Source organism: Haplochromis burtoni, unplaced genomic scaffold (genome assembly GCF_018398535.1).
Source record: "Haplochromis burtoni strain Fernald_Lab_line unplaced genomic scaffold, NCSU_Asbu1 Contig_383, whole genome shotgun sequence".
Lineage (NCBI taxonomy): Eukaryota > Metazoa > Chordata > Actinopteri > Cichliformes > Cichlidae > Haplochromis > Haplochromis burtoni.
Window position 1 is genome coordinate 204,634 of NW_024582744.1, and position 72,089 is coordinate 276,722.

General features: G+C 41.1%; 2 protein-coding genes across 3 annotated transcripts; both read right to left on the reverse strand.

Annotated features, from left to right (window-relative positions):
• Window positions 1–1,009: 1,009 nt before the first annotated feature.
• On the reverse strand, window positions 1,010–26,310 carry LOC102309911 (insulin receptor substrate 2-B). Its single transcript, XM_005946852.3, has 2 exons — window positions 21,705–26,310; window positions 1,010–5,519 (listed from the first exon to the last, which is right to left on the reverse strand). Exons 1-2 carry the CDS (start codon window positions 25,906–25,908, stop codon window positions 5,515–5,517), a joined length of 4,209 nt encoding a protein of 1,402 aa, XP_005946914.1. The 5' UTR covers window positions 25,909–26,310; the 3' UTR covers window positions 1,010–5,514.
• A 10,340-nt stretch (window positions 26,311–36,650) lies between these two features.
• On the reverse strand, window positions 36,651–56,481 carry gc2 (guanylyl cyclase 2). 2 transcript variants are annotated; one of them, XM_005946854.2, is made up of 25 exons: window positions 56,256–56,480; window positions 54,130–54,599; window positions 52,640–52,768; window positions 52,343–52,522; window positions 52,062–52,179; window positions 51,229–51,530; window positions 50,991–51,122; window positions 50,637–50,740; window positions 50,377–50,495; window positions 49,589–49,673; window positions 49,324–49,420; window positions 49,081–49,203; window positions 48,798–48,878; window positions 48,205–48,381; window positions 47,933–48,089; window positions 47,697–47,846; window positions 46,546–46,694; window positions 46,265–46,428; window positions 45,945–46,137; window positions 45,680–45,854; window positions 45,048–45,146; window positions 44,826–44,920; window positions 44,646–44,731; window positions 42,699–42,799; window positions 36,651–38,241 (listed from the first exon to the last, which is right to left on the reverse strand). In XM_005946854.2, exons 2-24 carry the CDS (start codon window positions 54,541–54,543, stop codon window positions 42,700–42,702), a joined length of 3,429 nt encoding a protein of 1,142 aa, XP_005946916.1. In that variant the 5' UTR covers window positions 54,544–54,599; window positions 56,256–56,480; the 3' UTR covers window positions 36,651–38,241; window position 42,699. The 2 variants fall into 2 exon arrangements, with proteins under 2 accessions (XP_005946916.1, XP_005946915.1); XM_005946853.1 differs by lacking the exon at window positions 42,699–42,799 and having other exon boundaries at window positions 56,256–56,481.
• Between the last annotated feature and the right edge of the window lie 15,608 nt (window positions 56,482–72,089).

The following is a 72,089-nucleotide window of genomic DNA, read 5'->3' on the forward strand; positions in this document are numbered from 1 at the left end:
ATAACATGAAAAAAAAAGCAACAACTCAAGTTTTCCTTATTTACACAAGGAGGATTCCCACCAGTTCTCTCTTTCTCTCTAAATTTTAAGCTCTCTTCACTCACACACACACACACACACACACACACACACACACACACACACACACACACACACTCTTTCGCATACAGGACGCTGAAAAATAATGCACGTACGAAGGATACACACCTCCACAGTATTGTTTTTGAACTCTTTCCTGTAAAGCTAATGAACAACAGCATTCAACTTGGAAAAAATAAAATAAGAACACAGGTAGCGGGGGTGAGAGTGGGATTTTTCCTGACCCACACCTTCGTCTTCTTAGTTCGCCACTGACAGCATTTTCAATTGTTATAACTGTACTACACAGCAGCAAAAAAACCCCAAAAGAACTGTGATATAGTTACAAAAAAATAAACATTAGGCAGGTTGTAACCAATTTCTTTATACAAATAACTGCAAAAAATGCCTATGTACTCTTAACAAAAAACAAAAAACCTCTATCCTTGTGTCGCTTTGTATTCAGAGAAGCCTCTCCGACGAGACAAAACAACCAGGAATAAGATGAATTCTTCCCTCTGTAAACTAGAATATAAAATAAATCAAAGGATTAGAGGAAAAACAGAAGTTTGCATAATGATGCCGTACCCTAAGTCTTCTCTGTCAGGATTATATATATATAGATATATATGTATAATGTAGGCCTTATTTCTTTCTTAATTCTCCACCCTAAACATGAAAACAGGACAGTTTTGAGGTTGAATTGTTGCCAAAATAATCACAGATTCTGTGTGAATGAATTCAGTTATAACAAAGAAATAAACAGAGGATCAAATCTGACGTGTACAATTTTCAAATAAATTATGTGGGGGAAAGAAAAAAAACTAGCTCTACCATTTAGCATGAAAACCCCAAAAGCAACACATTGCTGTAGCAAAGTACACAAAAAAGAAAAATAAACATCCAAAAAAGGAAAAGAAATTCTCATTTGTCTCAACGGGCCACTGATTTAACTCTTTGTTCACTCAAAAAGAGAAGATGGGGTGGGGGAGGTCGGGGGTGCGAAGAAAATCGCTTAAATTCACATAAGACACGTCACGTTTAAAAAAGAAAAACCGACCGTGCTCATTTTCAGGGGTCTGTCATCATCATTGCACGAGTCTGAAAACAGAGCCGGGGGTGGTGGGAAAGCGTGGCCACGGTTTTTTAAATGTTTGTGCTAATCGAGACACGTTTGCTAATTGCAGGATGTTAGGAAGTTGAATCCTCCTGATTCTATGCTATGAAGGATCCTTGCAGACTGTGGAAGACTCGCTTCATCTTTGGCCACTTCTATCTGCGTGTAAATGGAAACGTAGCATAGCAGAAAGAGCGTGTTAAAGTGGACCTCTGTCTCGTTTGTACTGAACACCGACAAACTTCCAAATATTGAGATCAGTGCCAGCTTCACACGGCTCGGAACGCTCCGTTGCAAACCAGCATCTCTAGTCTTGGGTCTGTGTGATGTCACTGAGTAGAGAAGCCGAATACAGCCATCTCAGACCAGAAGCCCTATCCAGTTGCTCACGATGGGCAGCCAATCACACAAAAGCTAGTTGTGTCAGACAGTGGATGAAATTAGGGGCTCCACCAAGGCTTGTTATTTTGATCTGTGAATCATGCTAAGCTACTCTAATAGACTAAAAGATGTGCAGCTAGAAACTAGCAGAAACAGGCTTGAAGTAGGAGAGATGTAATGCTGCTTTACACCAGCTGTACTGACTGATCCAGACCTATCGCCTAATAAGTTTACATTTAATGAAACACGTTTTTCTGTGTTTATCCCTGTTTGCAAAGAAATCATTTAAAATTCGTTGATATTTTCACACACCCCTATTACCTTAAATTATTTTAAACACTGATATCCATTCAGAATTTCACTGCATTTAAATAGATGAGAGGAAAAGTAAGTTTAACCACAACTCCTTCAGTGAAACAAGATCAACTAGAATGCATTTTTAAAAAAAAAATGATATTAGTGACGACTACAACAAGGCTTAAGAAACAAAACCCTTCAGAACTTCACTGAACAAAGCAAGCAGCTTTTTTATGGGACCTGCACAGGTTTTTATCTTTGAGAAGAAGCTTCCACAGTCTGCATGGTCAAACAGCTACAAGTCAGCATCAGGTATCAGGACAATGAGAGCAAATTGGAGCAAAGATTATTCAGTTAAACTTGTCGAGGCTGCTTTCAAAACCAAAGTCAAACACGCCTTCCCTCGCTCCTGGCTCTGCTTGGATAACAGTGATGATGCATCGTTAAACAAGCAAATTCCAAAACATCAGGAAAGGTGGGGTAACAAAAAAGAAAAAAAAATCATAAGAAGAAAAAACAAAACTAAATCAGGATGATTGCATTAAATACTGAAAGAAATCACTGAAATTCTGTGGACCAGTCTAGCTGTCAGTCTTTGAGTTTAAGCACATCGTGGGAGAGCAGCGCGACTATAAATGCTAAATACGCGCGTATTAGTGTGTGAAGGTGCCAAAACAAAAAGAGGAGGCAATTTGTGCGCCACTATAACTGTGTGTGGGTTGGGGTGTCACAGGGCAAGTATGTCCAGTGCGCTGCACCTGGGGCTGGAGCTCCGGTTACTGGAAACCTCTTTACGTCACGCGGAGCCGCTGACGAACACCCCAGCATTCATATGTGCGAGAAAAATCCCGCACGTCATCAAGAGCCGCTCACAAAGGGCCGAAACGGAGACGCGCAGGAGGTACCCTCGACTAAAAAGGGCTGCATGACTCCTCTGTGCCTGTATGCAATATGAGGGAATGTGTGTGGAGGGGGGCACATGACCGAGATATGCGTCTTATTGACGTACGGGTTTGCGTGTGTATGTACATGCCACTGCTCACAAAGTACAGTAAATGGTTCACTTGCATTTCGTGTGTGTGTGTGCATTATTCCTGTGTTTGCATCTCAGTGTGTCAATACTGTACTTTGTGCTTTTTACCTTTCACAGCGTTTGTCTGCGTTTGCTTTGGCGCCACTCTCCCTCGCTAATCTGAACTGTGCTACGGACCGCATGAGGTAAAACTGAATGAAACAAACAAACACCAACTACTTGGATCTACTCAACAGTTATTTGTGCAGAAAACTGAGGAAGATGAACCAAGTGAAACAGCAGGGCGGGGAAGAAAACAAACAAACAAACAAAAACAACAAACCCGTTTTTTTGTTGTCGTTTTGTTTTTTTTCAGCCGAGTTTTTTTAACCACAAAATCAGATTTTCTTGCTGAGAGTTCATTAACAACACCCAGATATCTGTGAAGGCAGCTGGTTAGCTTAGCTTAGCATAAAGACCCAAAAAAAGTAGCAGACCTATCCACATAGATAAAGCCTGTGTTTAAACCGATTATATATTCTTTAAGGAACAGTCATGACATAATGGCCTAAAGCTGCTTTTACAATTTGGTTTAATGTGTCAAAGTTGATCTGTTATGCTTTCTCTTATTTTCTGTCACATATGCACACAGTTATGAGGATGAATGCTTATTTTAAATGGAACAAGGTTTCTATCCTGTGTGTATGCAGCTCTTTGAAAGTCAAAAGCTCGGGCTTCAGACTGCTCCAAACGCCTGGTTTCAGACACTTTTTTCCCACTTTTGGCTCTCCATGATGCCATGGAAACCAGACAAAAGCCCCACTTAATTGCTTCTTAAACCTATTAGAGGGGCACCCAATCAGAAGTTACTTAAATCAAACTAAAATGGCTTTTTTCTACTTTTAGCTCTCTTTGATGTCACAGAGAGAAGACATCTCGTATACAGTCATTTCAGGCACAGGAGTCCCGTCTATCTGCTGAAGGGCATCCATCAGGAAAAAGTTGGTTTAAAGGGAGCTAAAATGGGTTGTTTCAAACAGGATGATGTAATAAGGATTATTGCTAAGTGGCTCTAGTAGAATCCAATTAACCAAAACACTGAAACAGAAATTAGCATAACAGGCCCACTTTAACAAGATGGCATGTACTGTTGTATCTCTGTATCTTTATTTGTGGCCTTGCTCATATTAACAATACTTTTATATTTTTAGGTGTAGTTTTTTGCCTTTTAGTGATATACATTTTCATTTTTGTGCAAGTAAAACAAAAGAACTGCTATTTTAGTGACTTTCTGTGCTCTGTAGTGCAATATTTAAACACCTAGCCAGCATTAAATGGATAGAAATTGGGTTTAAAATTTAAAGTTTGAGCAGAACACAATTTCTTTTAACTGGACTTTGTGTAAAATTACTTTTGAACACCTGTTGGCTCCTGTTCTGACTTTCTATGCTACTCTTTGCTAACCGACTGCTAGCTGTAGCTTCACTTTTAAGATTATCAAACTTCTAATGAGTGGATTGTAAATGACACCGAAAATGTTGCAGTGTTCGACCAGTGGCCATAACAATTCCCCGCCCTGCTGAGTACCATCAGTCAGAAGAACAAACAAAGTGAAATGTACCGAAACATTTGTACCTGCATTAACATATAAATAATCAGCACTATATAACATGAGGAGTAATGCTTTAAGGTTGCATTGGTACTCTGACAAACCCACACTGGCGCAGTACTGCAGCTGATTTTAGCCCTTTAGAGCAGGCCCGCTCAGGCAATGGGTGCTAACGTGTCGCTGAGGCGCAAGCGCCCTGCTACATGATGATCCAAAGGGTGCCGGTACTGCGTCGTACCTGGGATCAAACGCGATACTCGTACAATGCCACTCTGAAACTGAAACGGGCCCAGCCGCGAGCTTGTACCATTAAAGGGGGTTAAGGAATTAAAAAAATAAACACTTTATCCAATATGTAATAACTGTACGGCATTCAGGATGGATTACACAAGGGGTTAAAGAAATTAGAATAATAATAGTAATAATAATAATAATAATAATAAATGATGACTATTTAAATTCAAATCAACATAAAAAAAATCCAAGTCTGTGCCGTAATGCCTTTGAATTTCATTTTCCCTTTTTTCTTTTTTAATACTATATGGAGAAGCAGAACCATCTGATAAAAAGGCTCTGTGCAGATGCAAGGACGCCCCTCAGCCAAAGTTCACCCTCTGTTTGTTGAATAAGTACGAGCCCAACTGTCTCTGAGAGGGGGCGGGGAAGCAGCGCACGCTGGCAGCGTCGGTCAAGAGAGGGAGGATTATTTGTTAATTTAAAAAAAATAAAGAAGAAGAAGAAGAAGAAGAAGAAAGAAAGAAAAAAAAAAGGGACGATATGCATATAAAACAGAGGAAAAACAAAAAATGAAAAACACTTTTTTTTAAAACTGCAAGCGGTTTTTTGTGTTTGTTTTTGACATTTTGTCTGCGATCAGAAGGGAGCAGCTTCTCAGTCTCAGTGAAGGTCAGAGGGCACCGGCGTTGGAGGCCAAAGGTCACAGGCTGAGTCAAGTGCCGTGAGCAGAGAGATGAGGATGAAGAGGAGGGGGGGCTGCGGCGTGCGATGAACCTCCGTCGCTCAGTCTGAGACACAGAGAGAGGGGGGGGGGAAAAAGCGCATTAGTGAAAACATGAAGACAAACACAAAAACAACAAACTAGCGACAACATGACACTGACCACAGGCAGCCAAATACAAAAAAGAACAATCTGTTTGGGAGTTTGGGAAGAATGTATTTTTTTTTCCTTTTCAAAAAATCAAGACAAAAACCAACAACTTCAAGAATTTACATGAAGCTATCATCAGCCTCCAAATGAACAAACAGGTTGAGATTACGCGTCGTTAAAGGCATAAACCTGTGAGGTGTGGAGTGTCAGTAAGACACAACAGCACAGGTTTACTAAGCATGGGCACCGGGGTAGCTAGTTAGGTCAGGAAAACATGACAGTATCAGTGCCAGATACTTGTAATTGGTATTCATTCATATATTTTTTACTTATTATTTGACTGACTTGTTCCTTCTTCTTATAGTAAAGGTTTTCTAGTTTGCGGGAGCAGCTGAACAACAAGAGGAACGACTTTCCTTTCTGTCTCTACACAACTGAAAGTAAGCTCCACCTAGAAGAGGCAAAAGGACGTTTGCTGTAATTATTAATTGTAACTTTCTCCTCTCCAAGTATCTAATATGCAAAATACTTTGTGACTTTTCAGCTGCCTCTCCATGGAGGACTGGATTGCAGGTTGGAGCCCTCAGCGATCCTCGCAGAGGATCCAGAGCAGAATGAGAAGCTGCTGTGCAGAAGAGGTACGTCCCGTGGACCGCCACAACAGCAGCCTGCCCAGCAAATCAGCCCATAAGAAAACACTAGACTTTCAAAACAAGAGCCAGGGTGGTTTTCCCTGCCATACTTTGGCAACTGTTAAATTCCCTGGCTATACTTCCCGAGTAAAAGTTTATTGTGTGAGAAAATGCTGTCATATGTTGAAGTGAATATCTCTGGATGTGGAACTTTTGTTTAACCTTGTAGTGTTGACACACGTGCTGCCGCGACCAAATCACATGACCGATTTAAGACGATGTAACGCGCAGAACGCTGGCTCGCGAATAAATTCCGTTTTTTAAATTGTGTTGACAGGCTGAGTAAAGACAAGTAAAACCAGAGTTATGATAAACAATTTTAAAATGCCAGCTGTAAGCCCTGTGATGTGTCCTGTGTGTACACAAAGTTTAGAAATTTACATCTTGTATTTGCATTTTCAAATATATATCGTTATAAATATTTTTGGCCATATCGCCCTGCTCTACTCCAGACGGTTAAATATAAGACAGTAAGCACTTAAAAAAAACAAAAAAAAAAAAACTTTAAAGCGTCACAAGAATTTTCACTGCTGTTTTTACAAACAAAAAAAGCAAGCTGGAAAATTAGAACAATTATAATGAGACCACGGGCTAATAGAAAAACTATTACACATTATCACAGCACACACACAGAAACCAGGAATGTGTGTGGTTCACTGATTGGAAGAGGGCGGCTGTCGATATGATCTTTTTGGACATTTTGAAGGCTAGCGGTGCCAATTTTGACTGGAACCAGACCCTGTCTGGCTTTGGGCTCAGCCCCCCCAAACATTTCTCCAAATCCTGAAAAGGTGGGGGTTCTGGTGGCTTCTGAGGGGTCGTGCGCTGGAAGACACTGCAGGGGTTGCAAAAACACTCGACCCTCTTCTGCCAGTTCAGGAATGGTTATCACCACGCTTAGAGGTTGCCCAACAGTTTGGTAATCTTAAAAAGGGCACGATTAATGACACAAGCCGCAGGTTTACAATCACAGAAGAAGAAAGTAGAACTACAGCAGTTGCACGGTCACAGATCACCGCCTGAGAGAAGCAGCACAGATGTGAGACATCTCTGTCGGAGGAGGGGGGGGCTTGGCTTGAACTCCTCGTTGTATAATAAAATCTGTTTGTCTGGTAATAAGTGTGCGTGGCCGATGAACTTTGGATTCTGTGTGTGTGTTTGCCAGCTACACCACACAACACACACACACACACACACACACACGACACACACACACACACACACACACACACACACACACACACACACACACAAATAAAATGTTTGTTTCCTGCCCTGCTATCATTGCTGGGTCGGGCTGTCAGGTCGGCTGTTGTGGTGCGGCCCAGCGGCCCCGAATGACCCGTGGCGATGGCCGCCGTCCAGCTGGGTTATTCCACTGAGAGCGAGCCTTTGTCTGACACAACAATGTGAGCAGCATGCCACAATACAGATGCTTTGACAGGGGGCACTGCTGGAATGCTGCCCCTCTGTTTGCTAGCCATGGGGAGGGAGGGAGGGATGGACTGACGGAAAGGCAGGGATACACGGATAAGAAAAGAAGAAACAACAACCTGATGCAACCAAATTACAACCAAAAAAAACAAAAGGTGTAGCACACCCTGGAATTCTGCTATGAACAAGGCCGTCTTTAAGCTCCCTGAAAAGCCTTCGGCTGATCTAAAACACTGCAGTGAGAGAACTGACAGGACTTTCTCTTAACTGGCGCCTGTTAGATCCAGAATCAAATTTAAAATCCTCCTCCTTACACACCAAGTCCTAAATGATCAGGCCCCTTCATATCTGATATATATTTTAGTATCAAATTACCCTAACAGAGCACTTTGCTCTCAGACTGCAGGCTTACTTACTCTCACATTTCTAAACATACAATGGCAGGCAGAGCCAGCTTTCAACAGGAGTGGGTCGGGTTGAGAGGTGGGCAGGTTTGATACAGCATAGTATTGTGATATTTTGTTCTATTGTAGCAATACAGGGGCACTAAATTTTCATATTCTATTTAAAAAAAAAAAATGTAAATATTCTGGGAATACTACGAACAAGGGGGCTTATCTCATGCACAAGTCGAGAGGCTGTATTCCTCATCAAAAATCACGCTAATTCAAACAGACGGCATGCAACTGCCAGCTCGACCCTGTTGAGACTGAAGTTGTTGAAACTGTCTGATGGTGACATTTATGGCAGGTTTTAGTGATGGTGTAGGTATCCTCGACAATCTCACTCTGCGACTCTAACTTTGAAAAAAGGTGATAAATCAAAATATACAATATGTTATTACAATACTCAACATGTTGCAAAACATTCAAGGCCGCAAAAAATTGTATCGTGAGTTAAGCATTGTAATAACATCGTATGGTGAGGTGTCTGGTGATTCCTGCCTCTCTCCTATGGAACCAGCTCCTACATTAGACTGGGAGACCGTCTATTTTTAAGACTAACTTAAAAACTTGCCTTTTGATTAAGCGTATAGCTGTTCCTGTCTGAGCCTGGTTGTGCATGGGGTTGTCATGTATTTGCTCATAAGGGTGTCACCTGATTGTTGGGGTTATCGCTCCAATATCGGAGGGTTTTAAACATCTTTGCCAAATAACACCTTAGTCACAAAAGCCTAAAGAACAGCTGACAGCTGCCCAGCAGCCACTGGTTGTGTGTATATTATGCAACCAGTTGGTGTGTGGTTGCTGGAGGTTGCCAACATTAAACTCGTCACAAAGAGGTGCTGCCTGAAAACCTGCCCGTAGTTTATATGGAAGACTTTTGTGCAACATTTGCAAACTACTCTCCAAGCAGTGATAAACTACAGCTCAGAGAGTTAATATTTTTGCAGACAAGCTAGTGTCTTTAGTGTGAACCACAGGCGACTGTGGCAATCTGCTAGCGATCAAAGCAGTCAGAAAGAGTTTTTTTGTATAGCACCCGTCTGTGTGACTGATTTCGCCTAGTGACAGCAGCCTCCAAAAATATGCATCACATTTTTAGTAATCATATAAGCACTGTGGGTCTGTCAAAATCCTTTGTCCCAATGAATAGCCAAGTGCCGATGAGGCAACGAACAACACGTAGTGGATAGTTTAAAATAAAGATAAAACTGAATATTTAAAATAAGTTTGATTATTTGGGGTTAGAAGTTGTAGAGGTGAGATGCCGTTTCCAGTGTTTGCATAGGTACAAACCGTTTTCAAGAGTCCTACGGTAATTGATAGTATCCTGCCAGCACTCACGCTCACTTTGTTAAAGTGTTAAAAACAACCTCACTACTCCTCCTGTGTACAGCAGAGGCAGGGCTGTTTATAGAGATCAGAGTGAGTACACTGACATAACCGCACTATTTTGTACATTTACAGAAAGAAACTGTTGCTGTAATCTATGACACCATGCTGTAAAAACAACAGCTTAATGCTGCCGAGGCCCGTTACTGGCACTTTACTGTCATTTAACAGTAAAAGCTTTCAGACTGTAGTTTTATAACTTATACACAGTAAAGTACAGAGTACACGCAGTATTATTTTCTCCATTGAATGACTAATACTCACAAATATTTCCTTTATTGAACTGCTGATTGTTTCATTCCTTCCTGAAATTCTTAACATTTTGAAACCTGTGAGTTCTGACTGCTTCTCATTTGTGTTTGTAGCAAATGTGCGTTCAAATTGTCCAGGAATTAGAGGAGTGTAATCAGACTAATATCTAAAGGGAGATGATTTTTTTTTTTTTTTTTTTTTAAACAAAGAAACAAAAAATAGCATGCATGGAGAGATGAGGAAAACAAGCTTCAGCCACCATTGGTGAACAGCACAGTTATGTGGATTTGTATCTTTTCTTTTAACTTTCTGAATCATTATACTTAACACTACATACAACAAGCTTTGGCAATACTGTATTTAATTATGGTCAACGCAAGGCTGAATCTGAATGTGGGTGTGTGTGAGAGCAAGAGACAGACAGAGAGAGAAAGTCTGAGGTCTCTGGGTTTCTCTGCAGTCCAGGCGTGGACTTTGATCAAAACAACACTCTTAGGACACGAGCCCAACTGACCCGAGCTGACCTTGCTTAAACACACACATGCATACACACATACACACACTTTCAGGGCAAAATCAGGTCATAAAAACACCTGCATTAGCTAACAGATTGTTGTGTTGTTGCAACACACGCAGGTGCTCAGATCCGCCGCCCTCTGTCTCGTTCCCTCTGCCCTCGCTGACCCTCAGCTCGTGCCTCTCTCTGTCTCCAAACCCCATTCACCCAGCTGGGACAAGAGATGAAAGGCATCATGGGAGTGAACAGCCAGCGTAACGGGTTGACCTGACATGGGCTTGCGCGACAGCTGGACCGGCGGCCTTTCAAGTGCAGATCGAGGAACGAAAAGACGCACTTCACTTCACTTTTGTGTGTCCAGTTTGGTTCTTGTTCTGTTTTTTTCCCCGTCTCTACCCCCACCCTTACCACAGCAGCTGCACGGGAGACAAAGAAGAGCTGTACTTGAGGCAAATATCAGCATCAACAATGCAAACGGTCAAACTGTAAGGGGTCATCCTGTTCTACAGTGTGCCCATCGATCAGACTTTACTAACCCTCGATGTCCGCAATTTGGTCCAACTGCGATAAAGGACATTTTCACATAAAAGTGCAACTGTGACACAGGGCCAACAATAGGAAGTATGAAAGGATATATCTTCTTAGTTTGAAAAGTCAAGCCAACGCAAAAGCGACTTAAAACTGTATTTTATTTTGGCCACTAGACTAAAAAGACTATAGAGGTCAACAGCTAGATTCCAGGAGTAGAAACCACCTTCATATTTTCCATAGAGATGTGGATTATAAGCCATAATGCTGGAACCATCTAAAGCAGACTGGCTGTGAGCTACGACAGACTTTATGAACTTAACTTGTTCCTACTAGAACTACTAGTGAGACCTGCTCCAATGTTTCAGTTTGGAGAAAGGATGCAGAGCTGAAGGTGCTCAGATTTTCCTTGGGAGTCACCAGGATGGACGGGATTAGAAATGAGTACATCAGTGGGACAGCTGGAGAGGTGAGGTTGAGACAGTTTGGGCTTGTACAGAGGACGGCGGATGGTAGATATATTGGCCAAAGGATGTTGAAGAAAGAGGAAGAGCTCAGATGAGGTAGTGAAGGAGGACATGACACTGTGATGACCCCTAAAGGGAGCATCTGAAAGAAGAAAGACTCGACCCACAATCCTAACTTGAGAGCGTAACGCCTCTGGTTAAGGTCGCCGTTTCTGTGGAAATGTTTAAACCTGTGCTTATCAGGTCATTTCGTGAATGCAAAACTTCAGAAACCACAAGAGTGGCATCTGCAGTCAGAAAAAAAAAAGCACTGTAGCATTTCTACACTACAAAATGTATACAAATTTATTATTATACAGCGCTATCATTAACCATATAAACGCAAAGATGGCTGGAAGTCGTTAGCTGTGGTATTTGGGGTTTGCAGTACTTTGCCTGCCCGCCTCAGTGGTTCACCTCTCACTATTGAGATCTGTAAGCCTATGGGATAATAGCTCTCAATGGCCCTCACTCTGCGACCTCAGTAAATACTTCAGTGATGAGTTTATGGGCTTATTTGCTAGTTTAAGGTCATATTTAACAAAACCTGAAGCTCATTTTTTAAATTACCGTCAAAATTCAAGAAGAACAAACCGGGACATGCTCATCAGCACATGCCAATCACAAGTCATTACCGAATGAGTGTGTGGTTTTGCAGTAAGACCCGCCCCTCATTCAACACATCCAGTTTCCAAACACCAAGATGGCAATGTTGAAAACTAAAGGCTTCATAACAGGACATTACTAAACAGATGGATGATGTCACATCAGACAGACAAACCCATTCAAAGACAAACTAGACCGAAACTTGTTGTCCGTCTAACTCAATAATAAAACTAAAATGTCCTTCGCATTATCTAAAACTCTTAAAGTCGCTTTTAAGCTTTCAGTAAACTTTGAACTAAACAGAATGAATGTAAAACAAACTTTGACGCACTCGGGGTTCCTCTTAAATGCACGTTTGCGCACACATTCAGACTTTGACTAATAAAGCTATCCAACCTCACATTCCAGCCAGTCCAAGGGTATTCCAGTAAAATCATGCTTTATCACTACCGTGTGTCTGCAGGAGGCGGTGAAGTAGACAAAAACACTGCAAAGACAGAAGAGAAAACTGCAGCTTTTCTCTAAGTGCGAGAGCCTCAGGAACCCCGATGATTAAAGTCCGAGACCACCTACGAAATCTACGTGCAGGCCCAGTTAAAGACTCACGATGTTTAGGTCCATTTATTACTGACGAGACACAACATTTCCACTTGAGTAAGCACTGCTGCTCGTTGGTCTTGTGAAGCTTAATCACTGCCTGCGACTTTATTTATACTGCATGATTCACAGCTTCATTAATAATCGCCACTTTATAAATAATTTTAACCCACCCCCCAAAAAAAACAAAAACAAAAACACAAAACTGTTTCCAGCTTTGACGAGTTGCAACAGCTGCTTGCAGCATGCAAAACATAGGAACAAAACCGAAGTAGACAAGATGGAAATAACATTTGATTAGGCTTCTGTCAAGCTGTGCTGCAGCTTTCATTAAAGACCGATTTGAAAATGTTCTCAATTAACTGTTTCTCAGATGTGCAAAAATATTTTCTTGAAGCCAAATGTCGAAAAGATATTCTCCTTCATGTCACATAAGATAGAAGCATATTTCAGATGCTAATTCAAGAGCACATTTGGATTGTGTTTTGCTTAGAAAATGGCTAATAACCATTTTTCTCTGTAGGGACCAAACAAAGAGCTGCTCTAAACTGATATTTAAAGCTCCGAGAACCACATCTTTCAAATCTTCAATGTTGTGACGTTAATTTATTAATTTCCACTCCCTATATTTATTCCTGGACTCTACTGGAGTAGCTTTTTGTGTTTACAAGTTCAAAATAATCCTTTTTTCTCTTTTATTGCAGGCTTTGGGTTTATCCACTGTTTGAAATGAGTAATTTTAGCTCGCTTTCCCCTGATTGGTGTTCAGAGGTCTGACCAGCAGACAGGTGCTCTCATAATGTGTCTTTGTCTCTAGATGCCACAGTCACCTGTAGTTGCATGGAAAAAGCCAACTTGTCTGCAAACACTCTGCAACTACTTGCTAAGTGGTAGGTAATCTGAGGAATGTGACACAAACCAGAAACTGAGGCCTTTTGCCTTCAAAGTAAAAGCTGCGGCTTTTGAAAGTTGTTGGCTTCAGCAGTAGTGCACAACTTTTACTGTGGAGATGAACGCTCCCCGTTCTGCATGACACGTTGTCATGCTTCACTGCCGCTCGACAAGCTCGAGCTGGTAAGTGTTTGCAGACAAGTTAGCATCTTCTACGGTAACCTGCTAGTGACCAAAGTGTTCACAAGAAAATCTCAAAGTCTTTTCTTTGGGGGAAAACCGTTCCGTCAATACTTGGAACAGAACAAACTTTCTGGGATTTTCTGACCTGGATGATTGAGGATGCATCCAGACATCTGCAGGGAGCTTTCTGGTGCAGGTCAGTTTCACCCAGCAACCACTCCCCAACTGTTCAGAGACCAGTCTCTTCACCTGTATTGCTCAGTCCTGAGATGACATCCTTGCTCTCGCTGACATCATAAAGAGCCAAGATTTTGACTCATAGGGCTAACCTGAACTTGTACTGATAGAAAATTATAAGTAGGGCTGTGTGATTACTTGAAATTTTATTTAAATTACAACTTGGCTTTCAACAACTATTAAAATAGGCCAGCTGAGATAAGATAGTTCATAGTTTGCAAAAAATGATGACCTTGTTTTGTCTTTCATCCCCACCTGCATTAAAAGCCTAAATTCATCACACACCAGGTTCTCTAGCTCAGTTCACATATCTCTTTCTTTCTTGTTAACTTTCAGGTGATTTACTATTGAATTTCATTTTTACCTTCAGCAAATGCACTATTTTTTACCTAAACTCTCATAACATTTACTAAAACCCCATATTTAAAGACTTTATTGATCAATGGGAGCTCTCCAAGCAGTCATTTGCCCAAAGTTTGAGGTCCACTTCCCTGTTTCTCAACAACACTGCCAGCTTTATGTTCCCAAGCCTCTTAATGCAGGCCACCCATGCTCAAAGCACATCTATCATTTCAGTCCTGTGAATTACAGTGCTCATCAAACGGCACACGTTATTTTAAGGTTATTTATTTGCCGAATGTATACTAAAACAGGCATAAAGAGCAAAGAGTCCAGCCTCAGGGGGCTCTCAGAGAGCCACAAATACTTTCCTATGACAGTCACAATGGCAGCTTAAAATCAAAATTGCCTTGTGTGCACGCCTGATGGCTAATAATTCTAACATCTGTGGGAATACATGTCTGGCCATTTAGGATGCAGAGAGACCTCTGCCTGCAACACACAGTAAAAGAGAAGTTGGGGGGGGTCCTGTTACGAGCAGAGCCTCATACCGGCCCATAAATTCATGTCAGTCTGGAAATAGACCTGTAAATATAGAAGGGCACAGACGTGGAGGTGGGAACGAGAGAGGAAAAGGGCATCTTACTCTCCCTTTCCGTCCGATAACTCTGCCTCGCACTCTGTCCAGCCCTTTACCACCTCATCGGCACTTGGCTGGGAGGCGAGAGCAAGGAGAAGGAGAAAAGGGCAGCTTCCCACTGCTGTCACAGACATCTAAAAGTCACTTCTGACAGGTTTAAGGGCACATCTCTCTCTCCTGACCCAACTTTCACAGCATTTAAAGATTTGAATATGATGCATATCAGAAAAAAAATGATATATATAAAAATTTAAAGAAATATAAGACCGACTTAAACCCAATTTCCCTCGGGATGAATAAAGTATTATCAATCAAACTAAAACTTCCTCAGGGTTAGAGACAGCTTGGTTTAGTTTCTATGGTCTGTCTGAGTCTCTCGTTGCACAATAATAAATCAATGTTGGCTTTTAATGTAGGCTGGCATGTCTAAACTGCCCGAGGTGGAACTAAAGTGCAGGCAGGTGTACGTGAGTTTACGCGTAAGGTTTTAGAGGGGTCGGTGGTTATGACATACCTACAGCTTAGAGTTAACACAGACGCATAAATGCCCAGTAATACTGCTGCTCAGTTTTGGCGGAAAAAATCATAACCACAAAATCTTGATTATTTAACCCTCTTTTCAGTAACAAAAGCCTTGCTGTTACTGAACGCAGGTGCCTGTTTTTTTTGTTTTTGTTTTTAACTTTTCCCTTTGAAAACAGAGCAATGAAGCCACCAACCAGCTACTGTTTCCCACCATAGGGAGGACCTGGAGCTGTACTACGAAGAAAACTGAACATATCCTTTTTCATATCCATACCATCTTTTTCCTGATCGGGCTAAAAGAAAGCTGCATTCAAATTCAGAAAAGTGAATGCGACTTCGAGCAAGTACAGGGGAAACAACTGCTGCTGACAGGAAGTAGACAGGCGAGCCCAGGTGAGCAATTGAAGAATGAGAGTGCTGATGAGGGTGAAGAACACTGTTGACTGACATATGACTTCATAGTAAATACATTAGAGGGTTGCCAAAGCAACTGGAGCCTGGAAGAAAGCGACACACAGCTTTACCCCAACATCAGCAGTCAGCGTCAATAAATCAATCAAGGCTTCAATCTAGGCTAGCAGTTCGTTTACATGAAGCGGGGAGGTGCTCGTGATATACGACCGATCGGAAACATTGAGGCAGGGTAGCTGATTTTACAAAGCAAGAAAAAAAAAAAACTATTATGTTAGAAAAATGAATAGTGGCTAAAGTAAGAGGACTCTTATAGTGTATGCACTCCAATAGCTTTGGTCAGTAAAGCCCCACCCAATCACCAAGGCCTAGAACCAGTCAGCAATCCCCAGGCGACCACCAGTTGCTAGGTACAGATGTGGACTCCATAACACCAACACCAAGTAATTGAACATTTGAGTTTTAGATGTTCAGCAGTTGTTTGAGGTTGCAAGGGTTTGGGGCTTGAATTGATGAGGTCGTTGACCAATCAGTTGGCCTATGTGAGTGGGCTTTAGGCTGGAAGTTATAATAAAGTTTTGCCAATTTGAAGGAAGGAAGGAAAGCCAGTCAAAATGCACCTCTATCAATAAGACATAGGATGGATTACAGCTGTTATTTGATTACGTTAACCTCTTAAGCCCCAACGGGGTTTCTGAGCTTCCTGCTCGAAAATGTAATGCCCAAATTTAATTGATTATTTCTCTGCAATTGAAAACTCTGTCCTTACAATCTTGGTATCAAAATAAAGCTAACACTTGTGAGATTTCATCAGAGGTGTAAATATTGAAGCAGATATTACTGTGTCAAAGTTACTGAGACTGGAACACAGAAAAAGTAAGTAGATTTTATCCTTGCCTAATCTTTTTTTAATTTTTAGCATATAACCCTTTTAAAAATATGCCTTAGTTCACATTTGATTCCAGAAATTCAGTAACCAACATATAAACATCTGTGCAAAGATTTATGTTTCTAAAGTGAAACAGTGAAAAATTACAGCCCTGTCAATACATGAATATCCAGACGTTGTACAAAAATGTCAAATTTTGGCACAGTGTTCTTCTGTGCATTTACATAACTGCTCGTTTAGTCATGGCTTGTTTTCGATGCTTTTGGTGGTTGTAGAAATGGTTTATATGACATTTTAGCCGAGATTCAGAGGTTTCTGTGGATACTACACATGTCTGGACTTATATTTCTCACCCCGTGTTATAACCGATTAAACGTGATCTCCTCCTTTTTGCCCCCGGTACCGGGGGCGTGGGGCTTAAGTGGTTAACATTTAGATGTGCATTAGACAGTTTTAGTGAGAGCAACTAAAGATTAAATCACTACTTTTCTTTATTGATGCTCACCAAGGAAAGAGATAAACTTCCTACTGGTCTCTAAAGACCATCCCACTACCTTTTCCTATCAATGGAATAATTTTTTTTCAAAGATCTGATTGATTGGTGACTGTAGGTGATGAGCAGATTAGGTGTGCATCATTTGTTGCTATGGTGACGTGAGTATAAGGTTAACTACCTTCATTACAGAGAAGGCTCTGTGCTTCAGATCTTGCCTCACACCACAGGCCTGTGACAGACAATGAAACCTATATGAAGTTGAGATGCTGCAGAGCCTCTGGTGAACCACTTTGTTTTTTTGGGTTTTTTTTAAATCAAAAGCATATTTGAGTTCCAGCATCGAAAATGCGATGACTTTGGTGCTGCTAAATGTGAATTTGTGGACAAAACAATTAGAGGAAATTATTAACAGATTTCCCAACATAAGCGTTATTTCCTGCAGATTTTCCTTTACCCCAGCTGATCTAAATACGCCTAATTTGAAATATTTATAGCAACATTTCACAGACGCATGCAAGACTTCCTCACCAGCTGGATGAGAACCCAGCCTGATTCTCCACCTCCTGCTCCTCCTCTGGGTCAAGGATCCAGGTGTGCCTCTATCCGCGCAACACCACAACTGAGGGGAAGCGCATTCCTGAGTGATGATGATGCGCTTCCCCTCAGCCCTGCTGTGTGTCTTGACATGCCGCTGCTGCAATTACACCACCACATCAAAAGCTGCCTGCAATGACTCAGCGCTTACAAGCACACGCGCACCTACCTAGATGCCCGGCACAGACTGTAAACAAGCCAATACACAAGACTGTGTGTCAGGGATTAACATTTCCGATTGTTACCTTGAACTGCATGAACACACACACACACACACACACACACACACACACACACACACACACACACACTATTGATTAATGAACCTGCTGGCAGCAGCTGACAACACAGCACACACAGACAGACGGACAAACTCAAATAGCACGGGTTTGAGTGTCAGTTGATCTCCTGTGTTGGCGAACACAGATTCAGCAGTGAATAACCACACACACAACGACGATAAACAAATGAATCAGGCGGCGCTCTCATAGAGTCCTGACTCACGCTCTTAGGAAAAAAAAAAAAAAAAAAAACGAAAAAAACGAAAAAAAAAAAAGGAGGTGATTGTGGGAGGAAGTGGGTGCAAAAAACTGAATTAAAAGAGAAGAGGAAAGAAAAAAGGAGAAAAGGGAGATCCTCATTTACAGACATAGCCTAACTTTGTGCTCTAAGTGTCAAATGTTTTCTCACAAACTCAACCCATCATCCTGAAATCCCCTGCTAAGCATTCTCATCTAAAACCTTTCTGCGGATGTTCACCTACACCTACTGGAGCTGCTTCACAAAGAGCTGTAAATATGGAAAACATAAGGACTTAACGAATATGAGCTGAATCATTACTTAATATTACTGCTAATGAACTTTTAAACAGGATGTCTGAGGACTTCCTTGGTCTACGATGACCTGGATAACTGAGAACCTTCACAGACTTTTAACAGGAACCACAGCAGGAAACAAAGACATTCACAACTGATCTGATCTTGGCTGAAAAGCTGGATCAGGTATCAATGATAATGCAGTTTGATGTTCCACGTTTACTTCACCACGCAGCACACCAGTCAACAGCAGCAGAACTAAAGTAGGTAACAGCAGAGGGTCAGCAGTAGTATACCCCACTGTAAATCAGTGACCAAGCTTTGGCTTCTCCCTTTTCTGTTTACTACTTTCATTATGTCAGTGTGAACTGGTTTAGCTTTCGTCCGTCAGATACACAACAAAGCACTATTTTTGGTAGAGCATGCTAGCGGGCCGTCGTTATTACTGTGTTGTTTGGAAAATACGGCACACTTAAAATCAATCCTTTGATTTTTCTGAAAATCGACAGTGCCCCTTATATCCTGTGCGCCTTATGTATGAATTCTGGTTGTGTTTACTGACCTCGAAACGATTTTATGTACACGGCGCTCGAAAATCTGTCAAATGTTTTAGTACGACTTTGCTAAGCTACGAACCCACCAGCTTGATGGATTGTCGGAGCATTACGGCTATCGTAGGCAGGAGCCTCGCGGAGTGATACGTACTGTGCTTCAACATAATATTACCGTATTGTGTGTGTATAACCTCTTTTTAAGTTTTGTGGATATTATACATGGTTATGCTGAGGATATGTCGGCCAATTTCCACTGGAAATGCCTTTTGGTTAAACTGTCAGCAAGGAATTTGCACTGTTACTTTTTATATAACTTTAATGCACATAAAAAACAGCTGCTTGTTTAAGTGAAAATACATTGATGGGTTTTTTGCACTAATAAAGTTGGGAGTTGTAAAGTATTTTGTCTAGTGTCAATTATATCGTCAGTTATATCGTTATCCAAATTTTCAAATGTATATCGTGATAAATATTTTTGGTCATATCGCCCTGCTCTAATATTTATTGTCAAACTGACAGGAATAAAACTGTCAGATTTGTTTTAACCAAAACAGGCAAATGTAAGAGAATAAAAACTGGGAAATTTATGTCAAAAAAGGCAATATTATTAGATGAAATGAGCCAAAAAAAGGAAAAAAAAAAAAATACTCAAAAACGACTAATTGAGCAAAAAATGAAGAAAAAAAAAAGGAAATTAACTTTAATATTATACTATTATTATTACTATTTATTATTAATATTTACAGGAGGTAATTTTTTTTAAATTGACAAGAATGAAACTGTCAAATTTATGTTAAAAAATGAAATTTTATGTAATGAAACTTGCACAATTTCCAAAATGTACATAATAAGACGTAAACTGATTATAAACAGAGGCAAATATATTTACAAAAAGAATGGGAAATTAAAGACAAAAAAAAACTTGTAAGTATAAGGAAAAAGAAGCCAAATTTACTAAAAAAATAAATAAATAAATAAATAAAATTAGAAAATACATTAAAAAAAAAAAAAATCTGAATATCTGGAAAAAAAAACTTGCAAAAGGTAAGAAAAAAAATTGATGAGGAAACAACTGATTGATTTGATGAGGAAAAAAACAAAACTTGAAAATGAACAAGAAAAAGACATTTCTAAAAAGAAATATGAGGAAAAAAAGAAGATAAACTTACAGTTAAACTGACAAGAATAAAACCTTGACATTTATTACCAAAAATAGGCAAATTTTAGAGGATAACACTGGAAACCTTATACCAAAAAAGGGCAATTTTATGAGACAAAACTTTATCCAAGGTTAATAAAATAATAAATAAATCAAAGCTACTACCAAAAAAACAAAAAAAAAAAAACAAACAAACATTGTGTGATTTTGCAGACGCTTTAAGTTACTTTGGAAAGAAAGTCAGTTACTCCTAGGGTCAATCACTTAAATGAAATGCTAAAAGGTGCTGTGGGTGTTCTTATAACAAACCCATCACTGAGGCAGACAAACTGCAAGCTGATTTTCATTTAAACAAGCTCTGACCTGAGCCAACACCACAGGTCTCTGTGCAGCTGGCTTTAAGACGACCGTGCAGGAACAGCCTATTTAAATAGAATATAAACAGAATGTTTTTACAGACAATGTTTAACCTCAGCTATTAAATTCTACTCAATTTTTAGTGCTTTCTCACATCAAGTAATCTAGTGATTATTTTTCCTGTAATTTTAAACAATCATTTGCCAGGAACATCCCTAGTAAAAACATGTTTCACCGAGTGACTGCCAGCTTACTAGACTATAAAAAAGGTATTAAGTGCATTGTGCTGCCACATTGAGTGTTCCTGTTGGCACTGGATTCCTTCGTGTTTAGTATAAATAAAAATAATTTTTCATAGATGTTGAAAAGCTTCTCATGTGACAGCCTTCCAGCAGACAAAAGAGTTTATACACCCACACATTAGTACACTCTGCATACATGCTGACACAAAGAAAACAGCGGCACGTGCACAGACAGGCAGAGAGAGACACACACCACCACCACCACCAAGCTACAAAGACAGGAAGTCTGAGGCATTTTTGGGTGATTCAAACCACACTTGACCTCAGATAAACCCTCCGTTCATTCAGCGAGCTAATCGTCTACCAGTGTGTTTGCACACAGCGTGCGCAGACCTCAAGATGAACTGCATATTGGTGCCACTTCCTGTACGAGCACTGTTATAGCCTAGGCTTCAGCTCCCTGGGCAGATGCCTTCAAAAGACTCAGCGCGCGTGAACGCTGCCTTGTCAAGATCACAGAGACTTGATTCAAAATAGATTCACTGGAGGAGCTGCAAATTGATACAATGCAGCTAATAATAGCATCCAGCACTCAACGGTTATTTTGGATTTCAGTGAGAGGGGGGAAAAAAGAAGAGAAAAAAAAATACACTTTTACTCACACATGAAAGATCACTCACAGACACACACACACACACACAGTGTTTTTCCACACATAAACTTCAGGAAAGAAAGTGAGCATGTGCAGAACAGAAATTAGTATCTATAACACTAACACAAAATCATCACTTATGCTGACTCACCCTTGGTTGTTGCAGTGACGCTGTCTGATTTGGTGAAGTCTATACTGGCGTAGGCTCTGTTCTCTGGCAGAGGCACCATCCCCCCTGCAGCCGCCACCACCGATGCCGTGCTCCCACTGCTGCTACCTGCTCCCGACGTCACAGCTCCCGTATTACTCCCATCCTCCCTCAGCTCCAAGGCGATGTAGTTGAGGCCGTTTTGATAGCCAACTGACATGTTCCTGCACATTCTGCCGGCTCCGGGCCCCGTGGAAGAGGAGGAGGATGCTGCTGAAGTCCTGGAGGCCGTGCCCGTTTCTGTGGTTCTTGCCGGGGCGTGGTGAGCTGGAGAGTCACCCAGACCCTCCACAGACATCCACACACTGTCAAAAGACGCCGAGCTGGCCCATCTAGACGCCTGTCCCTCCGTTACATAAGATCCGTTGGGGGCCAAGGGGTTAGCAAGGGTGGGGTGTGTGGCCGAGGAGCCAAGACCTCCACTAGGAGGCGTTGAATTAGAGGAAGAGGTGGAGGAGAATGTCTCTGAGCTGTGTCTTCTTCTGCCCTGGGGATCAGCTCGAACCACCTTGGGCTCCATCGGCTGCGTTGGCGCCCTATCTGGGCTCGTCGGGGGCAGGGGGGGAGAAATGGATGAGGAGGTGGTGTGGGGAGGGTGGCCATAACGCCCCTCTATCACACAGAGATGCTGCAGCATGGCTGTAGGGCTCGTTTGTGTCCCGTCACCTCTGCTGAGGTTAAACGTCATGTCTGTGTAGTCGTCCCCAACTGGCCTCCAGTGACCTCCGACCTGCACTCCAGGGGAGGCCACCGCTCCGGGATTGCTAGCCAGTGGTCGGATATAGCTGGGTGGGTTCCATGGGGCAACTAGGCTCGGTCTGGGTGACTGGTTTTTTCCCAGGCAACCAGAACTATCCTGCTGGTCCGCTCCTACCTCCACACTCATGTAATCCTGAGGAGGGGAGCGACAGTGGTCACCGGATCCCAGGGAAGGCGCTTCGTCTTGGGCAGAGTGAGGGTAGGCGGGTGGCTCTTGCTGGAGAGGGTAGTGATCACCGAACTCTATATTAATATACTCTCCAGGACTGGAAGGCCCTTCAGAGGAGCTGCCAGTGGCAGGGACTGAAGTCAAGGTGCCTGCAGATGCTGTTGAAGGCTCACTAATTCGCAGCGGTCCGTGGAAACTTCTTCGGCCTAAAGGGAGGCGGTTGGGCCTCACAATACGGCTGTCAGCCATTGCTGCAGTCGTATGGTGAGCGCCATAAGGCGGAGGTGGGTGAGAGGGAGTGGAGGTGCTACTACCTCCCCCACCCCTCTTTTCTGGTGTTGACACTGAAGATGTGGCGACTGATGAGTAGACTGGTTTAGCAGGAGAGCTCATAGGAACGTACTCCCCATACTCTTTATCTTTCTCTTCCCTTTCTCTGCTGGGGGCCTTATAGGAGCGAGGGAGAGAGAAATAAGGGCTGTAAGGCTTTGGGGTGTTCTCAGGTGTGCCAGTTGTATAATATCTGCTGCTCCCTTCATTTGTGACCTTGCGCCCCCCACCACTACTGTACGACATGTCCATATATTCCCCATTCTCGGGTCTTTCTGCAATGCTGTCGCTTGCACACGCCCCAATGAGGCTGGAGCTGCTGTGAGGGCTGGGAGAGGCCTGCACTGGGGAAGGGGAGCTGCAACTGCCCCCCGGGAGCATCATCATGTAGCCGTGGGAATCGGTGGAGGATTGGGATTGGAGCTGGGGGTGATGATGGTGGGCTGAGCGTGTAGCTAAAGCTGGACTGTGAAACTGAGGAGAATGGGAGATGTGGTGGGAGTAAGAGCTGGGTTGCATAGGCATGTAGTCAGGGGGAGTGTCCCTCGGCGACACCGCCACGCCACACATCATAGGCATATAGCCGCTGTCTTCCTTGGCGGAGGAGGAGAGGGGAGGGCGCTCGGAACCGGCCTCCGTTCGGGAGAGTGTGGAGGGACGGCTCTGCTGGCTGTGTTCGGAGCAGGAGCTGTAGTCAGAGCGCAGTGAGGAAGAGGAGGACGACGGCCCCCCACGGAGCAGGCCGCTACCAAATGGCAACACCACATCCGATCCCTCATCCAGTGAGAAGTTAGTCTGTGTCATTTTCTGATAGACTGCCACTCCGGTCGCGCCACCAGTCGGTCTGGTAAAAGAGTGCGTCCTCCTCCTCAGTGATGATGAAGAAAAGCGCTCATCCTCTGTCGTTGACGTGCTCTCATCCCGCGGTGTGTCAGCTCCACTGTTGCTTCCGGAGCCCGCAAAGACCTCCCGGTTCCAGCCCATGGCCATGTAATCATTTAAACAGTTCTCTTCTCTGATTGGTGGGGTGTTGCCAAGAGAGTCTGGTGTGTTGCTCCGCACCCGGAAGTAACGGAAGTCACCTGGGCTGGAGCCGTACTCATCTGACGAGTTGAAGCCACCGTCTGATGGGGAGCCGCATATTGAGGCGCTCGATGGGCGGGTGAGCGTGTCGGAGACGGAGCCGTGGCCGCTGCTGGAGGAGACGCTCACGGGGCTAGTGGTGGAGGGAAAATGGGAGACTGGCAACGAGGCAGAGCGGGCATGATAGGTGGATGTTGCCCCTGGGATAGCTCTGACATAGCGTCCGCTGCCGGTGCTTGTACCAGCGTTTCCTGTGGCGACGCCGCTCCCACTGCTGCCGCCACCACCGCTGCCCATATCCTGACGACCGTGATGGGCCCTCGCAGTGTTTAGGTGAACCAAACTTCCAGTGGCAGAGCGGAACGGCCGGTTCATTGTGCCCTCGCCCTCACTGGATGTCCGAAAGCGATAGCCACTAGCCATGTTACTTTTAGTTGACGGCGGCGTGCCAACCACAGACTCTGTCCTCGACCGTCGCTGCAGCCCAGTCTGACTCGGCGGAAGGTTGCCCAGGTGGCGCCGCGTCGTGATAAAAGGCATGTGATTGGAGCCTGACGACTGACTCTTACTCCTCGGCCGAAACTCCGCAAACGCTTTCAGCGCTTTCATCGTTTCCAGGATGGTCTCATGCATGTTCTGGGCCACAACAGAGTCGTCCACCTGCATCCATATCTCCCCAGGCCCGATGGAGGAGGAGCGGCCCACCTCGATGAAAAAGAAGCTTTCTGAATGTCCGCAGCGCCTGATGTTCATCAGCTGCAAGTTGACACAGGGCGTCTCAGAGTTCAACTTAACAAGGTGAATGGTTTTGGTAGAGAGGCATAGCCGGTAAACACCTGTGAGGTTTTTGGTTTGACCCAGTCCTTTGGGTTTTACATTCACCTGCCACACCTCTTTAAACACAGTACCAGGGGTGACCGTACCATATCCATCATCTAAATCATCAGAGTCTAAGTGTCCTTTTTTGCCCTCGCTCATCAGCTCACTGATAGCCACATACCAGTCCTCCTGCTCCTGCTCATTCTCAGCCACAATGGCAAAGTACTCATCCTTGGTGTAAAGGGCAATGAGGTGTTTGTTTTTGGAATCCGCCCTTTTGTTCACGGTGAAGCACTGGTAGAGGTAAATCACTCTTTTGGGAGGAGAAGGGAGGACGGCTCCACCACTGCTGGAGGCGGAGGCGGAGGAGGCTGCGGCGGCAGCAGCAGAGCGCAGGCTGTTCCTGAATTTCTTCTCGCTGTCGTAGTACTCCAGGCGGCTGGGGCCGAGGTGGCTGGCAGCCCTCAGCACGAAAAACCTTTTGTGTCCATGCTTTTGCTTTCTTAAATAGCCACACTTTCGTATATCATCCACCACGTCTGAGGTGTTTACGACGTTCACAGCTGCGTATACATGGCTGTTGCCAGCGGCGGGGTCCTCGGCGGTGTGTACCTGGCTGAAAGGCGAGGAGGAGGAGGCGGCGGTGGCTTTCCTGCCCGGAGACTCTGCGATGTTTTCCCCAGAAAGATGCTGCTGCTGCTGCTGCTGACAGTGATGGTGCTGCTGTTGATCCTTTGGCGGCTGGTGGTGGCTAAGGTGGAAGTGGTTTGACGGAGGTAAATGGTGGAAACGAGACCCTCCTCCTCCTCCACCACCTCCGGCTCCTCCGCCGACATTAATTAACGGGGAAGGGGGTTCCCCGACCGAGCCGTCTCCGTTTGCGGCTGCAGCGGTGGCGGCCGCAGGTTTCGTCCCCACGTCCCTCTGCTGTGTCTCCACCATCAACATCGCTGCCTTGCCTTCCTGATAGTTCGTGAAATTTGCCATCAGAGAACACAATCAAAGGTCACTTTACCAGCAAGCTAATCCGAGCGGACCTAGACCCCATTCTTGTTTTGGGAGACGAGCTCCTGAGTCCGGCTAGGCCAGCTAACTGACTCACAAACACACACACACGGCTCAGATTTGCAGCACTCACAAACCGGCTTTGCTGTACCGTCTGAAGAAAATAGTCCCTTTTGCCCTCTCAGCGGCGAGGCAGGTACTCCAGCGTGAGCTTTGCTTTTTTTTTTTTTTTTCACGAAATAAAGCCCACCGCGTGCAACATGACCACGTTCAGCCGTGTTTCTATAATCGGGAGGATCCAGCTAGCTCTGTTAGCACTGCTTTCCCTTCTCCTCTTGTACACATCTCTACGGGCCACAGCACAAACAACACATGACCCCCTGCGTCACCGAGCGAACGGGAGGAACAAAGGGGCAGAGACGGGCTCTGATTGGTCCGTCACTTTGACTGTCAGCCGTTGACAAAAGTCGAAACCAATCGGTGCGAGATATTGGAGCTTTGCGTCAATAACTTTGGCAAATCGCGTAGCGTGGAGTTTACTGAAGTTTTCAAAATAGGCGGTGACTTTCTCGGGCTTATCTAGAACCTGCTGTTGAGCTTTCCAGCAACTGTTTAGGTGTAGGAAACTGTTCCCAGACCAGCAGACTCGGAGTCCCCCCCACCCGCGCGCTGTGATCAGACAAAATCTTGGGTCAAGTTCCATTTTTTTGGCTATTTATGTTAGATCTTATTATCAAATATTATACAAACTCAAAAAACAAGCGTAAATGAGCCATTACTGAGTAATTCTTGCAAAAATCTTAAATAAAGTAATCTTGAAATAAAATAAACTAAGAAACCGAGGTTTTTATCAGTGGTATTAAAGTATAATTCGAAAACACTTGTGCAAATCTGTGGTTGTGATTCACTGTATTGTAACTGGAAATACTATATTTTGCACACCACTGTATTTATTTATAGTGAATAGCATATCTGGTTCATATGTATTTGACAGAAAAAAACGTATGTTTTTAAAGAGAATACAGCATGTGGAATGATTTCCACCTTAATTGGTGGCAACACTGGCCAGCTACTTTTACAATAATGCATTCTTAATAGTGAAAATGCATTTCTAATGTCACTGTGTTCGCCTGTTTATAATCTTAGGAAATGCTATCATATAGCAAATTTCACGCAGACGTGCAAATTATTTTTGCTTTAGAGTTGTTTTAAAAAGACAGATGCTAGAAAAGTGGAGGAGACATTTCAAAGCAATGTGAGAAACAAGAAATTAGACATTTAGTGTGAGTAAAGTGAATGCAAAGAACAAAATTCACTGAACATACTACACCTGCTGGCACCACACTTGCATTCCCTCTGACCCGAGATTGATCCTAAGATTTTTGCCTAAAGGCAGCAACTTGTCACTAAACGCTTATTAAGAGAGCATGCATGTGTGACAGCAGAACTTTAAGCTCCTGCAACAAACTTAGATAGAGTAATCAAGGAGGACTTTCCCCCTACGTCCCAGGGGCGGTATCTGTGTTCTTACACACTGCGGAGAATGCCACGCTCGGCTTTCTTAGCCTCTACTACACTTTGCATGTGACAATTTGCTGGAACCTTTTATCCCAAACACCTTTCAGTGTCATGAGCGGGATCATGTTTAGTGCAGCTGGCCCTGATGGGAATCATACCCTTAACTCTATGCGGGGACCACCTGTCGGCCTCTGAATGCATCCCTTTAAATGGCAAAGACCTAAAGAAAACTCATGCTGCAACTCTGCTTTTGATTTTACAATAAAAAAAACAGAAAATATTGGACCTGTGTATATCTACAACATGTTTACTGTCACACATATCTCTTTAAACATCTCAAAACGATGCAAACACATTTTGAATATTCACCTGTTGCATTTGGTCAAATCAAACCCTTACAAACGCACTGGTGTAATCTATCCCCACTGTATGCCAGGTGCCATAATATTAATTAAGTAAAGTCTGTTTTTATAGCACTTTTCGGGGCTAAGAAAAGTCTTCATAGCAGTCCCAAGAAGCTCTAAAGAGCCGGCTTGAAGAGAAGATGACATGCTCTAAACCTGACAGGGAGACAGTGCAAAAGCTTTAAACGTTGGGTTATAAGTGAAAACTTGTGAGAGTTCCTTGAAAGCCTTAAAGCAGCATGTTGGATAGATTGGAGGTGATTAATCCAAGCGAGAGGAGACGAAGGCATCGACACGCATTTCCAGTTTACTTTTCAAGACAAAGGCATACAGTTTAGTAACACGGCTGAACGTGATCATTTAATAAATGGAAAAACAGCAAGAGCCGATCAGAGTTTATGGGAGAACACACAATGAAAATTGTATATTCTCCCATTGATGTATATAAATTGTAAATAAATTGAACATGCAGATCCATCTGCTGTAGACCTTGAGACACAAGGGAACAACTGGAAGTACCTTCTGTCATTAAAAAAGTTTGATGTAATGAAGTAATCCTTAACAATGTAACTATTAAGCTTCTTTTTAAAAGTATTCTAAACTTTAAAATAATCACAATTACTCATAAGTTGTAATTTAAAGCTTGCAATCCTGATGAAATGTTATCAATTACTGCTCAGCTGGAGCATTTAAACAAAGAGAACTCTTCTTCTTGTTTAATGTAATTTTTATGTTTCATTTTTAATCAGGATCATCAAATTAAAATGTTTTTCTGCTATCCGGTGTGATTCCTGCATGTCTGCAATTTCATGCAAGGTAACATTACATGGTTAGCGGTCACCGAGCTGGAATTAAACCTGCCAAATCTTAATTCTCCCAAATGAAAGAAAACTTGAGTACAGCTTGGGTACCTGAGCAATAAATTATTCTTTAAGCTGTGTTGCTAAAGCACTGTGCTTTCACCCTCTTATACAATCTATATGTGGAGGCTTTGGTCTTTCATTCTTTCACCTCTTTAACCTTTTGTTACAGGAAAGAAGCTGGACGGCATTATGACAGCCAAAATATCAACCTGCAGTCTCTCGCACAATGGGGGCTAGCTACCACTCGAGCCTACAGGCAACCTAACTCTTCCCTGGGGAAATATCAGCTGCTTTTCAAAGGAAGGCCGGTTCTGCTAACCTCTGTCTGGCATGAGACCAGTCAAACCTGTGAAAGCCTCTGAACCCTATCAACTTGTTAACTCTGCAGCTGTGAGAACACATGAACTTATGTAGCTTTACACTTTTTGCCCTTTTTCTGACTCATATACAACACAGAGGGAGGAAAAATGTAGATCCTGCTACCTCTGAAATTCTCCAGAATCTCAAACGTTGTTTATTTGCCTCTCAAACACACAAAGTTCTCTTTCAGTTAAGGGTAAGAACATGAACATTCATGCACTGTGGCTGAGTAATGTTCCAGATAAAAGGTGTGGCCCATGAGTTTTAAGTAAAACAAGCTGTTTTGTGATTTTTTTAAAAGTCAATTTGCATGCATCTATCTGCAGAAGGCAGATGTTGTGTGGGACAACAAAGAGACTTTTACAGGTATGCTTTTGCATGCGCACAAGTGTCAGTCAAACCAGAAGCCATTGTGTCACGTTAAAGATGCAAATATTGCCCATGTGCTTGCATCAGGGCGTTTATTTAGTTCCTGCACTGACGTCAGTTGTCTGGGTTTGCAAATACACGCAAAAAGGAGATTAGAAACTGCGGCAGGAGTTGATTATTTCACACACAAGCAACCTTCCCCTGAATAAGTTTAATAGGGATAAGAGGCACCAATCTAAGTGTTTTAATAGAAATAAATAATAGTAATAGTAATAAATATTTGGCTCAAATGTGGCTATCATCTGTTGTTTTTTATGGGCTACATAAAAATATGCGAGGTGAGTCTGGCTGTGTAGACTCAGCCACAGATCCACCTTATGTGGACCAGATGTCAGATGTGCTGTGACTAAAGCTTTATTTATACTCCTTTGAATCGTTGCACAGCTTGTGTTTCAGATCATGACATAAGTTTTAGCATTACACAGAGATAACCCAAGTATATACAAAATAGTTTTTAGATGTGGATTTCATTCGTTAGTGGAAAAATGCTATTAAAACCTACCTGGCCCTGCATGGAAAAAATAGTTATCAGTCTCTGACAAAGTGAATTAGGCTAAAATATCTTAAAAAGCATGCCGAAACTGGGGCATGAGGGCCAAAATTAGCCGCGATTTGTGGGTTTTGTTTTGTTTTGTTTTTTAAAATTTAATCTCTATCTATACTAAAGAGTTATACTCGAAACCGAAAGGTTATTTGCACTCAATTTTTACATGAAGAGACACAAAACCCATAGAGGGCATCAAGCATAAAAAATCTGCCAAATCTGCTGTGGTGACTCCTTGTGATTAAAGGAGGAGCAGAAAGTAGCTTTCTTTTTGTATTTAAGGGTATTTTTTGTTTTTGATTGTTTTTTAAATGATTTATTAGGTTTATTAAGTGTAATAACAAACGCGACAGTTGCTTCCTGTTCAAACGATCCTTTCTTGGGTCTTTTTGGGGCTGAAATGATCAATAAATGTGTCATGCACATCTGGTAGAGCAGTTTATTCATCCCTGCCAAGTACAAAGTGCTTTGTGGCAAGACGCTGAACTCCATGTGTTCCCGCTGACAGGTGAACAAACAAAGGAAAGAATAGGACGAGCACAAACAACTATTTGGCTTGTTATTAAATGTAGAAAACATCGAAGCATTCAGAATAACAGAACTGTGTTGAAAATGTCCTTCATCATAAATCTGTAACTTAAATATTGGTGCCTGCTTTGTTTCTCCTGTTTCTACCCTCTTGATGACAGGCTGAAGTGCTTTGTCTTGATTGACAGTTACCGTGACGGAGCTCCCTCTGCTGGACAGGACTGCACCCTGCAGTAAATCCTCTGCTGCTATTGTGGTTGTAACAAAGGAGCAGAGCCAACAAAGCTGAAACACACACAGAGGAAACACAAAGGAAAGCATGCTTCCCTTTGTTATCATCTCAGCCTGTTATTTCAGAACAAGCACAGTTGCGACATTGCTGCTGCTGCTGCAATTTAAACAGACACAGAGTCGGTGTATTAACTGAACTGGGAGCAAATTGCTGATATTCAGTTCTGCTTGCTTTAATGCTGTTTTGTGATATAAACAGTTGTGTCAAAGTGGTGGCAACTTAGTGTTAATGCTGAAAGTATAACACATTGGACCTTTCATCTCTGTGGGGTCCTGTTCAATGGAGACATAAACGTTCTTGCTCTGGTGCCTTTTAAACAATCGAATAAGAAAAAAAAAAGCAGCCAAGTTTGCTGATTAAATGTGCTTTTATTTTTATTGTACTGGCATTTCAACACTTTTCCTTCTTTCTTCTTTATCACTCCAACTTCCTGCACGTCGTCCTTCACCACATCCACAAACCTCCTTTGTTCCTCTTTTCCTCCTGTTTGACAGCTACACTTTCAACATCCTTTGTCCACAACCCCTCCTCTGCACATGTGCAAAACATCTCAGCCTTGTCTCCTTAATTTGGTCTCCAAACCGTACATCACAGCAAATTGTCAGTAAAGTGTCGGAAAATAAAGACAATGCGTAACAAAACTGCGGTTCCTCTACTGTCCACTAGAGGCTGGTTCCAAAAGTGCATCATGTCCACCGACTCTCATTCTAAAATGCCCAACTTTACAGCGGAAAGGAACATTACATTTACAGCCTGGTTTGTGCTCTACACTAAGTGTTTTTTTATATTATTTGCCCATTTGAATGCTGGAATAAGAAAAGATTCAATGTCTGATTTTTAAAAAAGGACCTGGGCTAAACTAGCACGCCATTTATTTGGAGTTCGTACATCAAAAACTGCTCAAAAAAAAGAAAACGTTTTTCAGACATTCTAAGAGATTTTTGCAGATGGGGAACTTCAGATAACAAACACTGGAAATATTACTGAGTCTGGTTGCACTTGATCTTCAGCAGCCTTTCCGGTGCTACATCACATATTATTCACAAAAGGCTCCTGCTAGTGCTAACAGACACTTTATAAACCAGTGTGTGTCTATGACTTTGACCATTCTCAACAGACAAATTGTTGCTTCTTTGGAATCACACTGTTGTCCAAACTGTTGTCTTTTTCCCCAAACATCCCTCTGTTCCACATTTCCATGCTTTTGCTCAATGTTTTGCAGGATTTTCACTGACCTGATGTCAGTTACCCTGTGAGATAAATTTCCCTGGGGGAAGTGAAGCTTCTTGGTGTTAATCAGAATCAGAATCAGAATACTTTATCAATCCCTGGGGGAAATTATTTTTTGTTACAGTGCTCCATTATAAACCAACATAAACCAACATTAAGACAAGACAGACAATACGCTAACTAAGAATAGTACAATATATACATATATACATACATAAGTCACTCATAAATAAATAGTTGGAAAAGAAACGTGTAGTTGTAGCAGCAAACAGTGTGTTAAGTGGATGCGTTGTACAGGGAGATGGCCACAGGCAGGAATGATTTCCTGTGTCGTTCAGTGGTGCTTTTCGGTAATCTCAGTCTCTCACTGAACGAGCTCCTGTGACTGACCAGCATGTCATGGAGTGGGTGGGAGGTGTTATCCAACATGTCTTTATCTTGGACAGCATCCGCCTCTCCGACACCACCTTGAGGGAGTCCAGCTCCATCCCCACAACATTGCTGGCCTTACGGATAGTTTATTAAGTCTGTTGGCATCTGCGACCCTCAGCCTGCTCCCCCAGCATGCAACAGCATAGAGGATCGCACTGGCCACAACAGACTCTAGAAAATCCTCAGCATTTTCTGGCAGATGTTGAAGGACCTCAGTCGCCTCAAAAAATAGAGACGACTCTGGCCCTTCCTGTAAAGTGCTGTGGTGTTTTTAGCCCAGTCCAGTTTATTGTCAATGTGTAACTCCAAGGTATTTATAGTCCTCCACAATGTCAACACTGACCCCCTGGATTGAAACAGGGGTCAAGTGTTTCCTGGTCTTCCTGAAGTCCACGATCAGTTCCTTGGTCTTTGCCACGTTGAGCTGCAGATGATTATGCTGTTACTATCAAAGTGAGATCACACCGTTTCCGCAAAAGAGTTGTGGCACCTTTGAGCGCAGATAACGGATTAAGTTCAATCCTCAGTACTGTGAACACAAACAGGAGATTATGTGGATCCCTGAATTATTATTACACTAATTATTTTCTGACATATTATTTGAACTCTAGTTTTTATTTATATTTAAGGTTTCTGGGCGACGTGGCTCAGGGGGTTGGGAATCGCATCTGTAACCGGAAGGTCGCCGGTTCGATCCCGGGCTCTCTGTCCTGGTCGTTGTGTCCTTGGGCAAGACACTTTACCCTACTTGCCTACTGGTGTTGGCCAGAGGGGCCGATGGCGCGATATGGCAGCCTCGCTTCTGTCAGTCTGCCCCAGGGCAGCTGTGGCTACAACCGTAGCTGCCTCCACCAGTGTTGAATGTGAGAGTGAATGAATAGTGGCATTGTAAAGCGCTTTGGGTGCCTTGAAAAGCGCTATATAAATCCAATCCATTATTATTCTGAAAATATCCCTCTGGATTCAAGCATTTCATTGTATTCTATATATATATTTAAACTTAACATGACGTGGCTTCTACCAAATCATAGTTTTCAACAATCATAGCTTTCAGCAACCATCTACTGCATGATAGATGCAGTAGATGGGCCCATTACATGACTAATCCTGGTCTGGTCCTGGTAATCTGACCATCTCCCATTCCTCAGTGTCCTCTAATCTTTCCAATCCACATCCCTCCTCATTCTATATTACTATACCATAATCTATAAAAACGCCTCCGTCCCCCACAAACAAACCGAGGATTTACACAAACCGTGTAAATCCTCTGATACGGCTGTAATCAGCAGCTCTATAGCCTGGTATATAACAGCAGCATGCCGGGTAGTCTTCGCTGCCTGATGGAGGAATCGAAAACACACATGCATACATGAACAATACAACATCAGACACCAAGAAAAACTTACATTAAACCGACTCAAACAAAAAAACTGCACTGGTTGACGAAGCTACGTTCGAATTCAGGTTACCCAGAGCTTGAGGGTGTTGCGCACTCACAACCACTTTTGACTGCAAGGTGATTGCAAAGGTCGCCTGACAGGAGGCAAACTTTCTGCAAACAGTTGCAGTCTGACTCAGGCTGACTGCAGTCACAGATTCCAACATGATTCCACCAGCCTGAAAGAGCCTTATTTTGATGAGAACAACTTGAAGCGACTCGACTCAACTGGCTGCCAGCTGGTTTCATTCCTACAGAATGTATGAGCTATGAAGACCACTACAGATTGGGATTTTTGAAGATTTGTCACCGTTACTGAAGTGAAATGAAGTCAGATAACGTAATCTTATTGGATAAAACAGACAAAGTTCACAGTTTAAAAAAACAATGTGATAAATCACAATACATGTTATTTCAATGCTCAGCATGTTGCAAAATGTTAAGAATCACTATCTAATCACAGTGAAGTATTGTGATAATATACTGTGGGGTGTCTGGTGGTTCCCTCCTCTAATCTAAATCAATAAAATGAAGGGGTGACAGCAGATCAGTCCAAAGGTTTTGAGCCACTGATACTCAAAAAGCCTGATGAGTACAAGAGACCAGCTGGAAGTGTTGGTCGGTAAAAGTACTCGAGATAAATTGAGATAAAATTATTACATTTTGTGCATTTATTTTCTCATTTTGGATCCATTGTAAGAACTGTGGTGATACACCGACTTTTCATTTACTGAAAAAATCATATTAGTACTTCTTGTGATTTTTTGTGATGTATTAGCTAAGCTAACCACTGCCTATGAAGTTTCAAAGAACTGCAGAGATTGGCTCACCAGATATCAAAAAAGTAAATGTAGGTGGAAGGGTGTGCTTGTGTGGGACAATCTGGGGCATGTTACCAACGCTGTGAAGTAATTCTGATACTGGTACTGCGCAAAAGTCTTCTGCCACACCTTATTTCTTTATATTTTTCTATCAAAATGTAAAATACATGCAGGAATATACGGAAAAATCACATGGAAAGTGTAGCATATAGGGTAAAAGCAGAGTTTACAATTGTAACCAGATTGAAAGTCAGTATTTGGTATGACTACCTTTATTTTTCAACACAGCCTGAACTCTCTTGGTGAAGATTTCTTCTATTTTTTTTAAGCAGCCTTGAGGAATAGTTCTCCAGGTTTCTTAAAGGACATCCAAAGCTCTTCTCTGGATGTTGGATGCCTTAGATCCCACACTGCTTCAATAATATTGAGGTCTGGGCTTCAATCCATGACTGATACTGTTTCACTGTGTGTTTTTCTATCCAGGTATGCTGTCACTGCTCTGCCAGTGTATTTGGGATCATTGTCATGTCGAAAAATGAAGCCACAGCCAACTAGGCACTTTCCAGATCCATTTTTAATTGAATCAAATTCAACAAGATCCTCAACACCACTGGCTGAGATGCAGCCCCAAACCATAACATACAGTCATACATCATATGACTGTATTCAAACCATGAATGTCAGGAACTCCTGCTGTAGAGTGATTATAGTGACGTGTGTGTGTGTGTGTGTGTGTGTGTGTGTGTGTGTGTGTGTGTGTGTGTGTGTAAAGAAGTGAGAGTGGCAAGCTGTCTAACAATTTATGGATTTGAGACCACACATGCACAGTGAGGATGAGCAAGGATAATCCTCCAAAGCCTTCAGGACACCATCTGTACTATCGCTTAAAAACCCTTTGAGTTTATGCTACAGTGGGCCACTAGAGGGCACTGTAGGCTTGTTTAAAAGCACATATGTCACTGATTGACAGAGCGATTTCCTGTGTGGGCAGGATATACCAAAACTCACAGAGCAGTGTGAGCAGATGCTGAGGTGCATAGTGTGTAGAGGTTGGCAACTCACTATAGAGTTAAACGCCACAGACCTCCAAACTTCATGTGGCCTTTGGATTAGCTCAAGAACAGTGTGTAGAGAGCTTCATAGAATAGGTTTCCATGGCCAAGGAGCTTCATACAAGGCTTACACCACTAAGCGCAAAGCAAAGTTGGATGCAGGGGTGTATGGCATGCATACACTGGACTCTAGAGCAGTGGAGATGTACTCATCTGACTGCATTGTGTCAAGTGCAAAGTTTGGCCGAAGGGGTATTATGGTGTGGGGTTGTTTTTCGGGAGTTGGGCTTGGCCCCCTTAGTTCCAGTAAAAGAAACTCTTAACACATAAGCACACTGAGACATTTTTCATACTCCCAACTTTGTGGGAATAGTTTGGGGTGGGCCCTTTCTGTTCCCACATGACTGTGTTCCAGTGCTCAAAGCAAGGTCCATAAAGACATAGATGAGCGAGTTTGTGTGGAAGAACTTGACTGGCCTGCACAGAGTCCTGACCTCAACACCTTTAGGATGAATTAAAGTGGAGACTGTGAGCCAGGAAAACTTCCCATAAACACTCCAAAACCTTGTTTAAAGTCTTCCTAGAAGAGCTGAAGCTGTTACAGGTACAAAGGCTATGATCATAGTAAACCCTGTATTTAGGTTCATATTCCTGTGAAGGCAGACAAATGAATACTTTTGGAAATATAGTGTATGTACCTATTTAGAAGCCATAAAAACTTTATTGGAGTCACTGGGTTATACAAATGTGATAGATAAAAGTCCAGTTAACACTGGTTTTAGATATGACCACAAATTAAACTGTAAACTGAACTTGAACAAACATATGTAACATTTATTTCAGGAAAACTCTGGGAAACAAAGGGAAACAGCTTTAAGATAAGATGGAAAATAGAAAGTAGTGCATGCCAACATAGTGAGCCCTGCATAGATTAAAACTGATCGTAACAACTAAGGCAGTGCTCGACTTAACTAACGTAGACATTCACCTTTAAAAACTACATGCAGCATCATTGCAATCACCACACTCAAAACAATATTTATGCCCAAAATGTTGACTTTAAGCAATTTGAGTATATGTAATTTTTTATTAGAAATGCATAATGTAAAACATTCAATTTAAAATAATCTGGTCAAATGATGTTGGTTCAGTGGTTTACATTCAGTTTCTACCAAGCATATTGTCCATATTAGAAATTACTGTTTATGAGGGCCAATAATCTTTTCTGTGTGTGCTCTAGTAACCGAAGGTAAACCAGATGTTGGAGGTGGGCATTGGTACTGCAATAAGCATTAGTAAAGTTTTACCTCACATTATTTAAGACACCAGTAATTGGTGATTTGAAGGGTAAAATCAGCTAACATGGGCAATATCTTTTTGTAGTTAAGTAATAAAAGCTGCCTCTGAACTCTTTTGTAGGTTATTCTTTTTATAAGCTAATGGTGATAAACATTGGTTGGAGGGGCACCAACACACTATAGAATCACCATTGCTTCTTATCCAGACTTTTAATTTTAGGAGTGTTTCCTTTGTAACATAAGATTAAATTAATAATTTAAAATAATCCAAATCCAAGTGTTTCCTAGTTTTTTTTTTATTGTAACTTTAATATCTTTGGGTTTTATATTAGCGGTAAAACAAAAAAAGTGTTTTTAAGATTTAACCTTTAACTACCTTTATATGATTTTGGCGGAAAAAAGTTTTTGGAAAAAAATTGAAAAAAATCTAATAATCTGCCATTGCTGACAATGACTCACTTCCTTTCACTTTTCTAATTCCAAGTAGGGACTGCAAGTACCTAAACATAAGTATTTATTCAAATACAAATGCAGGGTTCTCCTCATCTCTTCCTCCTTCAGACAGAAACCAAGGAATGGGATGTTTGGATTAGCTCTGCCCCTCAGCTGCTGACAGACAGCTTCTGCAGATCCCTGCTTTGCTGAGTCTAGACTTGCTGGCCTCTATTCATAGCTGCATATTGGACTACATCTCCTGGCTCAAGCTGCTAATGCACACAGACTTAAACACAATCTGAAATGATACTTTCACTAGCCACATCCTCCTCCTGTCAACTGCCCTCTGTGGAAAATCACCATCAAATTTTAGTGAGGACATAAAGAGTTTCATGTTTTATGTCCCTGGAGGTTCAAGATGGTAATCGTATCCATTTTCTCTACTGCTCTTCCCCACTGGAATAGCGCGGAGGCTGGAGATACTGTCCGGTGTCCAGTTGAGGCAAAGTCATGAGTTACAGATCATTCAGTGATGCGTCATCATGACGTTGTCGTCGTCTTCTTGAATGTAGAGCTGCGTCACGACACGGACGTGCGAGATTTTTTTCACTGCCTTGTGAAACATTAGCTTCATGTCCTTCGACTGCTTCCTCGGAATGCAAATGCTGGTGCTGAGAGGAAGAGGAGAAGCAATCAAAGGGGGAAGAAAAAGGAAAGATGAACAGAACATTAACGCAAGATGGGAAAAGATTACTTCTTTTAATGTTGGAATTAGCTTCAGCTATGAGTAAATTATTACAAAAAAGATATAAAAGAAAAAATGAAACATTTTGGGGAATACGCTTCTTTAGTTTCTCGCTATGACGACGAAATCACTAACACTCGTATCCATATAAGACCTATAGTCAGGTAGTGATTAGCATAGCTTAGCTTTAGGTCTGGAACCAGAACAAAAACTGTTTTATTAATTAAAACAGCCAAATAGATGACTTTTCAAAAGTTAGGCTAAATTTTCATATCTTTTAATATCTGCATAGCCTAGCAAGTTGTTTAGCTCACTTTAGCTAACCAGATATTAGTTAGCTAAATTGCTAAAGTAGCATTAATCTGACTTTTTAACAGGATGTTGAACAATACCTTTAAAGGTACTTTATGCAATTACCATCTGCAAAATCTAATTACTGTTATGTGTTTAGATGTTTTTGGGTGTGTACTGCTGCTTTTTTTAACTTTAACTAGCTACACCTATTTCCTTATTGAGGCTTTGTTATGCTACCATTTTAAAAAGCAATGTGCTCCTAATGGCTTAGTTTGAATTATAGAATTACAAACTGGTAATACATGAAAGCATAGGCCAACCCCAGTTCAACCTGTATCTATATATCTTCAACACAGTAGAAACTTTGAGCATGAAGTTATAGTAACTGTTTCTTCACAGTCTCTTGATGGCTTTAGTTCATTTTGGAAGGTTTGAAACACAGGAATTAACAACAAGTACAATCATGCGAAACAGAAAGTTTTTACAGGACTCTCTGAAATCCTGTGAAAAACTAAGTACACTGCTTCCAATAGTAAGTATAAGAGAGCGGAAGTTTCAGTAGTTTGGTGGTCTGCAGTATTCAGGTGCTTGTTAACACAATGTCATAGTCTTCCCAGGAGTCGATACCCCAGCTAATTCACCTCAAGGTCAGATCATGTTCAATGTTCAAAGAAACTGCGAAAAATCCAAGAGCTACATCTCAGACTCTACAGGGCTCGGTTAGTTCAAACTTAAAATTCATGACAGCACAATTAGCAAAAGACTCAACATGTATGGCTTGTTTGGAAGGGTTGCCAGAAGATACCTTTTCTCTAAAAAGAATAGCTTAAGTTTCCAAGTCGAGTAAACCACAAGACTTCTGGAACAATGTCCTTTGAACAGATGAGACCAAATGAGGAAATATTTGGCCATAATGTACAGTGCCATGTTTGGAGAAAACCAAACTCAGCACATCAGCACAAATAAGCTTATACCAACTGTCAAGCACGGTGGTGGAGGGGTGATGATTTGGGCTTGTTTTGCAGCCACAGGACCTGGACAGCTTGCAGTCATTGAGTTGACCATGAACTCCTCTGTATACCAAAGTATCTCAGAGGTGTCAGGAAATCTGTCTGACAAATAAAGTTTGGCCCTATATGGATAATGTAACAGGACAGTGACCACAAGCAAAACATAGATTTCACACAACTGCATAGACTCCTGTGAAAGCTTTCTTTTTCACATGACTGTACATTTAAGAAAAGAAAAAAAGGAAGTAAACATTGGAAATAACATCTATACAGACAAGGTCATAAATACAAACAATTATATAGACATTCATGGTGTTTCCTCAGTACATAGTCAATTTAGAGGTGCACTAATGAAAATAAAACATCTGTACTGCAGACATGTATGAAGAAGCACCATGACATATCAGATTTCACATTTCAGCCCAGGTCAGTTGGTGTCGGTACATCACCACATTAAACGAAAAGCTTGCTTTGGGAATATTTCCCTCTGATGGGGTAAGAACCTTAAACAGATGAAATTTAAAAAAATTAAGTTTATGATTAGCTCAAACATTTCGAGTAACAACAGTGATGTGGTGAATGGTCCACATGTGACATTTTCATTTAAAAAACTTGTAAAGTAGAAGAACTGAGTTTTGTCAGTGATAAAAGAAAGAGGACTTTCTACAGGGAGTGCAGAATTATTAGGCAAGTTGCATTTTTGAGGAATAATTTTATTATTGAACAACAACCATGTTCTCAATGAACCCAAAAAACTCATTAATATCAAAGCTGAATGTTTTTGGAAGTAGTTTTTAGTTTGTTTTTAGTTTTAGCTATTTTAGGGGGATATCTGTGTGTGCAGGTGACTATTACTGTGCATAATTATTAGGCAACTTAACAAAAAACAAATATATACCCATTTCAATTATTTATTTTTACCAGTGAAACCAATATAACATCTCCACATTCACAAATATACATTTCTGACATTCAAAAACAAAACAAAAACAAATCAGCGACCAATATAGCCACCTTTCTTTGCAAGGACACTCAAAAGCCTGCCATCCATGGATTCTGTCAGTGTTTTGATCTGTTCACCATCAACATTGCGTGCAGCAGCAACCACAGCCTCCCAGACACTGTTCAGAGAGGTGTACTGTTTTCCCTCCTTGTAAATCTCACATTTGATGATGGACCACAGGTTCTCAATGGGGTTCAGATCAGGTGAACAAGGAGGCCATGTCATTAGTTTTTCTTCTTTTATACCCTTTCTTGCCAGCCACGCTGTGGAGTACTTGGACGCGTGTGATGGAGCATTGTCCTGCATGAAAATCATGTTTTTCTTGAAGGATGCAGACTTCTTCCTGTACCACTGCTTGAAGAAGGTGTCTTCCAGAAACTGGCAGTAGGACTGGGAGTTGAGCTTGACTCCATCCTCAACCCGAAAAGGCCCCACAAGCTCATCTTTGATGATACCAGCCCAAACCAGTACTCCACCTCCACCTTGCTGGCGTCTGAGTCGGACTGGAGCTCTCTGCCCTTTACCAATCCAGCCACGGGCCCATCCATCTGGCCCATCAAGACTCACTCTCATTTCATCAGTCCATAAAACCTTAGAAAAACCAGTCTTGAGATATTTCTTGGCCCAGTCTTGACGTTTCAGCTTGTGTGTCTTGTTCAGTGGTGGTCGTCTTTCAGCCTTTCTTACCTTGGCCATGTCTCTGAGTATTGCACACCTTGTGCTTTTGGGCACTCCAGTGATGTTGCAGCTCTGAAATATGGCCAAACTGGTGGCAAGTGGCATCTTGGCAGCTGCACGCTTGACTTTTCTCAGTTCATGGGCAGTTATTTTGCGCCTTGGTTTTTCCACACGCTTCTTGCGACCCTGTTGACTATTTTGAATGAAACGCTTGATTGTTCGATGATCACGCTTCAGAAGCTTTGCAATTTTGAGACTGCTGCATCCCTCTGCAAGATATCTCACTATTTTTGACTTTTCTGAGCCTGTCAAGTCCTTCTTTTGACCCATTTTGCCAAAGGAAAGGACGTTGCCTAATAATTATGCACACCTGATATAGGGTGTTGATGTCATTAGACCACACCCCTTCTCATTACAGAGATGCACATCACCTAATATGCTTAATTGGTAGTAGGCTTTCGAGCCTATACAGCTTGGAGTAAGACAACATGCATGAAGAGGATGATGTGGACAAAATACTCATTTGCCTAATAATTCTGCACTCCCTGTATTTAATGGACAAAATCCCCACATCTCTCCCTTGAACTGTCTTTAGATATTGCCGTTTTTGTTTGCATTTACTTGTCTCTTGACCGACTTCAAAATCCCACAGGAAATCTTTTGTTTAGTTTAAGCTGCAAGAAACTTCACATCAGATACGAGTAACAGTGTAACGGTAAAATGAATGAACAGAAGAAATTTATTCAAACATTAGATTTCCTAACCACTTTTTCATGTCTGCAGGCTTTTTGTATGATCAATAATTCTCAAGTAATAATGATTGGCATAATAAATAGGCCCCAGTCAGGACTTGACAAATTAGAAATTGGGACCATAAGTTTCTCCTTTTGAAATATGCTGGTTTCAGTGCTAAGGCATAACTTATTTTTGAAAGTTTCATTACTGTTTGGTGGTTTGTTTAAAAAGTGTTTGCAGTTACAAGTTGATGAGTTCCATGTAACTATGGGTTGCCAACCCAACTATGGGTAACCATGGCAATCTGGTAGTGACCAAAGCAATTACAAGGAGGTTTTTGGCAGAACATCATCTTTAGGACCAGCAAGTAAGCTCCAGCAACCGCTCAACAGCTGGTTGGGGAACATATATGTTGGCTCAGGCCTTTATTTTGAAAAAGCTCAAAGAGCTATTGTACCAGATTCCCATTTATATGACAAGCTGCTTCATGCTGTGGCTAAGATTTCTTGTGTAACTTTGAAGGTGTCACATTTAAGACCCAATCAAATGCAAACAAACTGCACTGAGACAGTTCATTCCCCAACATATGTTTGCCCAATGATGAGTAACGTTGCCAACCAAGCCAGTAATGTTATACATTTTTTTTACAATGCATAACATTACCTCAGTTTTTCTTCTTTGCAAGTTGTTCTTGTTGTTGTTTCTCGGCTTTCTGTTTCTTGTACTGGGCTATCTCGGCCATCTGCAGCCCATGGGCCATTTGCCTGTTGAGATGAAGTGAACAGCGTGATGACAGCACACACATACGCACACAGTGTAGTCCTGCAATGGCTTGGCTTTCTCTCCAAAGAACAGATTAGCTGACAGGTGGATTCATAGTAATAGCCACTGCTTAGGTCCACAGCTTTATCCTGTAATGCTGTAAGGCTGAAATCTTGTGCTCAGTGTACAGTTTAAGTGAACAAGGCACACCAAGCCATTACCAACAAACTCACAGCTGTAAATGTGAATAAATGTGAATGTGTAAAAACTTCTATAAAACTACGTACTCCAAAAAGTAAGCGTTTTGTTTTTTTGGGGTTTTTTTTCAAATGTCTGAAATGACCTAAATGTGTTGTAAGTTATAAGTTGTGGTTTTGTTAGTATCAGTAACACAGTTGCAATATTAATTCTGATGGATACCTGCAGTCAGTGTTTTCTCCTTTTAACTCAACCTTTCATCCAGTTTTTGCATCTAAACTTAACCACCATGGACAGAAAACATTAGTAATTATGTTTGACTTTTCAGATTTGATGAAATGACATTTAAGAGTATGTTTGGAGCAACTCAGTTCCCCTACCTGCTTTTCCAGCCAGAATCTAAACACTGTTCTCAGGTTTTCCTTTTTAAAGAGCTTATTTTTCTTTGTTCGGATGGTTCGGGTTCTCACATTCAAACTGGAGTTTTAAGAAAGTTGAGGAAGGAATCACAAATAGAAGATGGGCCTGGAATCAAACTAGGAGCTGCTAACAATGAGCCTAAAAACATTTTGACTGATCTCACATGATGATAGGACCCTTTAAAATATATGTTTTGAAGTTTTCTCCAGTGAATTATCAGAAATCCGATAAAACATCCCAGGGTACCAGAAGTAATTTCTGTTCTTCCGCATCAGAGACATTAAATTGGTGCCGTTTTGCTGTCGAAATTATGAATTATCCCATGATGATACTCGGAAATGGTTAGAGAAAACAATCTTGGTGGAGTGGGTGCAACCTTTGTCAAAATTTGTGTAAGGTTGAAGACATCTGCAAACACATGTAGGATAGGGAAGCCAACACATTTTATTCTTTGCTGTCCATTTTTAAAGAAAGCAGCTTTAAAAATAAATTTCAGCTTCATACTTTTGATAAGTCTGTGGAATTATTTATAATGTAGATGGGCAAGGGGTTTTTTTGTTTGTTTGTTTTGGGTATTTTTTGTTTTTGTTTTGCTTTAGCTGTCATTAATAACTACTTGATGTCATTTATTTTGAAAATCTGATATATTTCTGTAAACTTTTCAGAACAAACTAGGAGCTGTTATTTTGAAAAATTCCCTCCAAATTAACTGGTTCCTGTTGTAGTCTTTAAATTAAAATAACAGTAGCTCAAATGGTCAGGTAGGGTTTGACCTGCACTTCTTACTATTATGGTCATGGCGCATGTCTGTATATGTCTTTATGTAAACTATTTGCTCCCCAACAATTGGACCAATCTTAAAAAAGCTTTACACAAACGTCATCACACATACAGCAATTAATAACTGCAAGGGTTTTTTTTAAGTTTTATTATAAACCTGAATTATTTGGATTTTTCTGTATGTTGTGTTTATTTCATCATCCCAAGTGCAATGTTACATTCCCTATTTGTGTTTGTTTAATTTGTCACATTCAACAATAACCATCTGTACATAATTTAATGGTCACTAAAATTTCTATCTGTGAGAGAATTTGGCATGATGAGTTGCTGTTTTTACACTAAAACAAGCATGGGAATTGTTTTTAGTGGATGGACCAGTGCAGTACTCTTGAGGGTAAAAAGGAAGAGGCAGAGTAACACAGGAGAAGGAGAAAAGTCACTTATCCCTACCCAGACTTGAGGTCTGGAGGAACAGGCAGGGGTTTGGTAAATCCATCTCTCCCTACGAGCCAGTAGGTCTCCTCTATTCCTTTCCCCTGAGAAAGATATAGAAAGAAACTATAAGAGGCTGTATTTTCACTTCATCTGATCATAATGGTGAAACCCATATTTTGTGTTTAAGGGCTGTACCCGGACTTCTGTCCTTCCTCTCAACTCCAACTTGTAGCCAAGATTTAGTTCATGGAGGACCTTCACTGTACTCTGATGAACATGGATCCTGTAAGCTGTAACAGATAAATGTTTAACAGATACATTTCCAGGTGAAGAAAGGTGACTTCACAACAAGTCCACATTCATGTCTGGCTATTTCATCCATCTACTGATTTTTCCGGTTATAGATTAGCAACTTACGCATCCCGCTGGACTCCATACGAGAGGCAGTGGTCACTGTGTCTCCAAACAGACAGTAGCGAGGCATGGTGAGACCCACAACACCTGCTACGCACGAACCTACAACACATACGTACACATCAGGTGAACTTGACAATTTCTCCTTGTCTAAATGTGTTGAGTTGCTGCCACATGATTGGCTGATTAGATATTTAACCTAATAAACTTGCCAGTGAGTCAGTTAGTAAATTTTTTTGTGATGAGTTTATGACTTCAATTTGAAGTCTCACTGAAAATCATATAATTTATGGCTCAGTTTGGACTAAAATAATAATAAAGGAGGGTCCTCTTTTACATATGTCTACCTTGATGACAAGTTGGCAACAGCCAAGAGGTTCAAATTGAGGCTTCAGGGGGAAACTTGTGTGACAGCAAAGTAGCTGTATCCATATTCTAAATGGTTAAAAGTCAATGGCTTTGGGTTTCGGGTAGTTTATCAAATTTTGTGCCAATAAAAATGCTAAAAATCATTGACACATCATATATGCTTACATTTTAAATAACCATGAAGTGTACATTACTTCAAATTACTCTACACTGACAACTGTACAACTAAAAACCCTCCTTCACATATTGCACTAATGCTTTAATACCTGTGTGAAGTCCTATTCGTATCCTCACTGGAACATCAGGCATGTGTCTCATTTTAAAGGTCCCCACAGCACTCAGAATGTCAAGAGCCATGTTGGCTATTTCTGTGGCATGTCGGATGCCGTTAGGAACTGGAACACCTGACGCTACCATGTAAGCATCGCCTATTGTCTCCACCTGGAGGAGATCAGAAATGAATAAGCATCAGTGTCATGTGATGAGATTTAATACCAGAAGCCACAGGACGACTACATAAAAGATTATCACCTTGTAGACATCATGGTTTCCTATGATGGCGTCAAAGAGGGTGTAGAGGTCGTTGAGGAGATCGACCACTTCAATGGGTTCGCTGTTAGCTGAGATGGTGGTGAAGCCAACGATGTCACTGAAATACAGTGACACCTGGTCAAAATATTCTGGTTCAACTGTCCCGCCCACCTTCAAAGCCTCTGCCACAGACCTGGAAAAAAAAGTGAAAATAAGTGTGATTGTGGCCAGGTAAACAGGAGGAAAGAGCCAGGTATCAAATAATGTGTAAAGGTAACAGCATTATCCTCATCTTTATACCATTGAAAATAATTACTTACGGAGGCAGCATCTGAGTCAAAAGCTTCTCTGTCTTCTGTTTTTCTATCTCCAGCTCCTCTGTCCGCTCTCTGATTAGCTCCTCCAGGTTAGACGAGTACTGCTCCAGCATCCTCAGCATAGAGTCAATGATGTTGGTTTTCTTCCCCTTGTTGATGTTTTTGAACTGAAATGAGAACATCGACATCCTCAAAACCCACCAGAGTTCTCCAAGAAATTATTTCTAATATTATTTCAAACATATTTTCTCAAAATAAAAATGTATATTTTGTAATAGCCCTACCTGGTCAAAGATTTCATCAAAGACCGGCCGCTTGTCTGGCTGTTCATTCCAGCACTGTTTCATCAGCTGGATACACTCCATTGGAGCATAGTCCGGACTGACCACTGGACGGCACAGAGGAGGAGGCTTACACAGCTTCTCTATTATTTCTAAAACACAGAAACACCAGTTAAATGAGGATGCCACTACTGGTAAGTAAACTGATCCAGAAGGAAACAACTTTGATCAACTTTACACCTCCCCCATTTGGCTAAGAACATATGTGCAGTGATTTATTGAAACATCTGCAAACATACATAGAAATACAGTATATAAGAAAGAAACAGAGCTTGTACAGTTCTAACCAGCCTAAAGGTCAGTATTTGGTATGAACACCTTTATTCTTCAACATAGCCTCAACTTTCTCAGGCAGCCTTCTTGTCATTTCTTTAAGTAGTCTTCAGGAATAGTTTTCCAGATCTCTTGAAGGACATATTAAGCTCTTCTTTTGGATGTTGGCTGCCTTTAGATGATCCCAAAATGCTTCAACAATGTTAAGGTCCAGGCCCTAATGACTAATGACTAAATCCATGACTAAGGGTGCTCCACTGTGCGTTTTTCTATCCAGGTATCATTTTTACTGCACTGGCAGTGTGTTTGGGATCATTATCATGCCGGAAAATGAAAATGTTGCCATTTTAATGTTTTCCAGATAGTATTGCATTGTGGTCAAAATCTGAATGTACTTTTCTGCATTCATAATTCCATCAATTTTGACAAGATCTCCAAATCCACTGGCTGAAGTGCAGCAACAAAGAGCCCCTACTGTGTCTTATAGATGACTGTAAACACAATGTGCTCCTCTCTCCTGACCTCATGTCTTTTGAATTTTTTGTACATTCAACCAAAGAAATGGGAACAAACTAAGCTGCTAGTACCCAAGCACCCAAAGATACAATTTAAAACTGGTTCTTTGCTAAGTTGCATGTTATGTGTAGGCACAGGTTCACTCTAGATTTCTGCCTGCTGGAACCTTTAAATTGGAGGAATCTTTTCATAGAAGAATCTAATCTTGTCAAGAATTAAAGCTGTCTAAATTATGCTCTCTGAGTCTGGACTTGTGCGTTTCTACTAGATTTGGGAGGTTTATTATTGTGAAGCTATTCTCTTGCCTTTATCAGACAGGTCCAGCATGCAGAATGGAGGCCCTCTCACCACCACCTCCTGCATGATGATAGCGAAGCTGTACACATCACCGGTTAGAGTCCCGTGTAGTCCTGCCTGGCCACTCCTCAGGATCTCTGGAGCAGTCCAAAGTAACTCTTGCACAAAGATGAGGGCATTATTTTAAAAACAGGTTGGTAGTGCTTTTTTCAAGTAACTGTTCCTGTTGCATAGTTTGTCTCACCATCTGCATGTGGCTCAATATAGGGGAACCGCTGAGCCTCTAGGACCTCATTGTAGCCATAATCTGTAACCTTCAGGACAAAACGTCCATCCACCACACAGTTGCGAGACTTTAGACGAGTGTGAGACACTCCACGGTGATGGAGATACTTCATACCCTTAAAAGTATAACATTTTAAAACTCTTTGATTAATCCTGACTGCAGACAAGGATATGTTCCTTGTCTAAAAAAAATACCAAAAAATACTCGTGTTCCTGCTATCTGCCTTTCACCTTAATTAGATCCAGCAACAGAGATGACTTGAACATCCAGTCGAGCTTGACGTCTTCATTTAGGAGCAGGTCCTCGAGGCTGCCTCTGGAGCAGAACTCAGTCACAATGGCAAATACGCCACAGTCATGAAAAAAGCCAAGGAAAGGGTTGACGTTCTCATGACGCATGTCCTTCATCTGCAGACAGAAACATCTTGATTTTCAAGTTTTTGGGCTTATAAGACCAAGGATTACAACAAGAAGAAGGTATAACTGAATCTGTCTCTGCAACAAAACACCATGTCATCAGCTGAGAACCTCATACTCATGTTCATGGTGGCAGTGAGTGCACTGACATTTTTTTCTGGTTCTCGGTAAAAATGTATGACATTATTTAAGTCTTTACTCCATGAAAGCCTACTAAGAGAAATCCCTGAAGCTGGAAACCCAGAAACTACTCTAATGGACGCCAAATCACAACTTTAATCATGTAAACTAAGGCTTTTTCAAAACATGTAATTAAGGATACATGGGAGGTTGTCATATGTTGTCTTTATGAAAAAAGTAGTTAAACTAAAAAAATATCTACTTTGTCATGTAACAATATCACGTACCAGTTCAAACACATCACTTGTTTTGGGATTGATGCTGCTAAATGTCCCATAAGGAAGTCTCTTCAGCCACGCCCAGTCCCCCTAGTGGAGAAAAACACCAAACAGCGCAAATACTTAGACATCTTTTTAGGCTTTTAAGCCATGTAAATCCTTTTAATTTTAGTATTTTTGCACATCCATGCTGGACCAATGCTGCATGAGTTACATGGAGCAATCTGTAACTCTTTTATTTCTGTACAGTTTCAAAACTGTTGCACTGCAGCTCATAAATAGATGGCCTTGCCTCAAAAATTACAACGTTGGAGTTTTCGTAGGTGGCTGGCGATTGGGTGGAAATCGTTGAGGCAAGACTGCGTTCAGACGTGCTCTTCATGCCACTAGTCCTACTGTCATCCAGACTCAGCTTCTACAGAGAAGAAAATTTGTCAGTCGGTTTCAACTTTACATCACGCTATATTATCAGTTTGGATAAATACAGGAAAATGTTAAATTAAGAATTCAGAATTCTAAGTAGACGGAGGCTGACCTTGTTGCTAAGTGATGGGTTTATGAATGTGACATCAGCCAGTGTAAGTAAAATCTTGTTGGGACCTCTGACCAGCCGGATCTGATTTATCCGTCGCCTGATGGAAATAAGGGAGGTTGATGAAAGTTAACGCTTGAGGCATGAAGATATCAGAAAAACAGCTACATGATGATAAGTTCTAAAGTTTTTACCTGGAAAGATTTTAATTTACACTAATATTCCAGACCTCTTAGGCCCAACATCATGTTTTAAGACATCTTTGTACCTGATGCAGTAAATTAGTGGCACAGCAACAATAAAGGCAGCAATCACCCCAAGGAGCACACTTATGGTTGAGAACAAATCCACTCCTGGAACAGAGAAGAAGAAGTCGAAAAACAAATTTTATCTTAAAAAAATCTGTAATTAAATGCAAACATTTACAAGCTTATATTGTCAAAGCTTTAATTTTAATTGTTAGTTTAAATTAAATTTTGAAGTAGGTATGACACTTCCAACGGTACAAATACTTGTAATGAAATTTTTGAAACAAAAGACAAACACTTTCTTGGAACTGCACATATATTTATATGTTTGTTTGAAGTGTCATGTATCATTCTTAAATATATCAAATGTACACTGAAACATCCAGAGCACAGAGATCAACGTGACATACTGTGTATAGATGTGTGCTTGGTCCTTGCCAAGCAGCAACTTACAGTTCCTTAAATGGCCACAAAGGGCTGCCTTCATGAGTCAAGCCCCATAGACTCCTCTGTTAAAATGTCCAACCTTACCGCAGAAAAATACAGGTTTTTGCTTCTTTTAGCCAATTTCCTCAATAACTATTTTAAGGGTTGGGATTTTTTTGTGTAACTCAACCGTTTTATTGTTATTTCATTATTTTATAATGGCTTAAAATTATGCCTTTTTAGGAAAGTGTTGAGTTTTAATAGGCTAGTCATTTAAGTCATTGAAACACAGTCTTGAATGTATTGTATTTGTGGTGTTGGTGCCTTTTCTAGCTTCACAGCAGTAACCCAATGGACGAAGTCAAAGTTGCTACATCCTCACCTCCTGAGCAGATGACTCCTGGAGTAAACCAGCATGAGGCGTCTTTCTTGGGTCCATAACCTCGAGGGAAATGGATGTCTTTACCCAGGAAGCGGACCATACCGATCTCCATGTCGATCCTGTCATTAGTCAGTTAGATCAGTTGTTAATTTTGAATGGTATCTGCACTTGTACAGCATTTCTCTTGACTTGCCTTCATTCCTTCATTTCCTAGTCAGACACAATAAAACACTAAACATGTAATCTCAGCTCTTAAATACCTGTGTGTTGGCTTCAGCTCCCAAGATATTCCATCTGTGTCCAGTATGAGGTATTCCAGCAGAGCTGCTCCAGACCCATTAGTTGTAATTGGGTGACTGAAGCCCTGCAAAAAAAAAAAAAAAGGGTACGTCCGTTTATCCTTTGTATAGATCTTTCTCATCTTATCATATAGGCTGTTCTATTTTATTAAATAATTTAATACAGAAATGCACTATATTACCTAGTGAGAAAAGTAACTTTTTAGAGTTATATTGTACACTAAACCAGCTTCAGAAACCGAAATAGATGGAAAGCCTACAACAGCAGCAAGGAATTAGGCATAAAAAAGTAGACCCAGTGCTGTGTCTCATTACCTGGAAGGCCAAGTTTTGGCTCTGTCGTGCCAAATTTCCTCCAGACATCCACTCCCTGGACTCCCGAACCCGATGCACTGCATGAGCCATGAAGATGACAGAGTTGTAGATGGTACCAAACAGAGGCGATACCTACAGCACACACAGAGATGTCAACTTCAGCTGCTTTGCTTATGGCAATGTCTTCAATAGAAAGACAATGCTTAATAATGTATTAAAATCTCTTTCCGTGCATCACCTGCTGGGGTTTCAACGTACTCGCCACCTCTCCTCTTTCCATGGCCTCTCTATAAGCCTCGTAGAACGACACCCGGGGTGAGTCGATGGTGACGGTCAGCACGGCATCATAGGCCCGCAGCAGTTTGTTGTTTCTCTTCAGAGCTGGGTAGGTCACATTATGGTAGGGCAGACTGTAGAGCAGTGTGTCATAAGGAAGAAACACTAGAGAGCCATCAATCATCTGCATATCGTAGGCCGTCTCCAGTAGAAGCCTCTGGGCTGTGCCACCAATCAGAACCGAGTGCATGCAGAGGATCACAACTGGGACGAGAAATGAGACTGAACATCAAGATCTGACATGTTTCATCGTTGACTGACATTGTCTTTATGTGAAAAAAAGTAAATAGTTTTCTACTGATTGACAAATTGTTAGCCAATATGCATTTCCTTCCTTTATAATCAAAATGAGCTCAATTATCAAAATTTCATATTGTACTCAGTCTGATATGACACTAGCAACTGAGTCCTTAAATAATCAGGAAAATGTTTACTAAGGTTGTAGCACAAGCAAGTTGAAAACTGTTTTCCTGTAGACCATAAAAAACTGGACCACAAGGGTTGCATAAGAAATTTAGGTTTAAGGTACTTCCTACTAACTCGATTGCGTAAACCCTCATTTAGATTTTGCTAATCCACTAGTTTGCAAATGTCTACTCAGGTGCAAGTGACATAAATTTCATCATCAGATGGTCAGGGTCAATGAAGATGATAACAGAAATGACTACTTGACCATCGAATATCCAGTTGAGCGTAAGTGAGTTGAGACGTAAATGAATATAAATGAATACTGACCTCGTATTTCACTCATCTTGCGGACCTTGGTGAGAGCTCGTCTGATGCCGTGAGGTGTGTTCTCCATAAAAGTGACCAGTCTGACTGGCATGCCATGGCTCCTCAAGGCGTCAGCCACCTGGACATGATAGAGAAACATGACCTAGACAAAACTTCAAAGACTGATAGTCTTGGCTTTATGATCAGGTATTTGATGTTGTAACTCTTCTAGGTATCTAGGCAGCATTCAGAAACCTGTGGCTGTTTTTGGAGTCCAAATGTGAAAACAAAGGATTTCAAACCTTGGTTGCTGTTTCCATCCAGATGTCCTCAGAGGAAGAGATGATGCCAATGTGAGCCCACCTGAAGTAGCTCATGACACTAAGTAGGACCCAGGTAGGTCTTGCCATCGAGCGAGCAAAAGTCGGATGGCTGCGAACATCATCCAACTCATAGCCAACACATCCCCAAGGAAACAGTGCCTGGAAGATTAAAGTAGACAAGAAAAAGGGTTTGTAACGAGACCAAATCACAGCAAAATATGATTAGTTTTTCTTCCTGAAGTGTTAAAGATGCGTAGTAGACACATTCCAGCTTACTTTATTCCAGCCTTTGCTCAGCATTGAAGCAGCATCACAGTAGCCTGGGTTGGCTGGGCCAATGTAGCCTGAAGCTTTGGTGTGGAAACCCACAAATGCCTCCAGTGCCCTGGATGTCTCACATGGCTCCTGAAAAAAATGTCCAATAATCCAAAAATTAATACTGAAACAAACCAGCCAGAAAAAAACAAGGTAAATTAACTTGAAACAGCCATGCATCAATTTTCTTTCATGCAGTGTAGTGCAGCTAAATTATATTTGCAAGGATATAGGTTTGTTCAAGATTTCCAGTGTTAAAGCTACTCAACAGCATAGCACATGCAAAGTTAAATTATAGTGGCATACTGTTTAAATGATGAGCAATTTCTTTAATATAAGGTGTTCTTTGCCTCTGCATACTTTCTGAATGCTTGTTCCTGTTTTGTTTTTTTTGTTTATTTGGCTTAATTTATAGATTAATGTTGCTAGCTAAATAAGCTAACTTTGGTTGTCTAACAAACAGTGTTGGGAAGGTTACTTTTAAAATATATTCCACCACAGATTACAGAGTAAATGCCCCAAAATGTATTTTGTAACGTATTCCGTTACTTTACTCAAAGACAGTAATGTATTCTGAATACTTTGGATTACTTAATATATTGTCATGCTTTTTTACAACTACATGAATGTACTATTGCTGTGTGATTTATTACGATTACTGAAGGTTACTCGCCATACGAATACCAACTACATTTTTAAATATTAATATAAATGAGTAACAGTTGGGTGGACATTAGGCTGCACTTTTTGCAGCGATCTTGTATAGAAAACTGTTCTGCGCGTATATAAAACAGGTCCGCTGCTCTGAACCGTAGTAAAGGGACCTCTGGCTAATACGTTGGTTCTGTGTCGGGCTCGTAGCCAAAAACTAGCTTTACTAGCTTGAAAGGCTGCTCCAACGGGACTTATTGTTTTTGGAGGAAAACACGAACACGGTGTACAGTCGAGTCTTAATAGCTTGCTTACAACCGGACTACACTGCCCATGAGGCTACATTCTTTAGGGCGATGCCTGTAACACTCTGCCTACTGCCTTCATATTAAACACTTCATATCCTTCACATCATTATGAGACGCAAGATTGAGACACAGGCATTAGAGCCTCTTAATGCGCGTTTTGTTTGGGTTTCCATCGGCGTGGAATTACCAAAAATAGAGAGACCATAGCCTAACATATGAAACAGGAAAAGACCGCCATGTAATCCCTTTATTTCAAAAAAGTAACTGTATTCTAAATACCACCTTTTTAAACAGTAACTGTAACGGAATACAGTTACTCATATTTTGTATTTTAAATATGTAACAGCAGTACATTTATTCTGTTACTCCCCAACACTGCTAACAAAGCTTTCCTTGCTGAGTAGCCCATAATCTTAATGTACTTGGTTCATGTATATCAGCAAATATAATGCTAGTAGTGAATCATGTGTGGAGCTTCGGTCAGTTGTGTACCTGCAGCACTGCATACTCAAATGTTACAGCATAGGACAGTGAGGCATCCTTGTTGATGCGATTGACAGCGAGCTGTGCTGCCACACTGGGAAGGGCCTTGGCAAAGAGAGGGTCACATCCCCAGGGCCCCACCACTCCAACCCGAAACCAAGCTGCCTGGGTTGGACAGGGCAGTAAGCACAAGGATGCCAGGAGGATGAAGAGGAACCTCAACAAGCCACAAAGGGAAAGGGGTGTGAGGGAAGGAGGAAGATTTGGAGCGCAGCAACATGGATTTAAGGAGGAAGGAGGATGAGCTGAGGGAGATGACTTAATTATAAAAGCCGAGTAGGAAAGGCAGAAATCAGGAGATGATTCTGGTGTCTTCTTCCATGTCTGAGGTAAGGAGGTGAAGGCACGGCGTTGCTGTCGCATCTCAAGGCTCACAGGAAGGTTGGTGAGGAAAGTCTGAAAGTGAAAGTGTTGCTTCCCTAAAATTTAGATGAGTGAAAGAAAGAAAAGCCTGTCATTTGAGCTCCTTTCCTCAAAAACATTCAGCAAGCACCAGGGAAATGTGATACAGTGTTTCCATCTAGATTGTCTTTTGTAGAGGTTTGAGGATATTTGACTCCAAGTCTCATCAAGTTTAGTTCTGACTTAGAGGAAATTGATGCTTTTGTGGGACAATAATGAGACTTTTTTTTTTACTCTTCTCCACTCATAGAGCTGTAACCTAAATAATTTTGTCTTGCTTGAGAAATGGTGACATAACTTATAAATCTTTTAAATGTAAGTTAATTTAATAAATTTGAGAAAACATTAAAAATAAAGAAAAGTATTAGATTGAATTACCAAGAAAGCAACGGTTCAGTCACAAAGACAACGGTCTTTTTCTGAATATCACTTGAACCTAATGAGCTGAGGAAGTCTGAGCTTGTAGTTTTGTGTATAGTTTCACTTTAAATGATCCCATCCTCAGTGTTTTAAACTTGCGTGCCTGTTTTCCTCCCTGCAGACGACTAATTAGTTTCAATTGTTTATTGTTTCTGAGCTAGTTCTCTTCGTATTCCTGTTCAGTCCTTCTGGTTTCTTTGTGAAGCCCGTGTCTTTCTCTCTGCGCTTTGGTTTGTTTTTTCTTCTTGGATTATTCATTTCATCCATCCATCAAACCTTACATCTGCAGGTGTTTAATTCAGAACATTATATTAATTGTTTTCTTTTTCTTTCTTTTAAAGACGAATTAAATAGGGTAAGCAAACTCTTTGCATTATATCCTCAAATACTTGAGGGAAAAAAGATGTCTAAAAACTGCTTAAAGCTAAGTTTAATTAATTTGTAATTAACAAGCCTTTGTAAAAAAAAAAATTGCCAGAGGGATTCCAGAGCCCGTGTTTTACAGTGTAACTACAAAAACTGAACATGCAATCAAGGATGTCCAGATGTTCACACATGTGGACATGGTTTGCAGGCGGTGGTAATGATCGTTTTGGGTACTTACAGCTACTGCATTTGTAAATTTACTGGATGCTACTTTATCCTTACAGATTTCTTCGGGGAGTTTATTCTGTACTATTTGTCCATGATATGCAATTTTATTGACTTTGTTTTCTACACACCAGTGACATCTTAAAATCTAATGCATTCTTACTGATTTTAAAGAAGAAGATACCTGCCAGCAAATTTCTCTTCAACCAGGTTAGTTAGTAAAAACTCCAGTAACAGATATTTGAGTTTTAATGTAACTATACCTGAAAGCATGTCAACAGTTTATCAGCTGGGTACAACAGGATTATCTGGTGTGACCTTGTACTGTTTCATAATCCTCGTGTAAAATTATTATCAGTGCTATGAACACAAAAAGATAAATCCAAGTGGCCTGGCTCTCAAATATCTCATATTTCATAGTGTTGTAACAGGATTTTAGTACTCAGATTTTGCAGATTCTCGGTGTGTGAATTGTACACGTTTATACTTGTGCTTGAGACGTTTTAAAGAAGCAGTGGATTTCATCCGATTTTTGCAACTTTACTCTTACTCAGCTGCGGCTAATTCATTTTTCATGTCTATCTAATTTTATTTGCAGTATTTAACTATGACAAGGTGTTCCTTGTTATGCCTGTCATTGTTTTTATTTTCAGGTTACTTACCATGCTTTGGTGAGAGGGACGAGAGGCAAATCTTCTGCACCAAACTGCCACATTTACGACTTGTTCCATCTTCTCGTTTTGTTTACATCCTGGAATTTAGTCCGTAAAGTTGTCTAGTATTGCTGCATTATGAAGAGTCATACATTTAAGTCAGCTAGTGAGTCTGCAGAAGCTTGTGCATTTGTGTGTATCAGATGACCTGGAATAAGTGTGTGTGTGTGTGTGTGTGTGTGTGTGTGTGTGTGACCTGGCCGGCTTGTCAGATTATATCAAATCCAATCAGGACCTTTTGGAGCGGTAAGCAGCACTGACTGAGAAGGGGAAGTGAAAACCATGTCCATTATCATCGCTGGGCTTTAATCATATTTTCATATGTGTTAGTTGTAGAACAAGAACAAATTAAGCTCGTTGTATTGACAACATAATTTAATTTATCTCAGTGTAGTTTTTGTGTCTTCACACACATGTGAGTTTTACTGACATCCTATACTCGATGCTGGCCCACCATTTGCAGTTTACACATTGATGTTTGAACGAGAGGGCCTCATCCGTATCTTTACAGACCCTGCTTTGCACTGGTGTGCAGCCATGTTGGAATGTTGGAACAAGGGGCCTCCCCCAAACGCAAGAAAATGGCCAAAATGTCTTGGTATGCTGAAGCGTTAAGAATTTCTTTCTCTGGAACTAAGGGGGCCGAGTCCAACTCCTGAACACAGCCCCACATCATAATCCGCCTTCCCTAAAACTTTACACTTGGCATAATAAATCAGAGAAGTACCGTCTCCTGGCAACCACCAAACTCAGTCTCATCAATCAGATTGCCAGATAGAGAAGCATGATTCGTCAGTCCAGAGAACATGTTTCCACTGCTCTAGTGGCTGGTGGAGGTGTGCATTACTCCACTGCATCCAACATTTTGCATTGTTGCTGATGTAAGCCTGGTATACATGGAAACTAATTCCATGAAGGTTTCTACACACTGTTCTTGAGCTAATGTGAAGGCCACATGAAGTTTGGAGGTCTGTAGCAACTGACTCTGTAGAAATTTGGCGACCTCTGTGCACTATGCGCCTCAGTATCTGCTAACCCAGCTCTGTTCTATTACCACTAACAGCTGTCTGTGAAATGTTTAGTCTTATTGCACAGGAATTCACTGGAACAGGAAGTCACTGAGCTCCTGAGAGCGACCCATTCTTCTTGTAGAAGCAGTCTGCATACCTAGGTGATGGATTTTATAGACATGTGAACATGGAAGTGATTGGAACACCTGAATTCAATGATTTGAATGAGTGAGTGAATACTTTTGGCAGTATAGTGTATATATACACTCTCACTGATTAACTATGGTTAACTATTCCTTAGAAAGATGCGCCACAACTAGATGTTTTTAGTTTGTGGCATATTTCTGGCCAGATGTTTGACCGGTCATCTTGACAGAATTGGTAGAGGGCTGTAGAAACCACAATTTTGTAAGTAGGGGAACTCACATTTATTTGCACCCTTTCGCATACAAAACACATAATATTCTTTGAAACTGTCCCACTAACTGAGGTGAGTGTTTCCACAGATATTAAAGCCTGAATAAGTCCCTGGAATCTTTTCAGGCATCTACACCTCTTGCTGCCACTTAAAGCTCTAAACGGAAGCAACAACAGGTAGGTAGCCTTGTTCTTTAAAACACGAGAAAGTGATGTAGTAAAAATTCATAAACCCTGGTTGGACATGAGGGGAGGTCTGACACTTTTCTGCCATCATTAGAGGAGATAGCTGTGAGGAATGCAGCAGCATACAGTCAGTCATAAACTCCGAGGAATCCTTTCGTTTATACAATGTATGCACACATGATATTCAGCAGTGAGGCACTTTTACTGCTGACTACAGATGTGATACATTTAGCTCCTCTACTGATGCTTTTTGAACACCCACACTCTAGACTCTAAGCCTTCCCAATTATTTCTGAACCATAAACAACATGTTGTTAAACTTATTTTGAGTTTTTAGCTTTATATCCACAGCTTCTCTTGGAAGAAACCACAAAAAACTCTGTTTTTATTCCTTTTACTCCAGACTTTATATGCTGTACGTAGCTCCAGGGTAAGTTGCTCATATGGAAGCTAGAGGGCAGCACAGCACAGAAGCAACTGCAACATGCACTTCAATAAGTTCTCTGGTGGAGCCTTCAAGGGAACAGTGGTGCTAAGATGAAGCAGATTTTTAGCTTTCACTGAGTCCCCCTGCTTCAGGGGGAGTGACAGAATTTATTGCCCAACATGACTGCACATCTCTGCAGAGTAAATGTCATTGTTCAGAGGTTTTAATCTGATAATGAGTTGATTATCCCTGTTTTTCCATGATCACTCTTTCTTTGGAGCTTGTTGTATTTTGTTCCTGATTTGAGGCTTAAAAACACATATGTGTGCTTTAGGGTTCTGAACATTCAGCCAAAGACTATTGTAACAACTGTTTGCATAATAAAGTTACAGCACTCTGTCATAATCACTCGCTCTCTGAACCTGGAGACCAAGACAAGTCAGTCCAGATGTGAAGTTCCCATCAGCCAGATGAACCCTCTGACCCCAGCTCTTGTTTAAACAAGTGCTGCTGTAATGCCCCATAAAAACTTTTGTTATTTTTTTAAAATGCTGACAGAACAAAAACAATATCTGAGAAAACTCTTTCTGCTACTTGGCTCAGTCATCTTGGACATGTTTTAGTTGTCATTGCAAAACTCAAATATGGAAGGAATTGCTGCTGGATACGAAATGTTTCAGAGCTCCAGGGGAAATCTAGTGAAAAGGACATTGGGAGTTTTCATTTTTCTGCCATAGAGTTCTCATTTTCTCGTTCAGTAACATTTAAAAACGAGAACACTACATAGGCCTGCCTACTGAGCACTAGCTCATGCTCATAATATAAACCACAAACATGTTCAGCTTATAAGTTCCTTTTGATTTCGTGTGTTTTACCCCAAAGCAAAAATATTTACTCTCATATAATTTAACACTGAAATGTAAGTAATTCAACCTTACCTACACTCACTGGTCACTTTGTTAGGTACACCTGTTAGCACAAACGTCTATTCAATCACATGGCAAAAACTCAGTAGACATTCTGAAGATGACCTGTTGAAGTTCAAACTGAACATCAGAATGAAGAATAAATTTGACAACTATACCATTTTGAAAGTGGCGTGGTAGTAGGCGACAGATGGGCTGATCTCCTGTGAGTTTCCAATGCAACATCTCAAAAAGAGAAAATATCCAGTGAGTGTCAGTTCTCTGAGGAATATCCCTTGTTGATGCCGGAGGTCAGAGGAGAGCGCAGACTGCGCAGACATTAACACAAATAACCACTCATTACAACAAAGGTATGCAGAAGAGCATCTCTGACGAGAAGCAAATAGGCTACAGCAGCAGAAGACCACACAGGACCCCTCCTGTTAGCTAAGAACAGGAAACTGAGGCTACAATTCACATGGGCTCACTAAAATTGAACAATACTAGATATTGCCTGGCCTAATGAGTTTCGGTTTTTCTGCTGTGATGTTCAGATAGCAGAGTCAGAATTTGGTGTAAACAACTTGAAAGCATGGCTCCATCCTGCCTTATATAAACCATTCTAATAAAGTGTCCTGAGTGTAAATGTTTAGAATAATAAAAGTGCCTCATTTTAAGCCATTAACCATCTGTGATGCTCAGATGACAAGCTGTTAGTTAACAATTGTGCCAATAAACTAAATCAAAATGTGACTATTACACTTATGTAAAGAACTTGCAAAATAGCAAAAGTTTGTTTTTCAAAAAATTTTTCAATTTTAATTTCAAAATATCAGATCACAACCTCTCTTTTGATTAACTTCCTTACAGAGCAACAATAAGTTATTTCCTTTCAAGAAGTCGTTAGGTCATTGACCTAAAAATATAGAACTAGAATCTCTGTGAGATATAATACAGGCTTTCCAACTAGCTTAACTGTTTTCACTATAGGGGGCTGTGTCTCCCATAGAGTTCATTTTGCGTTTACTGATGCAAGTCTACAGCAGAGTTCAGCCACAGGTGACTCTACCTTCCAAGTAATCACCTTATGTGCAGGTGTTGACAGTCTCTCCCATAAGCAACTCTTTGAATTAATCATGAGCTCCTTTTGTAAATGGCACTTATCTTTATGAAATGACCACTTAGCATCCACTGATGGAGGGCCCCTTCATTCTCAAGACTGACCGGCACCACTGCGTGTAGGAGGCGGAGGGATTTGGTGGACAGGAGGGGGTTCAACGAGGCCTCAAGCGGGACAAAACAAGTCTTCACATTCCATCAGTGGTGACAGCAGCTGTATACAGGCCTCTCAGGTAACATAACTCTGTGTCTCAAGGCCATGTTGCATATAAGTGGCCATGATTAGACAGCTGAAGTAGATGGGATTTTAAAACAACTCTTGTGGACTCATTGTCACGGCTGGAGACTAATTGGTTAGTTTGAGGTACAAAGTCTTCCTAGCTAAGCTTAAACAAAACACACACAAAAATGTGGCATTGGCCCATTGACCCACACCAACACCCACCATATGAGGTGTAGCAACCTAAGTTTCTGTAATTAAACAAATGAGCAGATACTTCTTGGACACCTTGTTAGTACAATTAACTCCATCCATCTACCCACGAATCTGTCCATCCATCCTCTTAAACACTTATCATATCCCAACTATCATAAGCCAAAAGGCAGGGTGACCACATAGTAAGGCCCTAGTCACATAGGAACAGAGATTGGTCAGTTTTTAAATCACAAATTATCTGTGATTAACCACATTTTTAAAAAGCCAAGTTTAGTTTCACTAATCGCACCTGATTACTGCCACACCTGTTGAATCAAGAAATCACCAAGGCAGAACCGGTCTGATAAAAATGAGGCGACCTAAAAGATCTCAATCACTCATTCAGGAGTGAAAAAAGAACCCAAAACACCTTCTAAAGAACCAAAGTCCTCGCTTGCCTCAGTCAAGGTCAGAGTTTGTGATTTAGCAATAAGAAAGAGACTGGACAAAAATGGCATGGAGTAGGATAGATTCACAGTTTAAGTTGTCATAGAAAAGTATACAGGTAAGAAATAAACCACCTTGGGGTGGGGGTAACACCCAGGGTTAACCTCGATGTCCAACCTCAATAAGACAAAATCCACCTTCTTAGTTCACGCCCACTGGACTCTTCCAACGCTGATGCCTAAAACATTGTGTTTCAACATCTCTGTTAACATCTAGCCAAATACAGTTGGATGTGTGTTAAATACAGTAGATATATCTTTCCAAGCAAACAGTTTTAAAGGATATTTACCCCAGGATAATAGGTCTATATTCCTTGGCAATATCACACCCTGTTAATGTTGCTGCAAGCTAGCATACTTTGTGAATACCTCCACACTGTTCCTCAATAGTTCCTGCACTTGCAGGGCATAGCCTAACATGAAAAGTACTATCTGATGGCTTGAGTTAAAAACAATATCTTTTCCACCAGGCATTATTGGTATTCACCAACCAGTTGAAGAGTTGTTGCTAGAGGTTTCTGGAGGTTGCTGGCTGTTGCTAGGTTGCAAAAAAGATATACAAAGCTACACCAAAAGCCACCTTTAGGCGTTAGCAGATTGTCACAATCACCCAAGTTTGCATGATGATTTGTCTACAAAGAGGGAGACCCTTCACCTTCAAAGTCAAAATCACACATTTGTGAAATATGTTGATTGCAGAGGGAAGTCACAGCTTTTGCTCTGAAGGCAAATGGACGTTTGTCATGGATCGTCAATGACCACCCTGGAGTGCTGTACTCTCCACAATCACCAGGGCGGCGTCTGTGTTCCTGTGGTTCACCAGACCTCCACCCACACCACACCTGCAGCTCATCAGCAGCTGATGAAGCTAAACAGGATTTAAGGTCTTGTTGGAGTGCTGTTCCTCGCTGGAGTGTTATACTTACCTGTGTTAGTTACCCCAGCGCTTTCACTTGTGTATTTTCCCATGGTCCTTTGTGCTCTATTAACGCCTTTCTCCATCTCCGTGTTTACACCTCCCTGGACCTGACCTGAAAGAGTGTGAGTGAGTGTGGTCATGGTGTTGGATTGGACTGCCCCGGACCTTCCCCTGGACCCCCTTTTCCCTGTCACTGTATATATGTACATAATATCACTGGTGTGTAAATAAACCTCTGTCTGAGTGCACAGTTGGAGTCCTGCTTTTGAGTCCAGCCTCAGCATCCTTGACAATGTTGTTGCTGGTTCCTGGCTCCTGAGGTGTAAGCAGAAGCTCCATGATCCTCCTGAGCAAGAAGTTTGAGAATCCAGGGCAGCAGTTCTTATGCATTCGAATAAATGTGGTTTGAATGGCTGGTACCTGCAGCAACTGGTTAAATAAGTGAACTTCAATGTGAAGCTTGAAATGTGCATACAGTCGACCACCGCCTATTCACAGCTTCACCTATTCACAGATTTTTTCAGAGCATATCTAACATTATTCACAAATTATTTGCATTTTATTTTCTCTACTAAATACACTGTTTATGATAAAAACTGATTTACTCGTTTTGAAATATTAATTTAAATATAACAAAATATAAATACAATTTTTTTTTCTTGAAAATGTAAATCATCTGAAAGTCATATTTGTTTCATCTGTATTACAGGCAGTGAGTAAAACAGTCATTTCTAGCCACAGATGGACATTTGTACTGTGATTAAACTAAAAAGCAGACGTTCAAGAACAAGATTCATTACTGTTTCATTACTTTGGTTTAAAGGCACTCAGTCTTAGCTTGTGTTGAAATGCCATTCAGTGCTTTTCTTTTCTGCTTCTTCCTTTTTTTTGCTTGTCTGCCTTCAGTCAGTTGAAAAATGTGACTTATCTGATGCAGGCTGCAATTTGAACACACATCAAGGGAGGAATGATGACAGCAGGTCAGAAAAATCAGAGGGACTAAAGGAGGACTCTGCCACCCAGTAAAAAACGCACATCACAGCGTCACGCTCTGCGACACAGAACTTCAGAGACTCCCCTCTTTCTTGAAGGATGTGTTTGATAAGCCCATAAGCGGCATGATTCACCCTCCCACTCCTCTCTGTCTTCCACCTCAGCCTGTTTATCCTGAAGAGACAGCCAGAGGCCTAACAACTTAATTACCTCGCTGGAAGAGGCCACGTTTATTAGTGGTAAACTCCCCAAACTAGCAACCAACCACATCCTTAGGGATTAACCCAAATTTGAGTTGTTTTCCATAAAACAGGATCACTGCTTCTGTTGTAACACTCGACTTTCTCTGGCTTTTGAAGCCATATCACACCATCAGATAGTGTCCAGGAGGAGGTTAGCCCAAGTGGTCCTCGAGCTAAGACACACACAAAGTTGGAGTGGTTGCTGTTTATTTGTCATGGCAACGAGGGGATGTCCAAAAACTCTTTGTAATCTCACTCTTAGCTTGAAAACACAGACAGCGCACCAACATGAATCACCAGCTGATAGACCTTTGGGATAAGACTTGTTGGAGCTTAGACTGTTCAGGCCAATATTTTACTAAATTACGTCAGGCCACATGTAAGTATTTGTTATGATCTTTGAGTTTCTAGTTATAATCTTGATCATTTTATGTTATAATGTAATATGCTGTGCTCCATAAGTTAATCCTGCGTTGTTAGCCTTTTGTGTTGTTGTAAAGTGTTGATAGATGTCGTAAAAGGGGTGTGTATTTTGCCCGCATGTGGGGGAGAGGAAAGGTTAGGCGAGTAAGCAGGATGTGGAGCAACAGTTTTTCTGACCGTGGCTGTTAAATGTTGTTTTCGTTGTAACATAAAGGGAATGTAAGTGGAGCTCCCACCAGAAGCATTTGTTTGTATTTTTCGGTTTGAATAGAGAATAAATGTTTTGCCCTTTTTATCTTCACCTCGTTTTTGCTACCGAAAGGCAGACAAACAATTCTACAAGAGCACGAGTCAGAAATTTTACGTCCTGCACAAGCGGCAAAGAAGTACCGAAGGTTGCCGCTACAAGACTGAACCGACTTTAGCTAGAGAACTAAAGCTTTAACTGTCCCCTGCATGGTTTTGTTTTTTTATATAATAAAATTAAAGAAAAATCCAGACCAGGATGAGGTAGAAGCAATATTGCATGGTCTTTGCAAATTTGATCCTAAATTAGCTCTCTCTGCATTATCGATATTTTACCATGTTTATCAAACATGTGCAACTAGGAGAAAGTAGACAACATATACTATAAAAGTGAGAAGCATTCACTTTAGCTGGACTGGAGTTCCAGAAGTGCTTTCACTATTTCTTTGTATTTACTCAGATTGTGTAAGGTAACTTTTCCTCCCAGTGTTTCATGCAGAAAACTGGTTAATACCAATTTAACAAGACTCTATAGTTTTGGGAGTTTTTATATCCAATTTTATCATATATATGTACAGTTGTTGTCAGAAATTTACATTCACTCATCCCCACTAATATTTGTTTAAATGTCCTTTAGCAAGTTGCTCCTCAACCAGTTGGTTTTTGGTAGCCATCACCAGGTGTACCAAACGCAGCTTTTTTTTGGCCCATCATCCATGTAATAGGTGTTATGGATCAATGAAGTTTTGAAGAACTCCATCCAGGGTGAAGATTTTGAAAGCTCAGTTTCTGCATTTACATGCGGACTAGAAAAACAGACTAGAACCCTTTTTCATCAGAGTATAGCCAGTTAGTCAGTTAAAGTTCTGGGATATTGATCTGGTAGCAGAGGGGGTTGTTAATTGGTTTCAGCTGCTTTGGTGGTTTTACAGGTGGAGGCCACTGACATATTTCTCTCTCCTCTTGTTTTTTAACTACTTTTGCATTCGGCTAGTGTCAGTGTCTCTACTGGTAGCATGAGGCGGGTGATACCTGGACCTTACAAAAGATCTTTCAAATCAGTAAGTGCAATTACCACAACGGTTGCTATATCTTTCAGCACTGTCTCAGGAACATTGAGAAGACTCCATAAGACAGGCAGGTACTCTAGCAGAGCTGGACAGGACCGTAAGAGGTCTTTAACCAATCAGAAGGACTGGCACCTGATTCTTTGTGCAAGGACGAACAAGAAAATAACATCGAGCAGGCCACTGGTGTGAATGTTTCTGAACACAATAATCAGAAACAACTTTATGAGGGTGACCTTAGGGCCTCTAGTGGGCCCTATGCTCAATGCCTGGTACTTTAAGACTGGTTGGTATTTACCACAGAACACCAGAATTGGCAGGTCCACTACTGGTGCCTTATGCTTTTCACAGATAAGAGCAGGTTCACCATGTGACAGATTTGAAAGGGTCTGGAGAAGCCGTGCAGAACTTTGTGCTGTCTGTAACATCATTCAACATGACTGGTTTGGCTTTGGGTCAGTGACGATCTGGGAGGCATATCCATGGAGGGACACACAGACCTGCATTTTATTAATTTCCTCTTACGTTGTATTTATTGTTTTATTGTTTTACATTGCTATTTAATGTTACATTGTTTTATTTTTCCATTTCTTGTTTTGTAAAGCACTTTGTGATTTTTTTTATCTGTGAAATGCGCTATAATGTACTTTACTTTACTTTACTCTACAGGCTCGGCAACGGCACCCTGACTGCTATTAGATATCAAGATGAAATCCTTGGACCCATTGTCAGGACCCTACACTGTTGCAGGATAAAAGAATTCATACCATTTCTGATCTTGACTGCAAGCTCGCCTAAACTGAATTCAACAGAACACCTCTGGATGGTCCTGGGTGATGGTCACCTAGATCTGGACCAGGTTAAACCTCAGTAATGCCCTGGTCCAGATATAGGTGATCATCCCCCAGGACCGTCCAACATTTCATTAGGAGCCTGCCCTGACATTGCCAAGCATGCATACAAACACATGGGCGCTAACCACTGAATGTCATTTTGAGTTGCCTCAGTGAAATTTCTACAAAATGGACCAATCTGCCACATCACTTTATTCACTATGATTTTCAGGGTGTCTTTGAATTCAGCTCTCTGTAGTTTATCATTTTCACATCCACCATATGATGTAGCATCTGTTCATGCCTAACACTCCATGTCAATATCGCATGATGTAGCATGCGATCGTGGCTCAAGAGTTGGGAGTTCGCCTTGTAATCGGAAGGTTGCCGGTTCGAGCCCCGGCTTGGACAGTCTCGGTCGTTGTGTCCTTGGGCAAGACACTTCACCCGTTGCCTACTGGTGGTGGTCAGAGGGCCCGGTGGCGCCAGTGTCGCCTCTGTCAGTGCGCCCCAGGGTGGCTGTGGCTACAATGTAGCTTGCCATCACCAGCGTGTGAATGGGTGGATGACTGGATATGTAAAGCACTTTGGGGTCCTTAGGGACTAGTAAAGCGCTATATAAATACAGGCCATTTACCATTTTTCACTGTTAAGATCTGACGTGCTTTCAAAGTGTTCCTTGAATTTTTTTGACCAGTGTATTTCTTCCTGTTTCAGTTTTCCATGTATGGACCATCTCTCTGCTCCTTGTCTGCCTTGTGTATGATCTCTATCTGGATTAAATTCTAGGTTTTAGATTGCACTTTGCCTCAGTGTGCTGTGTTTGGATCCTCTTCCACTATAACTGTTACACGGTCAGCCTAGCACGAAACAGGGAAACAGAGATAAGAAAATCTCCCTACCACCGAGCCTGGTCTCGTGCTAAAATGTGAGTCTGGAAATACATCCTTCAGAGCCCACGTTCTGAGCACATTCTAATTCTTAAACTTAACTCATCGTTTTCAGACCTGAGCATTAGAAAAACTAAAAAAAAAGAGCTAAAAATCTGAAGATTATACAGATACAGATATAATAATATTGTCAAGGTACCCTAATTTCCCCATTTAAATACATAGTTACCAACGTCTATTTTATGTGATTTAATTAACCAGCTTCCAACCTACCCTGGATCGCTCTTGAGAGATTTTTTCTGATAAATTAGCCCTCTTAGCTTATCTTGAAAAATATGAAGGAGAGAGCTTTGGAAAACAAACTACTGATAAAGACACCATGTCACAGCTGGAATCCTTTTAAAAAGTTCAAAGGAAAGATGTGTATAGCCTCAACAAGCAGCGTTCTTCTGTTTACTAGTCTCTGTTGCTGCTGTTGGCCTTTAAATGTTCTGCTCAGTCTCCAGAAATGCTGCAGGAAGGGGGGACACGAGTGAGAAAAGTGGCAGGCTGGAAGAAGGGAAATGGGAGGCTAAATGGGTCACCCACTGGGAGCTCTGGCTAAAAATAGAGAACAGAGCTCAGATCCTGTTCGTGCATTAACTCTCTTTATTTTCCTTTAGCCAGAGAAGGAGGGAAGATGCCAAAACATTAGGGCTGGTGTGTAACACAAAAAGAGGCAGTGTATGACCTGTTTGTATATGAGTGTTCACATTTTAGTGTTGCAGAATCCAGTAATTGCAGGATTCAATTATTTTTATGTTTATGTTTATGTTTTCCTGCAGCCTAGTCCAGCAGGTGGTTATCAAGCATGCTGACTTCATCAGAAAAAGGATCATCGTTCTCAGGTTTCAGAGTATTATAGTTTAAACGCACTTCTTAACATTGGACTGAAAAGATTAACTATTCTCCTATCTCCTGTCTATGACTGATCCATATGTCGCAGTTTTCAAAAATCAGATTACATTTTGCTGATTTTGTTTGATATTCTCCACGTTCAGTTCGGCCTAATAGGGAGAGGCGGGAGAGGACGTGACTATGATACAATTTCATGGACTCAAGTCACAAATTATCAATAATTTTTTTTTTTTTTAAAAACTGAAAAAAAACCCCGAGATTTTAGGACTGGAAAAACAAGAGGTCGTACTCAGGATGGAGGCTATGTGACGACTCTGACAGAACCCTCTGAGTACAACCCACTCGTAGATGGATCTGAGGTAGAGGTCTTCAGTCCTCATCATCACCTTCATGGTAGACTGAAGGCAAAGAGTTTGCCTCCTGAATACTATTCACTAATACGATTGACCATATACAATGAATCAATAAACATTTTTATGGAGGATTTTTTTCCTTTTTTATCCTCTAAAAACAGTGTAACCTTTTACAGCTAAATGACCTCAAAGGTCACTCATTCCTTCCTGTGGTGTTGCTGTGCTGAATGTTTCCTTTCTTGTCTTGTGATAAAAGCTGATTTATTTCATGTCTGGACAAACAAGCTGATTTTTGTGCTCTTGTCTCTTCTTTTATCTCTTGGACTTTGTCTTCTTTCAACAGCTGACGTGTTCCTCCCTGTTTTCCTGTCAGCCATTGCTGATATTCTTTTCTCTCTTCTCTAGTGCTCATTTTTATTGTGTTCCTCGTGTTTAGTTTTACTATCTACGCGCTGCTACTCTCTTTATAAATTGTCTACATTTTCTTTCTGGTTTCAGGATCTTGACTCTATCCCAGACATGACCTCAACCTCCTGCCGCCTCCTAAAGTTAACAGAAGGATGCAACATACACACACACTGATTAATGCATGGACAGCTGGTTTATGTCTTCGTAGCTCCTGTGGCTGATGGAGTGCTTTCCCACGGTGGTCAGCAGAACAAGAACCCCAAATACATTTGGTTCTGTCGGGTGGGCGGATTAGATGTTGGTAAGCTGAGACTTTTTATCGTGGTCTGGTTGGTCTCTACATATTTGGGAAACAGTCACATTTGTGCAATTAGTCTGGATCCATTATTGTTTTTGATCATCTTATACTGAATGATTAAGGGGAGGAGGAAATATTTTAATGTGATGTAGGTAAATACACATGTGGTTGGTCTTTCACAGCTCTATGGAAAGCTGGGCAATTTTGAGTCAGCTCAGAATTTGAGTCTAATAACTTTGTCAGAAATTTCAGATATTAACCCCAAATTCAGACTTCTCAATAGCAGAACATGTTTTGTTTTCAGTGGCAGAAACAAGGTTCCATAGCCATTGGATCCTCTCAAGAGGAAGTGGAAAGTGGAGGAAGTGGAGCCTGCTTTCACCACAACCTAACTGGGAGATTATGTATGGATGGAATGCATACATTATCCATCTATACATGCAACATGTGTATGTTGCATCCATCAGCTCAAAGGTTTAACTATTAGTCAAAATTGACAAATGCAGGACATGTGGAGAAGGGGGAGGACTTTATCATATACATTGACAACAGAATCACACAAGATAAGACTGGGTTCATTGACTGCAATGATTAGCATGGCTGGGATGACTCACCTTTGCCAAACTGAAATGTAGAAGCTGACATAAAGTGGTGCTCTCCCATAAACTGCATGTAAAATATGCACATAGCCAGTGGCTGTTGACATCACTCATTAGCTTGTGGATGAAAGACTCAAGCGGATTGCTTTTACTCCTGCAATCTTATTTTTTGAAAACAGACATTATGAGCCAATGACAACATTCTCTCTTTCATTTTCTTGTCTCTAAATGGGACCATGAGGTGAAAAATTAACTTTATAGTGTATTTAATGAGAACTGACATTTGCGTTATCGTTCTCACGAAAGTGTTTACTGAGGTCATAGATCAAAAGAGCCAAGGGTTCAAAAACATGTGCCAGAGAAAAACAAACAAAAACGTTTAGTGGTCCACAAGTCAAAGTTTTTGGTTAAATTTTGATTTGCTAACTTGAACTCCTGAGAAAGTAACTTAAAATAAAGAACTTAAAATTTCAAGTTATTAAGTATTTTTGGATAATCTAAAATTTCTACTTAGGTCTGGCCAATCAGGAAATGCTTTTCCCTTTGGACTTCTACACAACCGGACTTGTTTGTAAGATCAGAAGTCAAACGATATTGGCCATTATGTAGTCTTCAGTTTACCTTTGTGGTTATTGCTTGATTGCTTGATCTTGATTTTCTAACGGCAGGAGTGAGGATATGTAAACAAAATGGCAGAAATAAACTGCAATAAACTAAAAATTCACACTCCTCAGAGTTGTTATGCGTTGTTAGCCTATAACCATGTTTTTTAGTGCTGTGAAGTCGGCCATTGTAGCATGGAAGACTGTTGATGTTGACTCACTTTCTGAGTCAGCCTCTAGTGGGCAGAAGAGGAACTGCAGTTCTTTGGGGTGGCTTTATTTTAATAACTCCAGAAGCTTTGGAGAGTCATATTACAGTTCATGCAGAGTAGTGACATGTGTATCATATTGCCCCTTTATGCACAAAATATCACGAGCATTCAGCTACTTCCAAATATGCAGAGGAAATTATATATTTTATCAAAAAGCAAATATGGAATTTAAGCTCCAAGCAGCTTTTACTTGGTTCTAACCAGTGTTTGGTTTGCCATTGAGGTCAAATACAGAAGAATCTGTCAAGTTTGTCATATCCTGAGTCACCAGACTAAACAGAGAGGTTGATGGGACATTTTGAACAAATCTTGCTTGTTTGTGTTCTTCAGGACATTTTCCTATTTAGGCCATAAAGGCTTATGCTGAACAGGCTCGAGGAGGATACTGAACATACAGTAACAGTTTTGGTTCTCATTTTTCAGCACATGCCCAGACTGATTCAATAACGTGTTCATGTGCCAGCAGCTGACAGCAAAGTGAAGGCCCTTTGAAAGAGCAATGTGGTAAACAGAAGGGGTAAAAGCAATGGGTACATATTGGAGAGGGGCAAAAAAAACCATATGTGTGGTGCTCCTTTATTGCACAAACACATGAGAACTGTAGGAGGTTCCAGGGTGCTCTATCTTACTTGGAAAGATGGATGAGTTCCATATGCTACTGCTTCAATGACTCTTTGCTTTCTATGGACTCCAGCAAAGAAGAAATATTTGTAACTTTGCCCTAAATTTCTCTTCTGGGTTCCCGTCTCGTGTTTCTTTGCCAGCAGCTCAGGCTGCCAACTCTAACCAATGCTGAACAAGACTGCACATCCACACACTTATGGTCAAACCCTGGAAATTGTGCAGTTATGGTTGCTGATGGATGGTTTGTTTTTTTTCCTTCACCCCAAGCAAAACCCAAATAACTGCTGTGATGAACATGTTTAGGCATTTTCTTGTTTGGTTAATTTGTCTGAATGTTTCTTTCCGCATGTTTTCTTGCTGCAATGAAACCAGTCAGTGGTTTATATGTGTTTATACATCGCTCAACAAAATCAGAGTAAGAAACTTCTGGTCAGTTAAGTAACAGAGGGAGTTGTTAATCATTTTCAGCTGCTTTGGTGTTAATGAAATTAATAACACTTCCACTTTTGCATTTGGTTGGGGTCATTGTCACCACTGGTAGCATGAGATGATAACTAATGCACTCTGGTACAAAACTAGGTACACTTAAATTAATTTCTTTTTTTTAAACTCGGCTAACTATTACGAATTATGAGGTCAAATGAGCTAAATGCAGACCCAGGACAAATAAAAGGTGAGCTTGAGGTCAAAGCTCATAGTTCCAGTTAGAGTGCCAAAACAAAGGAAACTCAAATCTATCAGAAATTAAAGTGCACAAAACTCCAGGATCATATAACATTAGCAGCAAATTTTAAGAAGTTTTATAATGTTATAGAAGAGCTCAAAAACCTTTGTGGTTTTAGTTTACATGGTTCTCACTTTTTCATTTTTTTCCAGGTTTTCCACAAACACATCTGGTTACTTAGAGATTCTAAATAGTCCATCACATAAATGGTTGTCTGCCTCCCTGAAACAGCAACCTTGAACACACCTAAACAAAAATGCTTTTTAGCAGCCACTTCAGGCTCACTCCTTACAAAATATGAAACCTTACAGAATCACAGAAATCTTTATTTTGTATTTGTTTTTTAAATAGAGTTATCAGGCCTGACCTAAGCTATTTAAACTCACTGCTTCAGGTTTGGTGAGTGAA

Excerpts from the sequence above, each read along its gene's own strand:
- LOC102309911 (XM_005946852.3), bottom strand. The coding sequence starts at position 25,908 with ATGGCAAATTTCACGAACTATCAGGAAGGCAAGGCAGCGATGTTGATG.
- gc2 (XM_005946853.1), bottom strand. The coding sequence starts at position 54,543 with ATGCGACAGCAACGCCGTGCCTTCACCTCCTTACCTCAGACATGGAAG. Across the intron at positions 50,496-50,636 it reads GAGCTGAAGCCAACACACAG|GATCGACATGGAGATCGGTA; the intron begins GTATTTAAGAGC and ends GACTAATGACAG. Across the intron at positions 38,242-44,645 it reads CCTCCAGACCTCAAGTCTGG|CACCAGCATTTGCATTCCGA; the intron begins GTAGGGATAAGT and ends TCTTCCTCTCAG.